Genomic DNA, 62351 nt, shown 5'->3' with positions numbered 1-62351 from the left:
AAAAGCAAATCTTCCTTTATTTCCCTTCAGGAAAAGGGGGTTGGGGAGAGGCCAATCAGCGCTGGAATCTCCCATGGAATGGGAGCTCCTGGATTTCCTGGAAGAAGGAAAATCCCAGCACAAGGCACTGAAAACCTCATTCCCTGTCTGGGATTCCTCAGGGATGGGCAGGGAATGAAGGAATTTGGGGCTGGAAGGCGAATTCCCCCCAGGAAGCTCCTGACAAAATGCAGGAGGCACAAAGGATCCGACCCACACCCAATTCCCAAATTCCTGAGGGATTCCCGCTGTGCAGCCTCCCAGGAGGTGAGGATGGAACAGGGAAAATGAAATTTTTCCTCCAAAAACCACGAGGAGAATGAATTTCTAGGAAGGAAAAGAAGAAATCCAGCTGGAGGCAGTGAGAGCACTGCGGGAACTGGAATCCCACTGAAATCTGGGAATGAGGGTCACATCCCACTGAAAATCTGGGAATGAGGGTCACATCCCACTGAAATCTGGGAATGAGGGTCACATCCCACTGAAATCTGGGAATGAGGGTCAGATCCCACTGAAAATCTGGGAATGAGGGTCAGATCCCACTGAAATCTGGGAACCATCTACAGGGAAGGGACAAGGACACAGGGAAGGGACAGGGACACAGAGACAGGGGGACAGGGATGGGAAGGAACCCACGATGGGACAGGGACACAGGGATGGGACAGGGACACAGGGACAGAGAAGGGAGAGGGACACACGGACACAGGGATGAGACACAGGGATGGGACAGAAACCGAGGGATGAGACAAGGACACGGGGAAGGGACACAGGGATGGGACAGGAGGACAGGGACACGTGGACAGGGATGGGACAGGGACACGGGGAAGGGATAGGGACAGGGGGACAGAGACCCAAGGATGGGACACGAAGATAGGACAGGGATGGGACAGGGACACAAGGACAGGGACACGGGGACAGGGACACAGGGATGGGACAGGAGGACAGGGACACGGGGACAGGGACACGGGGACAGGGACACAGGGATGGGACAGGAGGACAGGGACACGGGGACAGGGACACGGGGACAGGGACACGGGGACAGGGATAGGGACAGGGGCACAGAGACCCAGGGATGGGACACGAAGATAGGACAGGGATGGGACAGGGACACAGGGACAGGGACACGGGGATGGGACAGGAGGACAGGGACAGGGGGACAGGGTGATGGGACAGGGACACGGGGACAGGGACACGGGGACAGGGACACGGGGACAGGGACAGGGACAGCGCAGCCCTGGCCGCTCCCCGCGGAGCTTCACGCGTTATTTGGTCCCAACAATGAGCGGGCGATGGGAGCTGCGGAACAACAATGGGATTCGGGAATGACAAACAGCGACACCGGGGGAACAACAGCGCGACTTTGGGGACAACAATGCGACACGGGGACAATGGCCCCGGCGGGGACGAGGTGGCCCCGCTCCGCAGGAGCCGCAAAAATTCCTTTTGTCCCCCCGGGATCCCGGATTTCCATCATCCCCGTGGATTTCAGCCGCACTGCTCCCCTTTGGGGCCGCTTGTAGGGCGTTTGCCACGTATAAAAAAAAAAAAATTAGATATATTTCTATAGATTTATAATGTATATTTCTATATATATTTTCCAAATATTTTTCTATATATATTCTATAATCTATATTTATATATTTCTATTTATTTATATATATTATATATATAAATATTTCTATGTATTTATTTTTCTCTATATATAATCTCTATATATTTTCTATAAACACATATATATTTTTATATATATTATAGTTTATTTATATATAAATATAAAGTATTTACATTATATATGATACTATATATAATATAGTATTATATAATATATAATATGTAATGTATGTTGTATAATACATATAGGATAAAAATATATTAAATATAAGTATTTTACATTTTCAATTTTAAAAAATATATAAAAAATCTAAAATTTTACTCTCATTTTTTTCCCCTCGTTTTTATCTTTTTGCCATTTTATTTTTTCCGTTTTCTTCCCTTGATTTTATTTTTTTTCCTGATTTTATTCTTTACATTTTAATTTTTTTCCTGATTTTATTTTATTTTTTCCCCTGATTTTTATTCTATCTCAATGCCTTTTTTTTCCCTTTTTTCCCCCTTGCTGGATTAGAGACTCTGGCACCTCTGCCTGGATATTTCCAAATCCCACAGGATTTTTAAAAATTTAATCCTGAAATTCTGGCAGAATCAATTTCGGGATCATTTTTATCATTCCTGGATTTTCTCATCCCTCAACCAAAACCAGCCAAGATTTGGATTTAAACTCTCCCCAAACTTTGATTTATCAGCTCCAAAAAACATCTTTTGCCAAAATAAGATAATTGGGAATTCTGAAAGATTTTCTCCAAAATTCCTCCCCAAATCCAGGCAATTCTGGCTGGGTGGGAGGAGCAGAAGTTCAGCACCCAAATTTTGGTGAAATTCAGCAGCTCCAGCCTAAATTCTCTGTACAAACTAGACAATAAAACAATTTAAATTATCCAGATTAATTATGATTAAAAAAAAAAATTTTCCCAATAATAAAATTTTTTTTCTGCAATAATTAAACCATCCCATTTCCCAATGTTTTCCCACCTTTTGGAAATTTTCCAGCTTGGAGAATTATCAAATAAAAACACCCAAACTCCAACAAAAGTTCATAGAAATCCCACTTTTAATCATGGACAAATTGAATTTCAAGTAAAATCAACAGTTTTAAATAAAATATAAATTACCAGAGGACTGGGAAAGACCCTGTGCACGTTCTCCTCTGCTTTTCCAGTTCTCTTCACATTCCTGGAGTTTCTGGGAGGTCTCTCCACCATCATGGAACAGAAATTTGGGATTAAAAGCAGCAGCTGGGGCCACTGGGAGGGTGAAGTTTCCAAGGAAAAAAAAAGAGGGAACAGAAATGATGGGAGCAGTTTGTTTTTTTGTTTTTTTTTTTTTTAATGGAAGCACAGCATTGGATGGGAGGGATTTTCCTTCTCCATCCCAGCAGTGATTCCTGAAAGGAAAAAAAAAAAAAAATTAAAAAAATCAAATAAAACGTCCTTAAAGGTTTTTTTTTTTTCCTGTTTTTGGAAATTCCCGTTCTTTGAGACTCCAAACTGAGAGCAGGGAATCCAGCAAGGAAAATCCAAGCTGATCCCATGGGATTTCAGCCTCTCCCAAAGGTGGGAACTGAACTCATCCTCAAAGTGCAACATTCCCAAAGCAAAGTCATTTTTTGGCATTTTTCCCTCAGCACCCCGTTCTCCTGGAATTCCCAAGCCTGCCTGGAACTCCCAACTCTGCTTCTCCAAGGGGCAAAAAAAGGGAGGAACCCTGAGGCAAAAATGGCTTTTTTTTTGTTTTGTTTCTGTTTTTTTTTTTTTTTTTTTTGTGTTTGTGTGTGGATGAATCCTCCATCCCAGAATCTCAGAGGGATCCCGGGATTTTCTGTGGATGAATCTCAGAGGGATCCTGAGATTCCTGGGATTTTCTGTTTGAATCTCAAAGGGATCCTGGGATTTTCTGTGGATGAATCTCAGAGATTTCCCAGGATTTTCTGTGGATGAATCCCAAGATTTTCAGAGGATGGATCTCAGATTTCCCGGGATTTTCTGTGGATGAATCCCAGGATTTTCAGTGGATGAATCCCAGGATTTTCAGTGGATGAATCTCAGGATTTTCAGAGGATGGATCTCAGACATTTCGCGGGATTTTCTGAGGATGAATCCCGGGATTTTCAGTGGATAAATCTCAGATTTCCCAGGATTTTCTGTGGATGAATCTCAGCCATTTCCCGGGATTTTCAATGGATGAATCTCAGACGTTTCCCAGGATTTTCAGTGGAAGAATCCCAGGATTTTCAGTGGATGAATCTCAGGATTTTCAGAGGATGGATCTCAGCCATTTCCCGGGATTTTCAGTGGATGAATCCCGGGATTTGCAGTGGATGAATCGCGGGATTTTCAGAGGATGGATCTCAGATTTCCCAGGATTTTCTGTGGATGAATCTCAGCCATTTCCTGGGATTTTCTGTGGATGAATCCCGGGATTTTCAGAGGATGGATCTCAGATTTCCCAGGATTTTCTGTGGATGAATCTCAGCCATTTCCCGGGATTTTCAGTGGATGAATCCCGGGATTTTCAGTGGATGAATCCCGGGATTTTCCGAGGATGGATCTCAGACATTTCCCGGGATTTTCTGCGGGGGAAGCCCCTCCTGGATCCAGAGGGAAGGGGAGGAGGCGCTGCGGAGCAGGCGGCGGTGGATGCGGCGCAGGCGGAGCAGGTAGAGCAGGATGGAGAGCAGCACCACCAGGAAGCAGGCCAGGAACAGGTAGTGGTTGTACACAAAGGAGAAACTCCTCCAGTGAGAGTGAATCCCACGGAAATTTTCCTGCTGGATGTCCCTGGAAAAGAGCAGAGGGACAAGGGTCAGGTCTTAGAGGAAAAAAATTCCATTTCCGACTTGGCTTCGGGCAGGAATCAGAGCTCATTTCGGGGAATAGGATTTAAAAAATACAGGTTGAGGCTCTAAAAATCACAAGTTCCCATCCCCAAAATTCCCCTCCCAAAGGCTTTTCCCAGATTTTTTGAGAGGATGACCACGGAAAAGAGCAGAAACGCTTTGGAGGCAAAATTCCACTTCAAGATTGGCTCAGGGCAGGAATCAGAGCCCATTTTGGGGGGAATAGGGTCTAAAAAACACAATTTGAATGATCTCCACCTCTTCCCATCCTAAAATTCCCTTCACAAAAGCTTTTCCCAGATTTTTGAGAACCCTGGAAAAGAGCAGAAACGCTTTGGAGGCAAAATTCCACTTCCAGCTTGGCTCAGGGCAGGAATCAGAGCCCATTTTAGGGGGAATAGTCTCTAAAAAACTCAATTTCAGGGATCTCCACCTCTTCCCATCCCCGAATTCCCGTCCCCAAAGGCTCCTGCCGGGTTCCTGGGCTACCTGAGGGGCAGGAAGCGGGTCCTGTAGAGGATGGCCCCCAGGGTCCACTGCACCTCCTTGTCATAGACCTGCAGAGCTGTCTTCAGGCTCCCGTAGCTCTCGGGGAAGGAAAATCCCCGGTGGAAAACCTCGAACATCCAGGCGGATTTAAAGCACTGGAACCTGGGGACAACAGTGGGATCAGGCAGGGAAATGGGGTCAGGTAGGAAAAGGAAAAAACAGCTGGGGGCAGTGGGGTCAGGGACAGTGGGATCAGTCAGGGACAGTGGGATCAGGAATATTTGGATCAGTCAGGGACAGTGGGATCAGGAATATTTGGATCAGGGACATTGGGATCAGGAATATTTGGATCAGGAACATTGGGATCAGGAATATTTGGATCAGGAACAGTGGGATCAGGAATATTTGGATCAGGAACAGTGGGATCAGGAACATTTGGATCAGGAATATTTGGATCAGGAACAGTGGGATCAGGAACATTTGGATCAGGAACAGTGGGATCAGGAACAGTGGGATCAGGCAGGCAGAGCAGGTTAAGCTCAGCTCAGCATTCACAATCAAACACAGAATACTCCACCTTTTCCAAGGAGTTTTTTTTCCCCAATTCCCAAATTTTTTCCCCCCACTTCCAGTGACCCAGTGAAGTGGACAGGCCCTGGCAGCCGTGCAGGAGGAATTTGGGGCCAAAGCCCAAAGCCCAAAGCCCAAAGCCCAAAGCCCAGCCCTGCTCACTTGAGGCGGTGCAGATCCGCGTGGGGGGCGTAGAGACCGCGCTCGAAGCGTTCCCGCAGCACCGACCACTTGGTGGCACAATAATCCTGCAGGAAACAGAAAACATCGGGATTTCTTCGGGAAAATTCTGCTGGGGGACTTTGGGAAACAGAAAACATCGGGATCTCTTAGGGAAAAATTCTGCTGGGGGACTTTGGGGAAAAAAAAAATCCTTGTGGATGTTATAAATTAGAAATTGATCCCTTTTTTTCACCTGTGCAGCTTTAGTGAATTCAGAAATTTGGGATTCCCTAAGGAATTTGGGATCTCTTAAGGAAAACCTTTGCTGCAGAACTTTGGGAACAGAATCCTTGTGGAGAGATGTTGTAAATGAGGAATTGACCCCAGTTTTTTCACCTCTGCAGCTTTAGTGAATTTAGGAATTTGGGATCTCTTACAGAATTTGGGATCTCTTAGGGAAAACCTTTGCTTTGGCAACGAAATCCTTGTGGAGAGATATTTTAAATTAGGAATTTATCCCCGATTTTCACTTTTGCAGCTTCAGCGAATTTAGCAGTTTGGGCTTTCTTAAGGAAGAATTTTGCTGCAGGACTTTGGGAATAAAATATTTTAACGTTTTAACGAGGGAACCGATCCCCGTTTCCTCACCTGTGCAGCTTTGGTGAACTTGGCAGCGCTGTAATCCCCTCCCATCCTCAGCACATCCTCGGTGCAGTAATAGAACTCGGAGAATCCGTAGAACTCGCTGCTCTGGAAGTGCAGGGGGGGCTGGAAGACGCCGTTCAGGGAGCTCTGGGTCTCGTTGGTTCTGTTGAGCAGCGGCTGCAGCAGCTGCCGGCACTGCTGGAAGTGGCCGGTGCCGCGCAAATGCAGCGTCAGCCCCGCCTGCTGCAGCTCCTGCCGGGCGTCCCGGGGCAGGCACGGGTCAGCGACAGGGACATCGGGGCTGAGCCCGGCCCGAGAGCCCTGCAGCCTGGGGACAGGGACAGGGACAGATCAGAAATGTCCTGGGGACAGGGACATCGGGGCTGAGCCCGGCCCGAGAGCCCTGCAGCCTGGGGACAGGGACACATCAGAAATGTCCTGGGGACAGGGACAGGGACAACTCAGAAATGTCCTGGGGACAGGGACAACTCAGAAATGTCCTGGGGACAGGGACAGGGACATCGGGGATGAGCCCGACCTGAGAGCCCTGCAGCCTGGGGACAGGGACAACTCAGGAGTGTCCTGAGGACAGGGACAGACCAGGAGTGTCCTGAGGACAGGGACAGACACAGCTCAGCAAGGTCCAGGGGACAGGAACAGGGACAGAGAGAGCTCAGAAATGTCCTGGGGACAGGGACAGAGCTCAGAAATGTCCTGGGGACAGGGACAGACAAGAACTCATCAGGGTGCAGGGGACAAGGACAGACAGAGCTCAGCAGTGTCCAAATGCTGTGTCCAGCAGGATCAGTCAGGAACCTCCAGACCCAGCTGGGAGTAATGGGAAAAATTCCTTCCACAAATCCACCCTAAATTTCAGTTTGAACCCATTACTCCCTGTCCTGTCATTCCAGTTCCTGAGGAGGAATTCCTCTCCCCTTCCCAGATTTTCCCTTCTGGAAGTGCTGTGATCTCTCCACACAATATCCAGCATCATTCCCATTTTTCCAGGGTCATTCCCATTTTCCCAGGGCCACCTCCCATTATCCCAGGCTGCTCCAAGCTGACCCTGGCCACTCCCAGGGCTGGAGCAGCCACAGCTCCTCTGGGAATTCCATCCCAGCCCCTTCCCACCCTCATAATGGGAAAAATTCCTTCCATGAATCCACCCTAAATTTCAGTTTGAACCCATTACTCCTTGTCCTGTCATTCCAGTTCCTGAGGAGGAATCCCTCTCCCTTTCCCATCACACACTCAGAGTTCCACCATCTCTCCACACAGCATCCCTCTCCTTTTTCCAGCACCATTCCCGTCCCTCCCACCACCCCAGGCTGCTCCAAGCCGAGCCTTGGGGCACTCCCAGGGTTGGGGCAGCCCCGAATTCCAGCGGAATTTGCCAGTACCTGTTCCTGAGGAGGCTGCTGGAGAGCAGGCTCTGCTCGTACCTCGTGCGGGCCGCGTTGCCCCCGAAGCCCAGGAAGGTGGCCACGTACACCCGGTACACGTGCTCTGTCTGGTGGGCATCACAGCCCAAATTAAACTCTGCCAGCAAGTTCTTGGCCACTTCCTCCTGCAGCAACACCAACAGCAAAGTCAGGATCATCCCAATTCGAAAATGAATTTTTTTGGGATGTCTTGGATGCTTTTATTGCTCATTTCTTTAATCCTTTCCCCTTTCCCCTTTCCTTTTTCCTTTCACCTTTCCCCTTTCCTTTCCTTTCCTTTCCTTTCCTTTCCTTTCCTTTCCTTTCCTTTCCTTTCCTTTCCTTTCCTTTCCTTTCCTTTCCTTTCCTTTCCTTTCCTTTCCTTTCCTTTCCTTTCCTTTCCTTTCCTTTCCTTTTTCCTTCCCTTTCCTTTTTCCTTCCCTTTCCCTTCCCTTTCCTTCCCTTTCCCTTCTCCTTCCCTTTCCTTTTTCCTTCCCTTTCCTTCCCTTTCCCTTCTCCTTCCCTTTCCATTTGGAACATAGAAATTTGGTGATATTTGTAACAGTTAATTCCATTTCCCCAAAAATTAAAGCAAAAAGTCATCCTCATGGAAGGTTTTTTTTTTTATAGGAACCACCAGGAATTTTTAGGTTTTAAGCCCTAGGATGTAAATGTTGGAATTGAAGAGTTTTTAAATTATCCAAAAAGACAAAAAAAAAAAGAAGGATTAATGCAGGATCTGAGTGATGAAGAAAACAAAAGGAATTCTTAGCTGGAATCCTCGCGCTGCCATCGTCTCTCTTTTGGGAATGGGATGGGATGGGATGGAGGATTCCAAAGGATGGGAAAGAAAGGAAGAGGAGTTAAAATCATTCCAGAGGGAGGAGGGAATTCAGGGATAATGACCTGGTGAGGGGAGGCAAGGCTTACACTTTGGGGCACCTCGTAGGCGATTTGTGTGGAGACCCCACCCATGTCCAGGATCCCCACGGTTCTCTTCCGGAAAATGGGATCGTGGTGCTCGTTCCCTGGGATCTGCACCTCCACCACGGCCTCATCCTCTGGGAAAAACAGGGGAAAATCAATGGGAAACAGGGGAAAATCAATGGGAAAAATCAATGGGATACAGGGGAAAATCAATGGGAAAAATCAATGGGAAACAGGGGAAAATCAATGGGAAACAGGGGAAAATCAATGGGAAAAATCAATGGGAAACAGGGGAAAATCAATGGGAAACAGGGGAAAATCAATGGGAAAATCAATGGGATACAGGGGAAAATCAATGGGAAACAGGGGAAAATCAATACAGGGAAAAATCCCTGCACTGGTTCCCTGGGATCTGCACCTCCACCACAGCCTCATCCTCTGGGAAAAACAGGGGAAAATCAGTGGGAAACAGGGGAAAGTCAATGGGAAACAGGGAAAAATCCCTGCAATCGTTCCCTGGGATCTGCACCTCAACCACGGCCTCATCCTCTGGGAAAAACAGGGAAAAATCAATGGGAAAAATCAATGGGATACAGGGGATAATCAATGGGAAAACTAATGGGATACAGGGGAAAATCAATGGGAAAAATCAATGGGATACAGAGAAAAATCAATACAGGGAAAAATCCCTGCAATCGTTCCCTGGGATCTGCACCTCAACCACGGCCTCATCCTCTGGGAAAAACAGGGGAAAATCAATAGGAAACAGAGGAAAATCAATGGGAAAATTAATGGGAAAATCAATGGGATACAGAGAAAAAACCAATGGGAAAATCAATGGGAAAAATCAATGGGAAAATCAATAGGAAACAGGGGAAAATCAATGGGAAAATCAATGGGATACAAGGAAAAATCAATGGGAAACAGGGTAAAATCAATGGGAAAATCAATGGCATACAGGGAAAAGGGAATGGCACCCCAACATCTGGCTGGAATGGCATCCCAACATCTGGCTGGAGCTGCAATCCCCAGCTGGAGCCCCCAGCTCCCCTCCAATCCTCACCATCATCCGTGTGCTCAAATCTTCCAAGGACAAAGTTGATCCCAATCCATGCATAGACTCCTGCAGGTGGGGAAAAAACAGCTCTGCAATTCCAGGAATATCAAAATGATGAACTTGAAAGCAAATGGAAATTGTTTTTTTTTTTTCCTATTTTTATTGCTAGTTTTTATTTTATAAAATCTTAGAAGTTAAACGTTCCTGGGAAATCATCAATTCCTGGGAAATCAGGGATTCCTGATGATTTTTTCCTCTCCAAGGTCAATGCCACGATACAATTCCTGATTAAATGAATTAAATGTGTAAAATTCAGGAAAGAAATGAAGGAAATGAACTTTTAAAATATCTCTAAAATAAAATAAACTCAAATATTTCTGCTTACAAAATCATCTCATCCTGCAAAGTTCCTTCCATCAGGAATGTTGTGATTTATCCTCCCCCCCCCCCCCCCAGAGGAAATGGATTCAATTCCATTAAATTTTCAGGAATAATCAGCAAACATTTGACCAATCAGGATTTGGAAAAAGCACAAAAATACTCCAAATAATCCCTTAGAAATCCGAAATATTTCCCAGCTTCCCCAAATCGTCCCTTGGCAATCCCAAATATTTTTCAGATTAAATTCCATTAAAATTTAAAAAGTTAAAATTTTCCAGATTCAATTCCATTAAAGGAAATCCTAAATATTTTCCAGGTTCAATTCCATTAAAGGAAATCCTAAACATTTTCCAGATTCAATTCCATTAAATTTTCAGGGCTAATCAACAAATATTTGGCCAATCAGGAGCTCCCATCATCCCCACACTAGAGAGGAATAAATTTATTCTTCTCCTGAGGAATAAAGGCACTCAAGAAAAGCAAGATTTGAAAAAAAACAATTTAAAAAAAAATCCCCAAATCATTTAGGAATTTTGGAATTCCTAAATATTTCCCAGCTCCTTTCCCAAGGCCCACCTACCTTCCTGCTTCCCAGAAATCACCTCAGCGTGGGAGTCAGAGAAGAGGAAATCAAAGTGCACGGGGATGTCTGTGAGCAAATCCTCCAGGATTGCTTTCTGCTGGCTGCAAAATTCCATGGAAAAGTCAAAAAAACAACAACAAAAAAAAGAAAAAAGAAAAAAGAAAAAAGCAGGGAATTGTTGGAAATGAAGAATTTTTTGACTTTCTGTGCTGACAGGCACTGAGCCCCAGGAAAACTCTGCTTTTGACGTGAGAATGTGGAGGAAAAAAAAGTTGAAAAATTGCAAAGTTGAGTGATAGAACTGGGATGATGGATGTGTAGTTTGAACAGAATGTGGAATATCACATGGGGAAAAACTTAAGAGTTTAAAGTTTTAGACTAAAGTGATATTTATAGAACAAGATGGAGGTTTTAGGGTGGAGGTTTTGTCTTTCTTTTTCACCTTCTTCTTTATGGGTCTGGGTGATTTTATTTACTTGGATAGAAAATTCTGCATTGTGGGTCATGGCTGGTTATTGGGTTAGAAGTAAAAATAATTGGACATTTCTTAATTGGACAGTTTGGGCTTAAAAGGCCTTGTAGAGAGTTAGATCTCCATTTTCAGTTTGTTATCTTGAAGTGCTGTAGAACTCACTGTAACACAGATAAGAATTAATAAACATCTGAGTCTGAACAGGAAGTATTGTCTGGAGCTTTGAATCCTGGCTCTGGGAGGAAAAAAAAAGAGAAGAGAAGAGAGAAGAGAGAAGAGGAGAGAAGAAAAGGATGAGGGAAAGGAAAGGAAAGGAAAGGAAAGGAAAGGAAAGGAAAGGAAAGGAAAGGAAAGGAAAGGAAAGGAAAGGAAAGGAAAGGAAAGGAAAGGAAAGGAAAGGAAAGGAAAGGAAAGGAAAGGAAAGGAAAGGAAAGGAAAGGAAAGGAAAGGAAAGGAAAGGAAAGGAAAGGAAAGGAAAGGAAAGGAAAGGAAAGGAAAGGAAAGGAAAGGAAAGGAAAGGAAAGGAAAGGAAAGGAAAGGAAAGGAAAGGAAAGGAAGATAAAAAGAAGATAAAAGTGGACAGGGAATCACCTCTCAGGCAGGATCCTCATGCCTGCAGTGCACAGGATGTACAGAGGAGTCTCCTTGTGCTTGGAGCGGGGCACGTGCTCGGCAGCAAAGCTCAGCAGGGGTGAGATGTAATCACTGACCTTGTCAGGATTGCTGGCAAACTCTGAAATTCCTGGGAGAACAGAGAAGGGAGAGTGGAGCAGCATTCCCTGGAAAATGCTGAGCAGAGGAATGAAGGAGCCAAAGGCAAAGTGGGGAATCTGCTGTAAAAATGATGGAATTTCTCTGTGTTCTCCTCTCCTAACTGCACTTCCTGCACTCCAGAGTATTTGGATAAAGGATATTCCCAGCATGGAATTTCTCCAGGTTTCTTTGGGATTGGTTGGCAGGGAGTTTAGTGGAGCTCAAGTTTTATTTATGGTTTAAAGGATGCTCAGGTGTCACCTTCATCCTTATATTCCTTGTTTTAAACTCCCTGCAAACCAATGCCAAAGAAAGCTGGAGCTGTTCCATGCTGGAAATATCCTTTATCCAGAAACTTTGGAGTGCAGGAAGCAAAGATAGGAGAGAAAATCATGGAAAAATTCCCACATGGAGCTGATTTTTCTCAGGAATTATCCTTTTCTCTGGAGTGCAGAAGCACAGTTAGGACAGGAAATCATGATGAAATTCCACGTTTTTTTCCCACTACCTGGTTTGATTTTCATCACCACGGGTTTCCTGTTGCTGTCCCTCATCTGCTGGATGTCCAGCAGGTCCTTGGGGTTGCCGTTGTGCTGGGGCCAGCAGTACACAAACACCCTGGAGCCGCTGCTGCCACAATCCACCACGATCCCGTAGTTCAGGTTCGGGTTCCTCGTGTCCGTGGCTTCTGTGTCTGTCACCCTGGCCAGGTATCTGGGGGGAAAAAAAAAAAAAAAAAAAAAAAAAAAAAGGGAATTGCTGCAGGGAATTCGGGTGTTGAATCGGATTCAAAATCAGGTGTTTGGAGGAGAATTTTTGGGGAGTGTTGGGATGAGTTGGGTGGGATTTTGGATTCCATCCAGTGCCACCCCCAGGGAAAATTTCCACTGTCCCAGGGTGCTCCAACCTGGCCTTGGGCACTTCCAGGGATCCAGGGGCACCCACAGCTCCTCTGGGAATTCCATCCCAGCCTGGAATTCCATTTCATTCTTTTCCATGGAATTCTTTCCCTGTTTCCCATGGAATTCCCTCCCTTTTACCTGTGAAAGCTCCCAGGTCTGACTGTACTCGCTGTGGATCAGGAGCAGAGCAGCATTTCCCCTTTCCCCTAAAGCCCCATTCTCTGCTTTCCATTTCTCCTTCCCCCCAGGCTCCATTTCCCTATTTCCCATGGAATTCTTTCCCTATTTTCCCCTGGAATTCTTTCCCCCTCACCTGTGCAGTCTCCCCTCCTGAGCTCGGATGTACTTCCCTCACAGCAGGAGAAGAGCAGAGCAGCATTTCCCCTTTCCCCCAAAGCTCCATTTCCCTGTTTTTCCCAGGCTCCATTCCCTGTTTTTCCGTGGCTCCATTCCCTGTTTCCCCTGGAATTCTTTCCCTCTTTCCCATGGAATTCTTTCCCTGTTTCCCATGGAATTCCCTGTCCCTCACCTGTGCAATCTCCTCTCCCTTGCAGCAGGAGCAGAGCGGCATTTCCCCTTTCCCCCAAAGCTCCATTCCCCATTTTTCCTAGGTTCCATTCCCCGCTTTTCCCCTGGAATTCTTCCCCCTTCACCTGTGCAGTCTCCCCTCCTGAACTCGGATGTGCTTCCCTCACAGCAGGAGAAGAGCAGAGCAGCATTTCCCCTTTCCCCCAAAGCTCCATTTCCCTGTTTCCATTGAATTCTTTCCCTGTTTTTCCCCGGAATTCTTTCCCCCTCACCTGTGCAGTCTCCCCTGGCGGGCCCGGCTGTATTTGCCCGGCAGCAGCAGCAGGAGGGAGCAGAGCAGCAGGGCCCCGGCTGCCACCGCGGCCCCCAGCAGCAGCAGCTGCCTCAGGGACGTGTTGAGGATCCGGGGACACCCCACGGGGGAGAGGCTGAAGTGCCACGAGGCCGGGAGCAGGCACGAGATGCTGATCCTGGAATCCCAAAGGAGAAACGAGAGGATTGAGTGATGGAGCGGGAGCCAAACGCAGGGAAAATTCTTCCCTGGAGGGTGGGGAAGGGGCTGGGATGGAATTGCCATTCCTGCCCCATCCCTGGGAGTGGCCTGGGCTGGGGGGGATGGAAGGATCCCATGGGATTTGCTGGGTTTGGTGCTGGAGCTACTTTTGATCTCCTGGCTTGCTTTCAAAGTCTCAGGAAAATTAGAGCCAGGAAAGAGGGAAAAGCCTGGCTTGGGATTCAGGGAATGGAAATCTGGGGATGATCCTGGAGAAGAGAAGGTCTGGGGACACCTCAGGGCAGTTCCTCAGAGCCCAAAGGGGCTCCAGGAGAGCTGGAGAGGGACTGGGACAAGGGATGGAGGGACAGGACACAGGGAATGGCTCCCACTGCCAGAGGGCAGGGATGGGTGGGATATTGGGAAGGAATTCCTGGCTGGGATGGAATTCCCAGAGGAGCTGTGGCTGCCCCTGGATCCCTGGAAGTGTCCAAGGCCAGGCTGGAGCCCCCTGGGACAGTGGGAGGTGTCCCTGCCCATCCAGGGGTGGAATGATCCTTAAGGCCCCTTCCCATTCCAGGATTCCATCCCAACCCATTCCAGAATTCTGTTCTGGATTGAGCAGACTCAGGACACCCTTCCCACGCTGGAATTCATGATTAATTTCCCTGCCCTTCACTCCAAAGCCATCCCAGTTTATCCAACAGTTCCTTTGGGATCCTTACCTGCCCATTTTGGGGTCGGGGCAGCAGAGGGAGCTGCTGGAGCCTCAGCCGGTGACCTCGGAGGGACCGGGACCATCCGAGCTTCCCTGAGCCATCCCTGCTCTGCTCCTGGGGGAAAACAACCCGAGCTCATTCCCTGCACAGCGCTGGGGAGGTCCTGGGATGGGGAATGGGATCCTTCCCTTCCCAGTCCTGGCCCTTCCAGGATAAGGGATGCAGGGATATAAAGGAAAACAGGAATACAGAGGTGATGGAGGCACTGAATCGCCTCGTGCATGGTGAGGAGGGGCTGGGATGGAATTCCCAGAGGAGCTGTGGCTGCCCCTGGATCCCTGGAAGTGTCCAAGGAGAGGCTGGAAAACCCTGGGAAAGTGGGAGAGTGTTGGGGCTGGAACTGGATGGGATTTAAGATCCTTCCAACCCAAAGCATCCCGGGATTCTGTGACCCCTGCCACGATCAAACATCAACAAAATCCCAAAAGAAACAAGGAAATGCTGGAATTGCACCTCAGGGACACAGCCCGGGGCTGTCCCTCCTTCCTGGCCCGAGGGAAGATCCCGCCCCAGGGGCCACGAGGAGGGGGACAGGGATCGGGAAAAAGGGAACGGGATAAAGGAATGGGATAAAGGGAACGGGATGGGGGAATGGGATAAAGGGATCGGGATGGAGGGATCGGGATGGAGGGATCAGGATAAAAGGAAGGGGATGAGAGAACGGAGAGAACGGGATGAGGGAATGGGATAAAGGATTGGGATGGAGACAAGGACGGGGAAGGGACGCGGAGCAGAACGAGCTGGTCCAGGCCCCCTCCCGTCCCCACGGCCGCCACTGTCCCCCAGGGCCCGGCCCGGCTCCCCCCAAGCTCGGCGACGTCACCCTGGTCCCGATCCCCGATCCCGGTCCCATTCCCGGTCCCGATCCGGATCCCATTCCCGGTCCTATTCCCAATCCCGGTCCCAATCTCGATCCCATTCCCGGTCCTATTCCCGATCCCGGTCCGGATCCCATTCCCGGTCCCGATCCGGATCCCATTCCCGGTGTTTTCCCCCCCCCCCCCTCTCTCCCCCCCTTTCACCTCCCGGGCCGTCCCATGGCAACCGGCCCCACGCCACTTCCGGGTGCGCCGCCGGACGTGACGCACAGCGCGCTGACGTCACGGCGGGGCCGGGAAGGGATTCCCCGGGGGCGTGGCCTGAGGGGGCGTGTCCAGGGCATGGAGGCGTGGTCAGAGCGGAGGGGGCGTGGCCAGAGGGCCCCGCTGTGCTGCCGGTAAAACCGGCCCAAAATCGTTATAAAAACAGCGTTTAACGGCAGAAATAGGAATTTATGGCTATAAATACGCCAAAATTGAAAACTGTATAAAATTTACAGCTATCACTGTGTCAACATTTGGAAATATACAAAATATGTAGCTATAAATGCGACTATATTTTGAAATATATAAAATTTATAGTTATAAATATGTCAAGATTTTTTAATATATACAGTTTGTAGCTATAAAAGTATCAATATTTTGGAATATATTCCATTTATAGCTATAAACGTGTCAATATTTTGGAATAAATTCAATTCATAGCTATGACTATGCCAATATTTGAAATGATATTATGATAAATATTCAGCGGTGTTGCAGCACCTGTAACAAATATATAAGTATTTATGGCATAATAAATTAATTTGATTTAAAAAAACCAAAGGGCAGAAATTCCATGGGGAAAAGGGGAATTCTGTGTTTTGCCACTGAGCGGCAGCACCGCCTGTGCCCGCTCCAGAATTCCTCCGGAAAAATGGAAGGAAAAGTTCCTAAGGTGGAAATAATGGGAATAAAGTCAGGGATTTGCAGGGAAAGCGGGGCTGGGTGTGGAATCCAGCTCGGGAGGGGCTGGAGGTGGAGCTGGGAAGGAGAGGAGGGGATTTGGGATGGGAAATTATTAATAGGGGGAGGAAAAAAGGAATAAGGAAAGGGGAAAGAATAAGGAAAGGGGAAAGGAATAAGAAAAAGGAATAGGAGATAAGAATAAGGAATAAGAAAAATAAGAATAAAAAAATAAGAATAATAAAATAAGAATAGGAATAGGAAAAAGGAATAAGGAAAAGGGAAAGGAATAAGAGAAAGGGAAGAAATAAGGAAAGGGGAAAGGAGAAAGGGAAGGAAAAAGGAAAGGGGAAAGGAAAGGGGAAAGGAATAAGGAAGGGAGAAAAGAAAGGTGAAAAGAGGAAAGGAATAAAGAAAGAAGAAAGGGAAAAGGAAAAGTGAAAAGAGAAGGGAAAGGGGAATGGGATAAGGAAAGGAAAAAGAGAAGGAATAAGGAAAGGGGAAAGGAATAAAGAAAGAAATAAAGAAAGGAAAAAGGGAAGGGGAAAGGAATAAAAAAAGAGGAAAGGATTGAGGAAAGGGGAAAGGGAAAAGGAAAGGGAAATGGAATAAGGGATAAGGAAAGGAAAAAGAAAAGGAATAAGGAAAGGGAAAATAAAGGGAAAAGAATGGAGAAGAATAAGGAAAAGGTTTCTCTTTCTGCAGTGAGTTGTGCCCAGGGGCGGCTCTGGGCCGGGATGGGGATCAGAAATATCGGGAAACAGGAGGCGAGAGGGGCAGAGCACGGAAATTGCAGGGACGGGGCAGCGCGGATCCTCCCCAGCTCTGCCTGCAGGGAGGACGGGATTGGGGATTTGGGAACGATCCCATTCAGCGGCACCGAGCCATCCCCCCGGCTGCAATCCTTCCTTGCATGCTCCGAGGAGCGAGGCACGAAGGATTTTCCAAACATCCAGCCCCGCTTATATGATATAATTTATATAATCATTTTTATATAATTTATAATTTTATATATTTCGCAATTTTGGGAGAAGCTGGGGAACAGCCGGCATGAAGCGACTCGGAGAAAGAGCCCGAGCAGAGTTTGGGAATTGGGAATTTGGGTTTGTCCAAGGAGGAATCAGCTCTGGGACAGGGCCAGGTCACTCCTGAGCCCCTCAAGGAGCGGGGTCCCTGTGTGGGGCAGCACCCTCGGGGTGTGCGGGCTGTGCCGGAGGAGGGGATGCGGCTGGAAGGGTCTCCCAGAGGGATTTTCCTCCCTTTATTCGTGAAAAGGTTCCCACCTCAAAGCTGGAAGAGCGGCCCGAGCTCCCGCTGGTTTTGGGATGAATAAAAGGGATTTTTTTTTTCTCTGGTTGTGCTGTGGTAGAAGGCTCAGAGCTCATCAGAATCCTCATTCCAGCCTTTTCTCCTCGCCGTCTTTTAATCCCATTTTAAACACGTTTCTTTGCCCTGACGTGATGAGACCCATCAGAATTAACAATTCGACCAAGGCCCCGTGAGGGCTCAGGGCAGAGCAGGATCGCAGAATCCTGGAATGGTTTGGGTTGGAAGGACCTTAAATCCCACCCGGTTCCAATCCCGACACCTCCCACTGTCCCAGGCTGCTCCAAACCCTGTCCAGCCTGGCCTTGGACACCCCCAGGGATCCAGGAGCAGCCACAGCTCCTCTGGGAATTCCATCCCTGCCCCTCCCCACCCTCATTCCTTCCCAAAATCCCACCCAAATCTCCCCTTTTCCAGGGGAAGCCATTCCCTGTGTCCTGTCCCTCCATCCCTTGTCCCCAGCCCCTCTCCAGCTCTCCTGGAGCCCCTTTGGGCTCTGGGGAACTGCCCTGAAATCTGCCCAGACTCTTCTCTTCTCTTCTCTTCTCTTCTCTTCTCTTCTCTTCTCTTCTCTTCTCTTCTCTTCTCTTCTCTTCTCTTCTCTTCTCTTCTCTTCTCTTCTCTTCTCTTCTCTTCTCTTCCCCGAATTCCCATTCCCTGAATCCCAAGCCAGGCTTTTCCCTTCCTTTCTGGCTCCACTTTTGCTGACTGTTGGAAACAAAGCCAGGACAAAAACCAGGAGCTCCAGCCCCGCGGGCTCCTCGCAGCCTCCTCTGCCCAGTGCCACCAGTCCCTCCCAAAATCACCTCCAGCTGCGCCCTCCCATTATTCCCCCAGGGCTCCAAACCGGAAAGGCGAGTTGGGGGGGAAAAAAAAAAAATCAAAAAAACCAACCAAAACAACAACTTTGGTGCAGGAAATAATCCCAAAGCAGCTTTAATTACAGACGGCGGGCGCTGCTCGGGAAGGGACAATTAGGTCAGGTTATGTGAGCACTGCAAAGAGCCCGGCGGCCAAATTCCAGCAGTCCCCACCTTAAACTCAGCGGGGCTGGAGCTCCGTGCCTGGCTCTGCTGCTTTTCCCCGTTTTGGGATGGTTTGGGGCTGGAATAACCCCCTGGAGAACCAGCAGGGCTCAATTATTTCGGATTTCTTTGCTGGTGACCCCCCCTGGCATCACCTCAAGCTGCGGTGACGTTACACAAAAACCCGGCTGTGAAACCGATCCCGGTGACTCAGGCAAAAAGGAGAAAGTTCAGTGGTAAAAGCTGGGAATGATCCTGCTCTGCCTGCTCGGTCAAATGGTTCCATTCTGATGGGCTCCACCACTTTAATTTTGGGGAAAAAAAACCCCATTAATCTCTGCCCTGAGCTTGCAGCAGTGCAGGAATTCCCGTTTTCCATGATTTTCCAGCACCCATCCCAACACCAGCACCTCATGAAGGTTTCAAACCGGGGGCTGCTGCTCCCAAAGTGGGTCAGGTCACCCTGAAGACAAAACAGAATTGTTTGTTTATATTTTTGGAGTTTGCAAATACAAAGATAAAAAACAACTGGGACACGTCAGGTTTCCAAGCTGATGAATTTCCCCTGTGGTTCTCCTTTCCCAGAATTCAGGAGAATCCAGGCTGGATCCTTCTCCAGGGATCTCCTGAGGCTGGCACTGCCTTGGATCTCAGGATGGGGCTGGAATGAGGTCCAGACTCAGAGTTAAATTTGTATTTTGAGACATTTTGGGTGTTTCTAAGGAAGGATGGGGATGATCCATGTCCTGTGGGATGGGGAATTGATTCCCACATGGAATCTGTCTTTCCTGTGAGGATCTGACACCCAAACTTGCCAAAAAAAAAAGCTGTGAGGACATAAAATCCCAGCTGGCTGTGCTGCAAATAAGATTAAAAACAAACCAACCATTTCTATTTGCTCTGATCCCTCTTCCAAAGCCTTTCTAAAATGCCATAAACTGGGGCCTTTTCCTTTCCACATTAAAAATCATGGATTGGGTTGGGTTGGGAGGGTTTTTAAAATCATCCATGGGCAGAGTTCCACTGTCCCAGGGTGCTCCAAGATGTCCTTGGACACTTCCAGGGATGGAGCAGCCACAGCTCCTCTGGAAATCCCATGCCAGGGAAGAAAACCACAATTATCTGGTGCTGGACACGCCAATTAAAAGAAAATAATTTTTGAATTTTCTGCTCTGTGGCTTTGGCAGCTACCAGGGCAGCCCAGTGCTGGTGGTGGGAAGGATAAAACCTCCTGAACCAGGTGGTGCTCAGCTGTTAGAGGAGCTGGAGATTTGCAAAACGAAAAAAAATATAAATACAAACCCCTGGGTCCTGGAGATAAACCCCAATTTGGGTGCCCACCTTGCAGCTGGGCACTGCTGCTTTATCAGCAGGGGTGCAGCAGCTGGGCCTGGCACCTCCTGCGTGGGGAGGCTCTGATTAGGAGCTCCAGGCCCCCCTTATCAGCTGGGAGGTGCTGCAGGGGCTCTGGGTGCTGCCCCAGCCCCCAGGAGCCTTTCACTGCCTGCTGGTTTCTCCTTTCTCCTGGAATTCCTGGGTTCTGTTGTCCCACAGCTGCTCCAGGTCCATGGGAGGTGCTGGACCAGCCCTGGGGCTGGGGCTCGTTCCTGGATTTATTTGGATGCTTGGCACTGAGGGAAGGGGGGTGAATTTTGGGGATTCTGCTGTCACTTGCTGGGGTGTAAATCATAAAGTTGTGGATTCATGGAATGGTTTGGGTTGGGAGGAGCTTAAATCTCATCCAGAGCCACCCCTGCCATGGCAGGGACACCTCCCACTGTCCCAGGTCACTCCAAGCCCATCCAGCCTGGCCCTGGACTCTCCCAGGCGGAGGCTGTTGCAGCCCAAAGGTGTTTCCAGCTTTGCCCTTCCTTGTTTCCCTGCTCTGATGGAATTCGGGGCTCGTGGAGCACCCCAGGGACCCCCAACCCCAGAGAGCTCCAGGATGGGGTGCAGGGAGCAGTGGGTGGGAAGGGAAGAGCCAGGGAATCCTTGGGATGGCTCCTCTGTGCCAGGCAGGAATGGCAGAAATCCACCCCAGAGCCACAGGCTGCTCCTTTTCCTGCTGCTCTCTGCCCCATTTCCCTCACAGAAATCATGGATAATTCCATCCCATCCCCAGGAATGTGGAGAAACCCCTCAGGCCCAGCCTCTGCTTTGGCCCCTGAGCTCCCTGAGTTTGGAGCAGGAGCAGAAGAATCCTCATGGCACTGCTCCAGGGTTTCCAAGCTGATGAATTTCCCTGTGCTTCTCCTTTCCCAGAATGGAAAATCCAGGCTGGATCCTTTTCCTGGGATCTCCTGGTACTGCCTTGGATCTCAGGATGGGGCTGGAATGAGGTCCAGACTCAGAGTTAAATTTGTATTTTGAGACATTTTGGGTGTTTCTAAGGAAGGATGGGGCTGATCCATGTCCTGTGGGATGGGGAATTGATTCCCACATGGAATCTGTCTTTCCTATGAGGATCTGACACCCAAACTTGCCAAAAAAAAAAAGCTGTGAGGACATAAAATCCCAGCTGGCTGTGCTGCAAATAAGATTAAAAACAAACCAACCATTTCTATTTGCTCTGATCCCTCTTTTAAAGCCTTTCTAAAGTACCATAAACCGGGACTTTTTCCTTCCCACATCCCCAGGAATGTGGGGAAACCCCTCAGGCCCAGGCTCTGCTTTGGCCCCTGAGCTTTGGAGCAGAAGGATCCCCCATGGCACAGCTCAGGGTTAAAATATAACATGGAAATAGAATTGCAGAATTGCATCCCAGTCCAGCTCACGGGCAGGGAGCAACACCTGAGAATGCAGGAGAAAGGGCTCATTAAGGTGACACTAATTCCCCTCTCCCTGCCCTGCCAGAGGCACGGGAAGGAGATTAAAGTTCTTGCTCAAGGAGAGGAAAACCTCGATAAACCCTGTGGAGCAATCCTGGGAAATGTGTCCCTGCCAGTTTTATTTCCCGGGATGGCAGAAAGGGAAGTTCCTGTGCCCGGCTTGAGGCTGGGGATCGTCGCTCTCTGCTGCAATTACGGGTGTGGCTCTCCTGCTCGAAAATGTCATTTAATGTGCAAAACACAGTGACAAACCCTGCCGGCAGCACGGCTTTGGTCTCTTTCCAAGGAAATAAAGGTGTGATAATCCCGTCTGGGTTAAATTTTGTGTTGTTGAAGGGTTTTATACTCTCAGCTTTCCACAGGTTGTGTTTCTCAGTCTCAGGGATGGGGGGAATGGTTGGGACACCCCAGGGTGTCACCTCCAGCTCTCCCACATCCTGGAGAAGTGTTTTTCCAAGCGCAGGAAAATGCTGCCAAGTCCCCAGGATCAATCACGAGTGAGTCCCATGCATGACAATGTCATTTATTGTTATTTTTTCCAGCAGCTCTGTGTTCCTGCAGGGAACAGAGAATTCCCAGCACAAATAAGGGAAGGAGGAAGGAGAACAGATTGTGATGTCCCCAGCACGTCTGCAGGTACCCAGCATGTGACCACACCTGGATTTTCTCACCTCGTGTCTGTTCATTTCCAAACCCAACACTTTATTTTCCTGCTTTTTCCAGGCTCTGAGGATGGCTCTCCTCCTTCCCAAGGCCCACGCAGCAATTAATTGCCCTGCAGTATCATGGCAATGGTTAACCTTGATTTGAGATCATGCAACACCTCCTTTCCTGCAAGGTCGAATTCCAAATAATCCTTTGGAGAGGAATGAAATGAAGTCAGAGCTGCTCCCCGGGCACAAAGACTTTGCCTCCTTCTCCTGGAGAGCACCAAAGTCACCCACTTTGGGATGGTTTCATGGTGGAACAAAGAAATGGTGTAAGATATGAGGGAAGGGAAATGTTTTTGGGGAGCAGGGACACGAGGGGAGCTCATTGCTCCCCCACACAAGGAGTGGGATCTGCAGGGAGGGATGGGGATGCTGTGGATCCCTTCTTCTCCAAAGAAAGTTTTCCTGAGTTCTTCCATTAGTTTTTTTTTTTTTTTCCTTCAGTGAGACACAGCCAGGCAGGGGAGTGGCTGTGGCAGCACAGGAGGGGACAGAGGGCTCCCGAGACACCCCCAAAACCCCAAATAAAACCCAAATAAACCCCAAATAAAACCCAAATAAACCCCGCTCTGGGAAGCTCCCCCTGCATCAGCAGCACAGGAGATGAGCACTTCGTGCTTTGGGGACAGTTTGGGGCTGTTTTTGGGGACGATTTGTGGCTGGTTTTAGGGATGGTTTGGGGCTGTTTTGGGGACAGTTTGGGGCTGTTTTGGGGACCCTGCATGGAAAACAGCCCCTTTGCCCATGGAATCTCCCAACTCCAGATCTGATTGAACCTTCCCCTCCTTTAACAGCGGGTGACTTCAGGGGGGGGCACACTTTTATGAAGGTGCCCATGTTTTCATGAGGGCGCCCGTCCTGGCACAAGGGGTGGGTGCCAGCTTTGAGGGGCTGGGAGCTGGCACATGCAGAAGTGACACTCCGGGAGTCCCAGGAATTGCTAAATCTCCCTTTCCTTCCCGTCAGCTTTCCCCGTGGCATTACCTACGGGGTCAGCAACCCTCTCGTCCCTCCGAGAGCCGCAAACGGCAGCGGCCGGCTCGCTGTGACACCGCGCTCGTCCCTTCAGGTGACAGTTGCGACCGCCACGGCCGCGTCCCCCTCAGCGGCCGTGCCACAGCACCACCCGCCCCTCACGGTTACGCCCCGCCCATCCGCCGCTACAACCAATCACAGCCCGCCGCCGCGCTGACTGTCATATTCTACTGGTTATTAATACTGCCAATCATTTTCCCGCCCTGTGATGTCACACATGCGCCCCGCTCTGATTGGTGTATCCGGGATGGGCGTGGCGAGCGCGGCTTTAAAGGAGGCTGGGGAGGCGCGCGGTCCCAGTGCCCGTCCCCCCGGTGCCGGTGTCGCCGCCGTGTCCCCAGCCCGGCCCGTGTCCCCCCGGCACCGGCGGATGGAGCTGAGCTGTGCCATGGGGGGCAGCACCGCCGCCCCCCCGGGCCCTGGCCCGCCCGCCGCCGCCGCCGGGGCCGGGCTGATGGAGGGCGAGGAGTACGAGAGCCTGCCCAGCGGCGTCGCGCTCGGCACGCACATGGTGGCCGGGGCCGTGGCCGGGATCATGGAGCACACGGTCATGTACCCCGTGGACTCGGTCAAGGTGCGTGGGGACAGCGGCGGAGGTGCCCGGACTGGGCACGGGGCGGGCACGGATCAACCGGGCAGTACCGGGGGGACACGGGCTGGGGGACCCGGGGATGCTGCAGGGACCGGGACAACACCCGTGGGGTACCGGAGAATTTGGGGGGACAGGGAGAGGGGAGTGTGCGAGCGGTTATTGGGGTGCAGGAAGTTCTGGGATGCGAGGAGTTGTTGGGGTGCAGGAGGTTTTGGGGTGCAAGAAGTGCTGGGGGTGCAAGGGAGGAGTGTGAGAGGGGAGTGTGCAAGGGGTTATTGGGGTGTGAGAAGTTCTAGGGGTGCAAGGAGGAGAGGGAACAGAAGGGATGTGCAAGAGGTTTTGGGGTGCAAGAAGAGGGGAGATGTAAAGTGTGCAAGGAAATGTTGGGGTGCAAAGGGGGGAGTGTGTAAGAAATTGTTGGGGTGAAAGAAGCGCAGGGGGTTCAAGGGCTTGAATTGTTGGGGTGTAAGGGACGTGTCAGAGTTGTTGGGGTGCAAGGGAGGAAAACCTGCAAGAAATTGGGGGAGGAGGGAGGGGGTGTTGGGGTGCGAGAAAGGTGGGAATGAGTGAGGAATTTCGGGATGCAGGCGGGCACAGTGTCCATGGAATGTCGGGATGCAGGTGTGGGAAAGCATCCACGGAACATTGGGATGCACCGGGTTCCCGGGACAGGGCAAGGCGCTGGGCAGGACCCCAAATTTGGGTGTCACCTCCCCAAATCCCCGCTGGCTCTGGAGCTCTGCTCCCTTTGGAGCCGTCGTGGGGAGCTTTGCACAGCCTTGGTGCAAAGGTGACACCAGCGGGGCTGCTCCCAGTGCCCTCCCAGCCTGGAACTGGATCGGGAGCTCCCTGGAATTGTTGGAATCCCAGCACAGGAGGGAAAAGCTGCTGGGATGGGATGGGATGGGGTGAGTGGGGTGAGAGGCACAGATGTGGCTTTGTTGGGGTCAGGGTGTTTGAAGCGGGGCTGGCTGGTGGCTTTTGGAGCTGCTGACGCTCAGGGAAGGCTTCCCAGTGTCTCCAGAGTGGTGGGAACAATCCTGAAGGATATTTCCTCTGCTTGCTGCTGTGGGGCCTTCAAGAGAAGAGGGAAATCTCGGAAAAGCCAAACTCCAGTGCTGGTGTGGGTGAATCACAAGATGTTGCAATCCTCCTTTTCAAGCTGGGCTCCCTGAAAGAGTAGAAAGAGCAGAGGAGAGGAAATGCTTTGGCTTTTGCAGGTCCTGCCAGTGGGACAAGCACTCAAAGGAAATATTCCCATTTTATTTTCTTGCCCTGTTTTCCCCTCTGGGTCTGTCGCTGCTGCACGTGGCTCACGGATTTGGGATGCCCACCGTGGCACAAACAAAGGAGGGGTTTTGTGCCCAGGCTGTGCCCCAGCAGCTCCGTGGGTGGGTGTTGTCCCTCCGCAATTCTGGAGTTGTTCACCCGGGCATTTCCTCCGCGGGGAAAGCAGAGCCAGAAATGAAAGTGGTGCCCGGCTTCCCGGAGTGGGAGGTGCTTTGGAGGAAAAAATTCCCTGAGTTTTGACTTCCAGGACCGGGGTAATCCGGCTCTGCCAAGTGTCTGGAAGTGCTGGGAGAGGATAAAATGCAGGAAAACTCCGGTGGAGCCCGGCCAAGGTCGCTGTGTGTGCTGGGACAGAGCAAAATCCCGAGCTGGGATCTGCCCCTGCCCTGGGCACTCACTGCTGTTCCACCTGTCTGCTGCGGGGAAAGGTGACAACTTACCCAAAAATGGGATTTTTTTTTTTAATCCCTAAATTGCTTTTATTTTTATTTTTTTTTTTTTGTGGTGGGTGTAATCCAATAACAGCTCAGGTCCTAAGAGCAGCTCATTATCGTGGGACAGGAGCCACGTTCCTGCAGAAAAGGAGCAAAGCTTTTGCTCACTGGCACTTCCTGGGTCAGAGTTCCAGGCTGGAGGAGCTTGGGGATTTCTGGAGGTGCAGCGAGGGCACCTGGGCAGCTCCTGCTCGGAGGGAAGTGTCCGGGTTCCTGCGAGTCATTTCCTCCCAAAGAGAAACTGAAAATGTCGTAATTTGGGGAATTGTTTGCTGCGGACACTTGCACAACCCCTGGACTTGGCGGGGTCACAGAATCCCAGAGTGGTTTGGGTGGGAAGGAGCCTTAAAATCCCCCCGGTGCCACCCCTGCCATGGCAGGGACCCCTCCCACTGTCCCAGATTATCCCAACCTGGCCTTGGACACTTCCAGGGATCCAGGGGCAGCCACAGCTCCTCTGGGAATTCCATCCCACCCTCACCCTTCCCAATTTAAATTTACACTCTTTTTCTCCCCGTTATTTTCCAGTGTTAAAAAAAATAAAAAATTATTTATTATACTTTTTACCATTAAGCAAAGCCCCCTTGATCTCCAGGCTCACCTGCCTTTCTCCTCTGCCTCTCCCCCTGGTTTGAACCCTCTGAGCTGGGTTTTTGCTGGTGCTGAGGGTGTTTCTCACAATCCTCAGCCTTGTTTTTGTTTGTGGCTGCTGCAGACAGCTGTGCTGGGAGCCCTGATCCGTCCCCAAATTATCTGCAGGGATCAGAGTGTCAAGGACTCCTGATGGCAGCAGAGCAGGAGTTTCTGCAGGGCTCTCCTGGAGCCTCCTCCTCCTCCTCCTCCTCCCTTAATCCTTTGGGGGATTTTTCTGCCGGAGCTGGTTTCCCAAAGGCTGTGAAAACAAAGGATGGGATCCCCCTGGGGATGTGAGGAACAGTTTTGTTCCCCTGGGGATTAATTAATTGTTGGAGGGAGAAACTGGAGGAGTGCAGGGATGGCACCTCCCTTCTTGCACAGGGTGAAAAAAAAAAAATTAAAAAATCATTTTTTCCATGAAAACCTGGCCTGCCTTTGGAGCTTCCCAGTTGGTCACAGAGGTCCTGGAAGCACGGCAGAACTCCTGAGGGAAGCAGGGCTGTGGATTATTTGGGGTTTGGGGTGGGAGATTCTGCATCCCCCCATTTCCAGGAGGAGCAGTTCCTCGTGTTCCAGCTGAGAGATTTTTGGGATGTTGGGAATTCCTGGCTGACCTGCTGGGCTGACCCTCCCACGGCTGTGCTGCTCATTTGGGGGGGCTTGGAACTGGATCCCTGCAGAAATGCTGCTCAATTCCTGCAAAAAACATTTTTTTTTTTTTGTTCCCTTTATGGACCTCTGTCACACGAACCCGGGAAAAGCAGGTTGTGCTCAGAGAAAATAAATAAAGAAACCCAAAAGAAAAGACAAACGAGGTGTTTGTAGGGTCTCAAACCAGCGACCCTGTGCCAAACAAGGACCTGGCTCCTGCTGGGAAAACAATTCTGCATTAAAAAAAAAAACAACCAGAAAACCACACTGGGGTGATGCAGGAGGGCTGGGGCTCTTCCCAAGGAGCAGGGAACTGCCTCAACCTGACCCTGGCACTCACGGTGGTGTTTTGGTTTTATTTTTTTTTGGTTTTTTGTTTTTTTTTCTGCCCAAGCTGCAACCAGGACAACCAGGGCACTCGTGGCTGGCCCTGCACCTCTGCCTTATGCAATGGGGATTAATTGGAGTAGGTGGAGAAGAATTTCTTGGCTGCTTATCAAGGGTGAGGCTCCAGGAGCTGCTTGGTGGCTCGTGATAGGTGAGAGGAGCTGGGGGCACTGCCCAGCTCAGGGAAATCATCTCCTCAAGCCCTGATAAAGTTCAGCTCCCTCCCACAGAGCTGCTCCAGCTCCGGGCCTCGGGCTCAGCAGCAGCCACCCAGCAGATTCCTCGGGCTGTTTGTTCTCCTGAATTCTGATTTTGGTTATTCCTTGGGCAGTTTGTTCTCCTAAATTCTGATTTTGGTTATTCCTTGGGCAGTCTGTTCTCCTAAATTCTTATTTTGGTAATTCCTGGGCTGTTTGTTCTCCTAAATTCTGATTTTGGTTATTCCTTGGGCAGTCTGTTCTCCTAAATTCTGATTTTGGTAATTCCTTAGGCAGTTTGTCCTCCTAAATTCTTATTTTGGTTATTCCTGGGCTGTTTGTTTTCTTAAATTCTTATTTAGGTTATTCCTTGGGCAGTTTGTCCTCCTGAATTACTTTGGTTATTCCTGGGCTGTTTGTTCTCCTGAATTCTGATTTTGGTAATTCCTCGGGCAGTTTGTACTCTTTAATCCAGGTTCTCATTATTCCATGGCCAGTTTGTCCTCTTAAATTCAGGTTTTGGTTATTCCTTGGGCAGTCTGTCCTCCTAAATTCTGATTCTGGTTATTCCTCGTGCTTTTAGTTCTGTTCAATCCTGATTTTTGTTATCCCTGGGATTTTTTTTTTTTTTCTTGATTTTGGTTATTCTTTGGGCAGTTTGTCCTCTTGAATCTTGCTTTTGGTTACTCCTTGGGTTGCTGGATCCTGGTTTTATCTGCTCCTTGGGCTGTTAGTCTTGTTGAACCTGAGTTTTGGTTATTCCTTGTATTGTTAGTCCTGGTTTTATCTGCTCCTTGGGCTCTTAGTCCTGTTGAACCTGACTTTTGGTTATTCCTTGGTTTGTTAGTCCTGTTGAACCTGGGTTTAGGTTATTCCTTGGATTGTTAATCCTGTTGAACCTGACTTTTGGTTATTCTTTGGGCAGTTAGTCCTGGTTTTATCTGTTCCTTGGCCTCTTAGTTCTGCTTTACCCACAGGTGAATATTGGCTGATGCAAACTGCAGCCTGTGTGGGCTCCTCTGGGAAGCTTTGAACCCCTTCAGAGCAGCTCAGATCCACCCAAAAAAAAAGAAAAAAAAAAAAGAAATCCTATTTATCCATTCTCATGTGAGAGCTTTACCCACCTCACATCCCTTTTCCATGAAAAGCTGCCCTGTTCCTGCCCGAGCTGGAGCAGCAGGGTCTCTGTAAATTGATTTTCCTGGGTTTGTGTGGTCCTGACAGGTACAGGAGCTTCTCTTCCATCGTGGGAAAAACTGGAGCATCCATAAGGATGGAAATCCTTGGTTTTACTTCCCAAAAAGTCATCCTGCACACAAATGGCACCAGCTGCTCCCAGGGATAAACTGGGATATTTTTTTTGGAGCATCTTGAAATCCTGAGGAGCCTCCATAGGATGGGGAAGGTGCAGAGACCACGAGGGGTTGCAGGGATTTAAAACCTGCTTTTAATTCCAGTGAATCCCATGCATTGCTGCCCTCCCAGGGGGATTCTCCTGAGATTTTGGGTTCAGAGCTCCAGGGAATGTGGAGCTGTGGCACAGGGGAGCTGCCAAATTCCCTGGTGGAAGGAGATGCTGGAGTCTGAAATTCCAGACAAGTCTCCTTGCCAAGAGTTCCTGTGTGATTTTTTTTTTTTTTTTTTTTTAGGTTTTTTTGAGTATTCACTACAAATTCCATAATTTTCTTGGCCTAGACTTGAGTAAACCCAGCTGGGGTGAAAATCCTGAGCTGAGCTCTGATCTCTTCCTTGGGCTCACAGAGGGGCTCTGGAAATCTTTTGGGATTTGGGAGCTCCAAAGTTCAAACCTTAAAGGTTTTTCTGAGCTGCCTCCTGGCTAATTAATGAAGGGCTTAATGAGCTGGAGGGATCCTGCTGAGGAAGGATCAAGGTTTTCCTTGGAAAAATCTTTAATTCCAGAGGTTTTGAAAACCCTTTGTGGTTTTTGTGCTCCAAGGGCCTCCAGGTTGGTTTTGGGCTGGAATTGCAGAATCATGGAATTGTTGAGGTTGGAAAAGTTTTCTCCAAGTCCAAGCTGTGCCCATCCCCACCTTGTCACCAGCCCAGGGCCTTCCTGGGACACCTGCAGGGATTTTTCTGCCCTGGTGTTTCCCTTTTCCATGTGGAGGAATCCACAAGGATTTTTGGGCTTTTTTTTTCTGCTCAGGATTTTTGGGCTTTTTTTTCTGCTCAGGATTTTTTGGGGCATTTTTTTTGCTCAGGATTTTTTGGGGCATTTTTTTTGCTCAGGATTTTTTGGGGAAATTTTTTTTGCTCAGGATTTTTTGGGGCATTTTTTGCTGCTCATTTTCCTGGGGAGGTTTGAGCTTTTCCCAATGCTGATTTGAATCCTGGGACCCCTCACACCTTGTCATTGTCACCTCCAATTTGAGCCCTGGAACGAGCTCCAAAGAATTTTCCAGTGAGATTTAGATGCCAGGAGCTCAGCTGGTTTAAAATCTGGGGAAAAAAAAAAAATCCCAGGGGACAGAAATGCAGCTGGAATTCCCTGGCCAGGAGGAGAAAAGCACTGGGAGCTGAGGGGAAAACAGGGACAAGGAAACTCCCAGAGCCACTGGGGGACACTGCCTTGGTATTTTCTCATTTTGGGAGAAAATTCCTGCCTGTTCCCAGTTTTCCCAGCTCACCTTTCTAGGAACTGCTGCTGGGCAGCTGCAGGAGGGACAAGCTGGGGCAGAGTCAGGGTGTTGAAAGCAGGAGAAAATTACAACCATGCCTGGATTTCTTCACCCAGCCTTTGGAGCAGCCTCATGCCTTGGGTTTTCCATGGATAAAGCAGAGCAGAAATTGCTCTTCCCTCCTGCAGCAGCCTGGGTGTCACAGTGGACTCCATCCAGCAGGATAAATAAAAAAATCAGGATAAATAAGGAGCATCCAGGGGCTGAGCAAAGCCTCATTCCTTGGGTTTTCCATGGATTAGGCAGAGCAGAGGTTCCATTTCTCTCCTGTACCATCCTCATTCCTTGTTTTTTCAATGGATAAAGCAAAGCAGAAATTTTTCTTCCCTCCTGCACCATCCTCATTCCTTGGGATTTCCATGGATAAAGCAGAGCAGAATTTGCTTTTCCCTCCTGCAGCAGCCTGGGTGTCACAGTGGACTCCATCCAGCAGGATAAATAATAACAATTATAAATTAAGGGCTAAATAAGGGGCATGCAGGGGCTGGGCAAAACATTTCTCTCCTGCACCAACCTCATTCCTTGGGTTTTCAATAGACAAAGCAGAGTTGAGGTTGCTCTTCCCTCCTGCTTTATCCTCATTCCTTGAGATTTCTGTGGATAAAGCAGAGCAGAAATTGCTCTTCCCTCCTGCATTATCCTCATTCCTTGTTTTTTCAATGGATAAAGCAGAGCAGAATTTGCTTTTCCCTCCTGCACCAACCTCATTCCTTGTTTTTTCAATGGATAAAGCAAAGCAGAAATTGTTCTCTCCTGCACCATCCTCATTCCTTGGGATTTCCATGGATAAAGCAGAGCAGAAATTGCTTTTCCCTCCTGCAGCAGCCTGGGTGGGAGTGTGAACTCCATGCACCAGGACAAATAATAACAATTATAACTGAGGGGCACGCAGGGGCTGAGCCCTGGGCTCGTGGTGCCTCCCGGGTTTGGTGCAGCACGGAGATTCCTGCATGGAGAAGGGAGGGGAGGGACAGGACACACACACACACCCACCCCAGGGGGGTGACCAGGGCCCTGCCCCTCGTGTTCTTTGTTGCAGACACGGATGCAGAGCCTGCAGCCCGACCCCAAGGCCCAGTACAGGAGCGTGTACGAAGCTCTCAAGAGGATGGTGCTGACCGAGGGGCTCTGGAGGCCCCTGCGTGGCATCAATGTCACCATGATGGGGGCTGGCCCTGCCCACGCCCTCTACTTTGCCTGCTACGAGAAAATGAAAAAGTCTCTCAGTGATGTGTTCCAGTCGGGAGGAAACAGCCACCTGGCCAATGGTATTTTTTTGGGTTTTTTTTTGTTTGGTTTTTTGGTTTTTTTTACCTAAAAAAAAAAAAATATTTCCATTTGTGGTTATCTGCCTGCCCGTTGGTTGTTTCTCACTCAGCCCGGTGCTCCTCCCGGTTTAAATTGTTATTTAATCTCAAATTATTCCAAATAAAGTGGGCCAAAGGTGCTCAGGTGCAGCTGTGCTGTTCCTGTATGACCATGGAAGCCTTAAAGCTGGGAAAGATCTTCAGGATCGAGTCCCACCTTTAGAGGTATCACCTAAAAGTGATTTTATGTTGAAATATGTACTTATATCACCTCAGCCTGTGGAGGTTTGAATTCAGGAGTCCCTGGGAGTGCACTCCATCCTCAGGAATATTTCACCTTTAAACCCAGCAACAGCAGCAGAAACCCTGGAATTGAGCAGCCAGGGCTTTCCCAGAGGGTTTGTGCTGGAGATTCCCAGGATTTTGCTGGGATGGGGTCAGTGAAGGGAATAAAATCCCTTCTGCTCTTTGCTGGGAGCTCATTCCTGTGTTTACCTTTCAAGTAGCTACAGGCCCGTGGTGCCAGCAGGAAAACTGGAGCCGTGGCTTCATGAGAAATGACCAAAAGTCATTTGGGCGAGAGGGAATTGGGAGCCAACATCAAAGGGGAAGGAGTGGCTGGAGAGGCTCATCCAGAGCTGAGCACGGGATGGGTCAGGGCTGGCTGGGCTTGGCACAACCTGGCCAGCGAGGCTTGGAAAACCCAGGCTGAGTAAAGGGCTGAAAATGCCTAATTAGGGCTGTGCTGAGGGCAGGGCAGACATTGCTCACGGCGCCTGGGGCACACGGGGCTGGGGAATTGTTGTTGGGAAGGGCAGAGCTGGGGGCTGGGAATGCAGCCTGGCTTCTCCCAGGGTGGGCTGTGGGAGCTGGGTGCTCCCTCAGCAGGGATGGGATCATCCCATGGATGGAGCCCCTCATGGATAGGATCCCTCCTGGATGGATTCCCCCATGGATAGGATCACCGTGGATGGGATCTCCAGGGATGGGATTCACCTCATGGATGGGATTTCTTGATGGATGAGATTTCCATGGATGGAGCCCCCCATGGATAGGATTCCTCCTGGATGGATTCCCTCATGGATGGGATCTCCATGGATAAGATTCCCTATGGATAGATTCCCCCATGGATAGGAGTCCCCCTTGGATGGGATCATCCCACGGATGAGATTATCCTGTGGATGCATTCCTCCATGGATGGGATCCCTCCTGGATGGGAGTTTCCCATGGATGGGATTTCTCTATGGATGGAGCCCTCCATGGATGGAATCCCCACAGATGGATTCCCCTATGGATGGGAGCCCACCATGGATAGGATTTCCCTATGGATAGGATGGATTCCCATGGCTGGGATCCCTGGATGGCAGTGCCAGGCCCAGCCCTGCCCTCTGAGCCGGGTTTTGTTTTCTCAAGGCTGCTCTTACCTTGCAGGCATCGCTGGGAGTGTGGCCACGCTGCTCCACGACGCCGTCATGAATCCTGCTGAAGGTAATTCCTGGAGGAATCCAGGGATAAATCCCTCCTGCCTCTTCTCCCTCTGTCCCTTGGGAAGAACAGGAAGAAATCCAGGGCTCCCCCAGCTCAGAGATCTCCAAAGCCACCAAACCACCTCTGTCCCTTGGGAAGAGAGGGAGAGCAGCCAGGAGGGATTGATCCCTGGATCTCTGGTGCATTTCCAGGGGAGGTGTCCCCTTTTCTGGTGTCACCACTCCACTGCTCCCTGGGGCAGTGGTTCTGGTTTTCCTGAAGCTTTGGACTAACCAAGCTGAGCTCAGGTTGTTGGATGAGCAGTGGAGGGCTGTGAGATTGCTGGGGAGGTGGAGTGGCAGGAGAAAGCCTCAGGAAAATGAGGATGAGCAGGAAAATGCAGCTCAAGTGACACTGCCGTGACCTGCCAGCCCCTGAGGGTCACTGGGCTGTGCTCCTGAGTGAGCCCAGAGCTGGGAATCTCTCAAGGAGAAACCTCCCGTGTATCAAATCCTTTGAATCACACCCTGATTAAATTAATGACGTTAATTGGCCTCGTAAGTCAGTGGAGGTGAGTGCAGGCAGTGAGGCTGGAGGGGCTGTGGGACACCCCCAGGTGATGCTCAGGTGTGAATTCACCTTCCCGCCCTCATCACTGCTGGGTCTGTGTTTGTGCAGCCCCACTGAGGGGTCATTAATTAACCCTGAGCAGAGGAGTTCATTACAACCAGAGGGTCATTAATTAAGCCTGAGGAGTGGGGTTCATTAGAACTAAAGGTTCATTAATTAAGCCTGAGGAGGGGGGTTCATTAGAATTAGAGGGTCATTAATTAACTCTGAGCAGAGGGGTTCATTAGAATTAGAGGGTCATTAATGAAGCCTGAGCAGAGGGGTTCATTAGAATTAGAGGGTCATTAATTAACCCTGAGCAGAGGGGTTCATTAGAACTAAAGGGTCATTAATTAACCCTGAGGAGAGGGGTTCATTAGAATTAGAGGGTCATTAATGAAGCCTGAGCAGAGGGGTTCATTAGGAAGTGAACCCTGAGCTGTCCCCTCTCTGTGGGGCAGTGCCCCACTTCTGATAAACAATACCAGATGATCTTTTAAAATCCATTGCCACACATTCCATCCAGTCATTTTCCTCCCTGGGAACTGTGGGGTTTTTGCTGGGTGGTGAATGATGAGTAGCACCAGACTGCAGAATTTACTGAATTCTGACTAAAACATTGCTGATGCACGAAAAAGTCCCCAAATCCCACTTGTGGGGACACGGGATTGGGTTTGGCTGGGGAAGGGGAGGTCAGGGCTGGGTTTGGGGGCTGTGCCATCCAGGCCTGTGTCCCCCTGAGCTGAGCAGTGTCCCTGTCCCCAAGCAGTGTGTCCCCAAGTCCCACTTGTGGGGACACAGGGCTGGGTTTGGCTGAGGAAGGGGAGGTCAGGACTGGGTTTGGGGCTGATTTTGGGGGCTGTGCCATCCAGGCCTGTGTCCCCCCGGGCTGAGCAGTGTCCCAGAGCAATGTGTCCCCAAGTCACACTTGTGGGGGCACAGGACTGGGTTTGGCTGGGGAAGGGAAGGTCAGGGGTGATTTTGGGGGTGATTTTGGGGGCTGTGCCATCCAGGCCTGTGTCCCCCCGGGCTGAGCAGTGTCCCTGTCCCCAAGCAGTGTGTCCCCAAGTCACACTTGTGGGGACACGGGGTTGGGTTTGGCTGGGGAAGGGGAGGTCAGGACTGGGTTTGGGGCTCATTTTGGGGGCTGTGCCAGCCAGGCCTGTGTCCCCCCGGGCTGAGCAGTGTCCCTGTCCCCACGCCTGTCCCCGGGCAGTGGTGAAGCAGCGGCTGCAGATGTTCAACTCTCCGTACACGTCGGTGCTGGGCTGCGTGCGCACGGTGCACAGGACCGAGGGGTTCAGAGCCTTCTACCGCAGCTACACCACGCAGCTCACCATGAACGTGCCCTTCCAGGCCATCCATTTCATCACCTACGAGCTCCTGCAGGAGCACCTCAACCCCCGGCGCCACTACAACCCCGGCTCGCACATCGTGGCCGGAGCCGTGGCCGGTGCCGTGGCCGCCGCGGCCACCACGCCCCTGGACGTGTGCAAGACGCTGCTCAACACGCAGGAGAACACGGCCCTGAGCTCCCTCAACATCCGCGGCCACCTGTCGGGCATGGCCAATGCCTTCAGCACCGTTTACCAGCTGGGAGGGGTCTCTGGATTCTTCAAAGGGGTCCAAGCTCGGGTCATTTATCAGATGCCCTCCACGGCCATCGCCTGGTCCGTCTATGAGTTCTTCAAGTACTTCCTGACCAAGCAGGCGCTGGAGAAAAAGCCAAGCTCGTGAAAAAGGAGTGGGGATGTCCCTGTGCGTCCTTGCAGCCGGCCCAGCTGGGATTCTGGGGGATTCGTTTCTCCACAGCTCCCTGCACGGGGCTTCCTGTGGTGCTTGGTCACTGCGTGTGGCCAGGGATTGCTGATCGTCAAATGTCCCCAGGGATTGCTGATCTTCAAATGTCCCCAGGGATTGCTGATCGTCAAATGTCCCCAGGGATTCCTGATCTTCAAATGTCCCCAGGGATTGCTGATCGTCAAATGTCCCCAGGGATTGCTGATCGTCAAATGTCCCCAGGGATTCCTGATCTTCAAATGTCCCCAGGGATTGCTGATCATCAAATGTCCCCAGGGATTGCTGATCGTCAAATGTCCCCAGGGATTCCTCATTATCCAATGTTCCCAGGGATTCCTGATCGTCAAATGTCCCCAGGGATTTCTGGTCACTGAGTGTCCCCAGGGATTCCTGATCGTCAAATGTCCCCAGGGATTTCTGGTCACTGAGTGTCCCCAGGGATTCCTGGTTATCCAATGTCCCCAGGGATTCCTGGTCACTGAGTGTCCCCAGGGATTCTGGGGGTTCCTGATTGTCAAATGTCCCCAGGGATTCCTGTGGAGCTCTCTAAGGATTCCCATGATGCTCCCCATGGATTCCCAGTCACTCAGTGTCCCCCAGGAATTCCTGTGGAGCTCCCCTGTGATTCCTGGTCACTCTGTCCCCAGGGACTCACATGGGGCTCCCCAGGGATTCTGGGGATTCCTGCTCACTCAGTGTCCCCAGGAATTCCTGGTCACCAAATGTGGATTCCCAGTCACCGAGTGTCCCTAAGGGATTCCAGGTCACTAAGTGTCCCCAGGGATTCCCTTGGAGCTTCCCCAGGAATTCCTGGTCCCTCAGTGTCCCCAGGAATATTCCCTGTCACTCAGTGTCCCCAGGAATTCCCGAGTGTCCCCAAGGAATTCCTGGTCCCTCAGTGTCCCCAGGAATTCCCGAGTGTCCCCAAGGAATTCCTGCTCCCTCAGTGTCCCCTGTGATTCCCGGTCACTGAGTGCCCCCTTCCCTTCCCTTCCTTCAACAACAACAACAACAACAAAAAAAGAGTTTATACAGACTTTTATATTAATATATATATATATATTTAATAACTTTATTTTGCAGCAGTGGAATTGCAAACTGCTCTTTTTTCTGGGAAATAAGTTGGAAAATGGAGTTTACTCCTTGCTGAAAGTTTAGGTTATCCAACCTAAGCTGGTATTTTTTTTTTCTTTTTGAATTTTTTTTTTTTTTTTTTTTTTTTTTTTTTTTTTTTTTTTTTTTTTTACAGCGAAGAAACAAAAAATGTCCTGGCACAGAAGTTAATTTTTATATAAATATAAAATAGCTGGATAATGTTTATCCTTTATTTTTCTATGTAGGCAGTTGGGTGGGTTTTTAAATGCTTTTACAGCTGAGTGCAAAGCTGTTTAGAAAGGGCTCAGATCTTCCCTCCTGTGTAAGGAAGACTCCAAATCATTGATTTTATGGCCAGATTGGCTTTAATTACCCAGGGGGTAATTAAATTTAATTACCCAGGGGGTGGCCAAGGTACTTGAGGGGACAAGGAATGGGGACATCACTTTGGGAAAACGTGGAGCATCCCAAAATCCCTTTGTGTGTGTGGGGAGGGGAGGAAAAAACAATTCCAATTTTAAACAAATGAAGATGCAGATTTTTTTTTTTTTACTGATATTTTTCAGTTTCAACTTGCTAAAGGTACGTTTTTATGGGCTGTGGCAGCTGACCACATTTCATCCTGCTGGAGTTCATTCCCACTTTTTCCTCCCTGGAGCCCTGATCCCATTCCAGGACCTCTGCTGGGATTCCAGGGATGCCTGGAGCTGCTCTGGCTCCCAGGAAAAAAAGAGATCCTGGAGCTGCTGTTTACAGTTTATAAAGTCCCTGTGATCTCCAAAGAAACCCCAAAATTCTGGGAAAATCCCAGTGCAGATCCAAAGGCACCTCCCAGCCCAGGTTTGGCCTGAAGCTGCTGCTCCTCCCTGTCCAGGAGGGACAAAAATTCCAACCTGGAGAGGGAAAACCCGACCTGGAGAAGTTCCCTGAGTTTGGTTTTCCTGCTTGGAATGCAAGTGGGAAAGGTGGAAGCCTCCCTGTGTGCCCTGCTCCAGCTGGGAATGGCTTTTCCCAAACCAAATTCCATCCCTCAGCTGCTCCTTTGGGAGACTAGGAGGGATTTTTGGGATCCTGGATGTGCAAATTGGAATTCCAGGGTCCCTCCTGGGAATGGTTTTTCCAGAGCAAATTCCATCCTTTAACCTCTTGGATCATCAGGAAGGATTTTGGGATCCTGGATGTGCAAATTCAAATTCCAGGGTCCGTTTCCCATTTGAATCCAGGGTTAAATTCCATCCTTCCCAAACCAAATTCCATCCTTTAGCCTCTCCCATGGGGGATCAGCAGCCAAGGAGGGATTTTTGGGATCCAGGATCCTTGTCCCCATCCCTGGGATGTTCCCACTGGGAATCTCTGGGGCTGGGATGTGGCCCTGGAGCTGCCCCCTCACCCAGCTGTGCTTTTTAGGGTGACCCCGAGCCCATCCCATCCTTTTTCCCACAATTTTTTGGAGCAGGAAATCCCAGGGTTCCCCCCTTTGGGGATGCCACGAGTGCCTTGTGGGAATGATCCCAGTGTGAAATGAGCTTTTTGCTGCATTTTTTTTTTTTTGTGTGTCTTAACCTGAACAAATCCCTGTGCCAAAGGCTCCCTGTGCCTTAAAAGTGGGAAAATCCCACTGGATTCTCCTGGATTTGGTGGGATTGGAGATCTCAGAGCTGGGAAATTTTTTTTTTTTCCCTTGAGAAACTGGAGAGTCTGAACTGCCTGGAAAATTCCCATGGAGATGGAATTTTGGGAATTGAATGCTGAAGGGACAAAAAGTGGGAGATTCCAGCTTTTGGTGCAGCCTCTGGAATTCCAGCTCCATCCTCCTCTTCCTCTGGATGCTCCTCGGAGATTTGTGCTCCTCCTTGGAGGAACCTGGGAGTAGGGACACAAAAATCCTGGGTAGGGGGTGGTGGGAAGGGGTTTGGGCATCCTGGGAGAGGGGAAAATCCCTGGGAAACTTCCCCGGGATGGGAACAGAAATGATGAGCCAGGATCTGTTGGGAATTGGCTCCTCCTTAGGCTGGGAGTGATAAAATCCTTCTGGGAAAAGGAAAATTCCATTCTGGGAGAAGGGAAATCCTGGGAAAAGGAAAAATTTTTTGGGGGGAGGAGGAAAATCCTTCTGGGAAAAGGAAAATCCCTTTTGAGAGGAGGGAAATCCTTTATGGGAAAAGGAAAATTCAATTCTGGGAGGAGGAAAATCCATTCTGAGAGGAGGGAAATTATTTATGGGAAAATGAAAATCCTTCTGGGAATGAGCAAATCCTTCTGGGGAAAGGAAAATCCTTTATGGAAAAAGGACAATCCATTCTGAGAGGAGGAAAATCCACTTGGATCAGCCTGGATATCCCAACAAAACCAGCCCAGTTCTCACAATTCCAGAGGTCTCACCTGCAGCAGGAATATTTCCAATTTTCCAACTGCTGGTGCCGGATCTGCAGAGAAAATCCCTTCCCGAATCCCTTCCCAATTTTTTTTTTTTTTTTTTTTTTTTCTCTCATCCCAAAAATCTGTCCCAAGTTTTCTGGAAGTTGTTCTGCAGTTCTGAGCTGGAATTCTGGATTTTGGCCCAGCCTCTGACCCAGTCCCACCACTCCCACCTGCCACAAACGCACAGAATTCTTTAAGGGAGGATGAGGAACTTTGCCAGTTCTTAATCCTTTTTTTTTTTCCTTTAGATTTTTTTGCCTCGGCAAAAATAAAATAAAATTAAAAAAAAAAAAAATAAAGTGTTTTCTTCACTGTTTACCAATGCAGGATCCAGGTGTGAAATGCTGCTACAGTTGTGTCACTGGAGCTCGAGGAAATAAAAATAATCCTGATTTGGGTTTTTTTGTCTTTTTGGAGTTCGTGGTTGTTTTTTTTTTTTTTCTTGGGAATGAGGGAGGGGCTGGATCATCCCTGAGGGAATGGCGCCTTCCAGCGATGCCTGAGCCCTTCGGGGGGAAAAAATCCAACGAGGGAGAAGGAAAATTCAGGGAGGAGTAAAATCCATCCAGGGAGGAGGAAATTCCACCCTGGGATGGGGAAAATTCATCTTGGGAGGAGAAAAATCCATCCAGGGAGGAGGAAAATTCGCTCTGGGAGAAGGAAATTCCACCCTGGGATGGGGAAAATTAATCCAGGGAGGAGAAAAACTTTGGTAGGAGAAAAATTCGTTTAGGGAGGAGGAAAATCCATTCAGAAAGGAGGAAAATCCATGCTGGGAGAAGGAAATTCCACCCTTGGAAGGGGAAAATTAATCCTGGGAAGTGGAAAATCCATACAGGGAGGAAGAAAATCCATCCTGGGAAGAGAAAAATATTCACAGGGGGAGAAAATCCTTTCTGGGAGAAGGAAAATTAATCCTGGGAGGAGGAAAATCCATTCAGGGAGGAGGAAAATCCATTTCAGGCGGAATTTTCCATCCTGGCAGCTCCTCTAGGAGCCGCTGGAGAGTTTTGGATTTCTCCTGGCCGGGAATTCCCAACCGAACTCGGGAACTGCGGCTCCTACGGCAGCAAAAAATTCCCAGATTCCCAAATAATCGGAGCTTTTCGTGCCCTGGGAGAAACACGAGGGGAGGGAGTTGAGGTTTCTCTTAAATTTCCTGCAGGATTTGAAGGAAAAACCTCAGGAAATGCTGGAGCTGATTTGGATTTTTCTCTTCTTCTGGAATAAAACAAATAAATAAATAAATAAAATGGGGAAAATCACTTTTTGTTGGAGCAGTTTCTGCCCGGTGCTGAGTGGGGAATATTCCCTGGAAATTGAATTTTTCTGGGATTTGAGCAGCAGCGGGATCAGAAGGATTCGGATCTCCCTGAGGAGAGACCCCAAAGTGGAATCTAAAGGAGGAAAAAAAAACCCCAGGAATCTTCACCAAAAAAAAATTGGAATTATTAATTATCCACAGTGGAATGAGCATTTCAGCTCCAAATGGAGAATTCCTGGATTTTCCCCAGGGATTTCTGTGCCCTGAGCACAGGAATTCCTCAGCTCCTTTGGGATTTTTTGGGGGGGTGGTTGTGCCCAAATTTGAGCTTTTTGGTTTGTCCGGGTGTTCCTTGGGAACGGGAGGGACACCGTCAGCTACTGAGAAAATAAAAATAAAATCAAGAAAATAATTTAAAAAAAAGAAGAAAAATCAAATACAGGGGTGAAATCCTGGAGCAGGAATCTGGGAATTCTTGGAGATTGCTCTGCCTGAAGGAAAATCCATTCAGGGAGGAGAAAATTTCATTCAGGGAAAAGGAAAATTCATCCAGGTAAGAGGAAAACCAGACAAGCCTCACCTGCAGCTCCCAGGTTTTGGAAAAGGAATTTCTTTGGAACACCAAAATCTCAATTTCCACCCATTTCCTCATTTTCTTTGCCCCAATTTTCCCCACTCCCACTAAATTCTTTAGGAAATATCCAATATTTTCTCCCACTCCCACTAAATTCTTTAGGAAATATCCAATATTTTCTCCCTCCCTCCCAGCTTTTTGCTGGATTTTTTCCACGGCACCTCACCCTCCCCAGGCCGTTTTGGAGCTGCTGAAAGGAAGGATTATTCCCTATTTATCCACCATTTCTTCACTATTTATTCACTATTTATTCAGCATTTCTCCTGGGCAGAGCAGCCCCGGGGGGATCAATCTTCACCTTCCTCTTCTCACCTGCTCCAAACCTCTCTGGGGCCCCGGCCAAAAGCAAATAAAATCATTAAAAAAAAAATTAAAATTGAAATAAAGGTGATGGATGGATTTGATCCGCAGCTCCAAAGGAGTTTTTGGAGGGTTCAGCTTCCTGCAGGCGATGAGAAATTGATTTTTGTTTGGCAAACCTGGGAGCAGGTGGAAAAGAAAACAGGAGGAAATCCTGGTTTTCCTCTTCCCAAAAATGGGATTATGGAGGTGGCTGAGAGGGAAACAAAGCTCAGGGGAGGATGCTCCCAGGGGGTTGGAGCTGCTGAATTCTGGGAATAAAAAGCCCCAAAATTAACAATATTTAGGGCTGGAATTCCAGCAGGATTTTTTTTTATCTCCTCGTGCTCCAGTGACCCAACTGTGGCAACATTTCCCACCTGGATCCTGCATTGGGAAACAGCGAAGAAAACACCTTAAAAAAAAGTTTTTAATTTTTTTTTTTTTTTATGCAAAATAACAAACAAAAAGCAGATTAAGAACTGGAAAAGTTCCTCATCCTCCCTTGAATAATTCTGTGCGTTTGTGGCAGGTGAGGTGGCAGATCTGGGTAAAATCAAGAATTTTGGGGTCACAGACTGGGCTAAAAATAAGGATTTGGGGTCACACATCAGGGTAAAATAAAGAATTTTGGAGTCACAGAGCGGGGTAAAATCAAGGATTTTGGGGTCACAAATCAGGTTAAAATACAGAATTTTGGGGTCACAGATTGGGCTAAAATGCGGGATTTTAGCTGAGAATTTCTGGCCCCTCTGCAGAGCATTTTGACACCTGCAGAGCTCGGCACAAAACACTTTCCCTGCTCCCCGGAGCTGTGTAAAGGAATTAAACCCCGTGGCCAAACACAAATATTTTGATTCCTTTTGTGGCCGAATGTGGCAGAATCAGCCGGGGAAGGAGTGGCCGGAAAAAATTTTTCCCTCCTGGAAGCGTCCAAGACAAACAGGGAGGGAACGGGAGAGGGAAGGGGCGAGGTGGGAAAGGTGAGATGTTTGTGTTCGTGCTCATTAACCCTGAAAGAAAAGCGGTGTTTGAGCAGAAAAACGAGATAAAGATCGGATGTGGAGAGCGAACCCAGCCCAGATCCTGGATTAATCCTGGATTAATCCCGGATTAATTGATGGGAAGGCGAGGGTTGGGATTGGAGCAGGGAATTCGGGGCTGCTCCGTCCCTGGAAGGGTCCAAGGTTGGGTTGGAGCAGCCTGGGATGAAGGGAAAGCATCCCTGAAAATGTCACTCGGGAATTCTTCCCCTCCCTGGGAACGGGATCTGATCCTGGGGAATGGGATCCGATCCTGGGGAATGGGATCTGATCCTGGGGAACGGGATCTGATCCTGGGGAATGGGATCTGATCCTGGGAATGAGATCCTGTAAGGAGAAAAATTGATCCTGTCCTGGGAATGAGATCCTGTCCTGTCCTGGGGAATGGGATCTGATCCTGGGGAATGGGATCCTGTCAGGAGAAAAATTGATCCTGTCCTGGGGAATGGGATCCTGGCCTGGGGAATCCCATTCCCAGGACAGGATGCAGGGAATGGGATCTTGTCCTGGGAATGGGATCCTGTCCTAGGAAAGGGGATCTGATTCAGGGAATGGGATCCTGTCAGGAGAAAAATGGATCCTGTCCTGGGGAATCCCATTCCCTGAACCAGATCCCATTCCCAGGACAGGATCCAGGGAATGGGATCATGCCCTGGGAACGGGATCCTGCCCTGGGAATGGGATCCTGTCCTGGGAATGGGATCCTGTCCTGGGAACGGGATCCCATGGTGCTGAAGGGTTAAAATCCGGTCTCTTCCATTCCCACATTCCAGGATTCCTCCCTTCACCCCTCAAGCCCGGAGTTCTTACAACCATGATTTCATTTCCCCTCCTCTTCTCCACCTGTTTTATCCCTCCCGACCTGCAGGAAAAGCTGCACCTGGGAATTCTGTCACGCTCAGACCTTCCCCAGGACGGGATCCCATTCCCATTTCTCCTCCTTTGAGATCCTGCTCCAGGATCCGCAGGAGTTCTGGGAGATTCAAACCATTCCATGGAAATCCAAACCGTGCTGGAAAATCTGGGAATATCCCTCTGGAAGCTCCGTGTGGGAAGGCAGCGCTGGAGGGGATGTGTGGACCTTGCCCTGAGGTTTTACCACTTTTTTTTTTTTTTTTTTTTAAATCTATCTCTCCCAAAAACCTCTGGATAAGAAGAATTCCTGGGAATAATTCCTGGGAATACCGTGCGTGGCAGCTGCCTCTTGGAAATCCTGGAATTAGCGCTGGGAAAAGCCCTCGGTGGGAACAGAACTGGGAGGATCCTCCCCCGGCTCCAGAGGGAAAATCCCGGCAGTGTCCCTCGTGTCCTCGCTGTCCCCGGCAGCTCCCGGAGCCACAACTCCCCCGGGTGGGATCCAAGCGGGAAAAAAAAAATGGGAATTTCAATGGGAATGTTCTGACTGTGAAAGCCCCAGCACGGTGGGAATGTTTGGGTGGGAAACATTCCTGGCTCCTCAGGCGGAATTTTGGTGGAAGCGGAGCGGGGTCCTGGGTCCCTTCCTTGATTTCCACCCCTTTTTCCCCTGATAATTCCCACTATTATTCCCTAATAATTCCCACTATTATTCCCTGGACATTAAGTTGGACATCCCAAAGGGTTCCTCCTCATTCCCAAGAGTTCCCTGCTCTCCTCCTGGAGGATTCTCCCAAATCCCCAAAGATTCCTCATTCCCAAAATTCCCCGTTATCCTCCTGGAGGATTTCCCCAAATCCCAAAAGATTCCTCATTTCCAAGAGTTCCCTGCTCTCCTCCTGGAGGATTTCCCCAAATCCCCAAAGATTCCTCATTCCCGGGAGTTCCCCGCTCTCCTGGAGGATTTCCCCAAATCCCCAAAGATTCCTCATTCCCGAGAGTTCCCCGTTCTCCTCCTGGAGGATTCTCCCAAATCCCCAAAGATTCCTCATTCCCGAGAGTTCCCCGCTCTCCTGGAGGATTTTCCCGCTGCAGCCCCAGGGTTGTCCTTGCCCTTCCCACCCCTCTCCCCAAACCCTACAAACCCTCCAACCCGAGCTTTCCTTGGCTCCAATCCCTGGATTTCTGCCAGGAGCGCGGTTCAGGCCATGCAAATGTTGCTCAGCAGTTCCATTATCCACGGGCACCTCCTCCCCTCCCTCTCGGATTTTATTTTATTTTTTTTTTTAAGGATTTTTTTTATCCTTTAAAGAAATGATTTAACCCCCAGCAGAGCCAACGTTGTGCGAGCACCAACCCCGGGATAATCCTGATGGATTTAAAGGATGTTTTCCCTTCCCACGTGGCACAAACAGGAATTCTGCTCCCTCAGGGCTGATGGAACCCTCCTGGCTCCGGGGTCAGCTGTGGGATTTTTCCAGTCCCCATTCATCAAGGCGATTTTTATCCCCTGGGAATGATTGATGCCTTCAAGGCTTTGGTTATCAAACAGCTCAGCCCGGTTTTTTTATTTGTCTTGATGTTTTGCGCTTGGAAAATAAAAGGAAAACCGACTGGAATTGGGATTTATGTCCATAAAAACCCCCTCGGGGTGGGAGGGCTGAGGCAGCCGAGGGATTTCTCCAGGCAGAGCTGGGATGGACCCGGAGCTGCTGCCTCAGTCCCAGTTCTTGGGGCTGCTGGGACACTCGGGGTCACTCACAGGGATGGAAAGAACCCCAAACCCGGGATAAAAACCCCAAACCCGGGATAAAAACCCCAAAACCCGGGATAAAAGCCCCAAAACCCGGGATAAAAACCACCAACCCCATGACAAAAACCCCAAACTGGGATAAAAACCCCAAACCTGGGAAAAACATCCCAAACCCGGGATCAAAACCCCAAACCTGGGATAAAAACCCCAAAACCCGGGATAAAAACCCCAAACCTGGGATTAAACACCCCAAATCTGGGATAAAAACCCCAAAACCAAAACGTTCTTAGCACAGACCCTGCAGCCTTTATTCCAAAGGATCCCAGAGCATCAGCAGAGGGAACAGGGATAAAAACAGGGATAAATCAGGATAAAATCCGGATAAAATCAGGGATAAATCAGAGATGAAACCAGGGACAAATCAGGATAAAAACAGGGATAAATCAGGATAAAATCAGGATAAAACCAGGGATAAATCAGGGATAAATCAGGGATAAAACCAGAACTGTTCAGCCCAGTGGGGTTCGGGGGAGCTCTCGAGGACGAGATTTGGGCTTGGAAAATCCCTGCAGGGAAAACCCCAACTGTGACAGTGACATTTCCCAAAGAAACATCCAAGAAATTCAGTTTAGGACTCATTTTTAGTTTAGATCTCAATTTTAGGTTCGATTTTATTTCCAGTTCAGATCCCATTTCTAGTTTAGATTTGTCAGTTTAGATTTATTTTCCACTCCAGACCCCATTTCCAGTTTAGATCCCATTTCCAGTCCAGACCCCATTTCTAGTTTAGACTGAATTGTCAGTTCAGATTTTTTTTCCAGTTCAGATTTATTTTCCAGCTCAGATCCCATTTCCAGTTCAATCTCCTTTTCCCAGTCCATCCCAGTGGAACATTCATTCCCATCCCAGTGGGAGCAGTGCAGGATGCTCCCAGCTCTTTTCCTGCATTTTTAGTTTAAATTCCATGTCTGTGCCTGGATTCCAGCAGCATCCCGAGGGTTTGGGAGTGAAATCTGTGGGATTTTGGCAGGAGGTGCCCTCGGAGGGGGGATGGCAATTCCCAGCTTTGAGGTCAATAAAGGGATTTTTGTGGATAAGAGCAGGGATGGGAACATTTTGCAACAGTGCAGAGATGTCCTTCCCTCCTGGAATCCGGGATGCTCGGGGGATACCCGGCCCTGGGAGGGGGAGCTGGGACAAAATCCGAGCTGGAGATAAAAAAAAAAAGTTACTTTGAGACAATTCCCAAAGCCACAGCTCGGCCTCCAGAGCAGAGAAATTCTGATAATGTGAGAGAAATTGGCAACTCCTCTATTTGAGTGTCCTCTGCTCCCTCTCCTCCCTTCCCTGGAATTTTGCCCCTGGAATTTTTGCCTCCTCTGCCTGGGAGCTCAAAGAGATTCACAAGGCAAAAGAGAAATTTTAAAAAAAAAGAAAAATCCAGTGGGAAAGAGGAAAATCCAGGCAGTTCTTTCCCATTTTTTTATTGTCTGTGTTTCCAGGAGGGAATGGGAGCAGAGGAACATCCCCGGAACTTCCCAGGGAAAGAATTAAAATCCGTGGATTTGAATCCCAGCAGAGCTTTGCTGAGTTACTGCAGCTGAGAAAATGCATTTCCAGCTGAGAAAAACCATGAAAATGAATTGAAGGAAATATTCAGGAAATATTGAAGGAAATATTCCTTTATATCCAGTGTTAATGGTATTTTCCATCTAAAAAAAGGAAACTATAAAGGAAATCTCCTTTATTCCCACTCTTTCCCCATGGAATTGATGACACTTTAAATGTAATTAACTCTAAAAAAAATTAATTTTTTGCTATTCTGTAAGTGCAAATAAGATTTTTTTTTTTCCTTAAAAACGACTTGTTGGAATCACCCTGTTGCTATCCTGGGAATTACGCTGATCCATGAAATTTTGGATGATTTAGGTTGGAAAAATTGGGCTCCAACCTCGAAATTCCACCTGCAGGAGGGATTTGCTGCCCTGCGAGTCCAACCCTGGAGCTGCTGCTGCTGCTTTAAGAATTGTCCCCACACCCGGATATGCAAAACTCGTCTGTCACTGCCCCATTGTCCCTGCCGGGGTGGCATCCAGGGCACCTCCGGGATTTGGGCACTTCCAGCGATGGAGCAGCCACAGGAATTCCCAGAGTATTGGAATAAAACGCTGGATTAAGTGGAATTAAAATATTGGGTTGGGGTTTTTGGGGTTTTTTTTGGTTATTTCAGTGTTAGTGGCCACAGAGGTTTGTGCTGCCACTGCAAATCCAGCCCCAAATCAGCTCTAGGAAGAGCAGCACAAGAGTTAAAACATCACAAATTTAGGGGGAAAATGAGATTTTTCCACCTAAAAATGCAATTTCTACCAGGAGGGGCTGCAGCCACTCAAGAATGCCCAAGCCCCATCCTGGTAGAAATTGCATTTTTAGGTGGAAAATCTCATTTTCCTCCCTAAATTTGGGGTGTTTTAACTCTGTTAAAACAGTTCAATCCAATCCTGGATTCGTGCAATTCCAGGGATGGGACAGCCACAGATTCCCTGGGAATTCCCAGAGCACTGCAATTAAATGAATTAAAATACTGTTACAATTTGGGGCTTTTTCTTTGGTTATTTCAATATTAGTGAGGAGAGAATTTTATGCTGCCACTACAAAACGCTGCCACTGAAATTAAGGAAATTAAGGAAATTAATCCAGCTGCCACTGGATTTAAGGAAAAATCAGATCTTTTCCAGCTAAAAAAAGCAATTTCTACCAGGCCTGGATTTGAGCATTTCCAGGGATGGGACAACCACAGATTCCCTGGGAATTCCCAGACCATTGCAATAAAATGAATTAAAATACTGTTAAAATTTGGGGTTTTTTCTTTGGTTATCTCAATGTTAGTGATGAATTTTATGCCGCCACTACAAAACGCTGTCACTAAAATCCCTCCCCTTGTGAATTGAAGGAAAAATAAAATTTTTCAGATATTTTCCAATTTTCCACCCAAAAAAAAAAGAAAAAAAGCAATTTCTACCAGGAAGGGCTCCAGGAATTGACGTAGTACAGGCAGGGCAGGTAGGGCCAGGCACCCCTGAGCGCCAGCAGCGACATTCCCGGGAATTCTGGCGCTTCCTGACGCGAGTCCCAGCGGCTCATCCCGGCCACCACCTGTTTCCTCTTGGTCTTGTACCTCCTGTTCTGGAACCAGATCTTCACCTGGGTCTCGGTGAGCTGCAGGTGCCGGGCCAGGTGAGCTCTCTCCGGGGCTGACAGGTATTTCTGGTGGCTGAATTTCCGCTCCAGTTCGATCACCTGGCTGTGGGAAAAGGCGGCTCGGGAGCGTTTGCCCTGCCTGGGGGCCCGCGGGGCCATGGCGCGCACGGGGGGGGCGCAGTCGGGCAGGAGCGTCTCCACCGGCATGTCTGGGAAGGGAAAAATTGGGAATGAACAGCCAGGGAAAATTCCAAAGGGATTTGGGGCTGTTCGGGCTCAGCCCCGGATCCATTCCCTGATCCATCCCTGATCTATTCTCGATCCATTCCCTGATTATTCCTGATCCATCCCTGATCTATTCTCTATCTGTTCCTGATCCATTCCCTGATCAATCCCTGATCTATTCCTGATCCATTCCCTGATCCATTCCCTCATCTATTCTCTATCCATTCCCTATCCATTCCCTATCCATTCCTGATCCATTTCCCTTCCAAGCATGGCCATTCCTAATCCATTCCTGATCCATTCCTAATCCATTCCTGATCCGTTCCCAATCAATTCCCAACCCATTCCTGATCCATCCCTGACCCAAGCACAGCCATTCCTGATCCATTCCTGATCCAAACAGAAACTGTCCTGATCTATTCCTCGAACCAAGCACAGCCATTGCTGATCCATTCCTGATCCATTCCCAATCAATTCCCGATCCATCCCTGACCCAAGCACAGCCATTCCTGATCCATTCCTGATCCATTCCTGATCCATTCCCTGTCCCAAGCACAGACATTCCCCATCCATTCCTGATCCATTCCCTGATCTATTCTCTATCCATTCCCGATTCATTCCCAATCAATTCCTGATCCATTCCCTGATCTATTCCCAATCCTTTCCCAATCCATTCCCGGTCTATTCCCGATCCATTCCCTGTCCCGGGCACAGCCATTCCCGCTCCCCTCCGCAGCCAGCAGCTCCCCCGTTACCTGTGTCGGGTCCCTGGGGTATCCCCGCGGCTCCCGGGGATCGGGGACCCCCGGGAGGGACCCCCGGGGCTGGGCTGGCCCCGCTCCCCTCCTCCTCATTCCCTCTGCTCCCTCCGCGCTCGGGCCCGTCCCAGAGGATGTCCTGGATGAGGAAGGACGTGCGGGGCCGGGAGGGGACGGGCCGGGGGTGCGGGGCTGCCCCGGGGGTGCCGCTCATGGCCGGGGGGGCGGGGACCGAGTGGTGTCCCGGTCCCGATCCCGGTCCCGATCCCGATCCTGGTCCCGATCCCGATCCTGGTCCCGATCCCGATCCTGATCCCAATCGCGGTCCCGGTTCCAGTCCCGGTCCCGGTGCCGGTGCCGGTCGCTCCCCGCCGCTCATCCCCGGCTCCTGCCGCTGTCCCGGGGCTCGCTGCATCCCCGCCCGGCCCTGCCCCGCATTTATCCGCCCGCAGCCAAACCTCCCGGGGCTGATTGGAGAGCCGGGCACGGTCTACGCCCTTCGCCCGTGCCCCGGCTCCCGCTGCCTTTGGGGCCGCTGCTTCTCCCTCCTGCCCAGCGCTCCCCTCCCCGTGAATCCGGGGGGTCCCGGCCGCCCCTCAGCGCCTCCCTGCTCACAAATCCCTCCCGGCTTTGAAGATAAAAATGGGAATTTTGGGGTCAAAATGCGTCCACGCTGGGGTTTTTTTGGGGTTTTTTTTGGAGAGCATCCTTGGAGGATGTTGTGCATCCATCGCCCCCCACAATCCCAACTCTGCTTCCCCTCCCTCACGGCAATGATTTCCAGCCCGGAGCTCTTTGGGAAAACGCCGCTTTCAGCGGGAAAAGTGGAGAAATAAAAGGGTTGGGTGTTTTTTTAAAATGTATTTTGAGGGTTTTCCTCGAACGCCTCCACTTTGATGCACTCTGAGCGTGTCGGAAAAAAGGGGAAAATGTCACAGATATTTTATCAGCTTTGCAAAGCCGCTCCAACCAGAGCCAGGGATTGCAGCTCCAGAGGCGAATCCTGGCATGGAAAAGGCTGAAAGTTTAAGCCTGAACCTCAGACTAATTCCTCGGTTCATTTAAGAAGCCTGAACACCTTTTACAACAAAATCCTGGGCACCCAAAAGGAGCAAAACCTTCCCAAATCCGAGAAAAAACACGAGTGGAGCTGCCTGCTCTGGCAGATTCTTTCCTGAGGATTTTATTTATTTGTGGTTGTTCTCCGAGAATTCCTGTTTGGAAAACAGCCTCGGAACCCCCCAGGTGTGGGGAACACTGGATTTAAAAATTCACCTTGTCCCATCCCAAGGCAAATCCATGTCCTGGGGAAGATCCGGTGGGATGGGGATGAGCAGAATCTCCGGGAATTGCGGGCAGTTTATATTTAAATAAATCTCTAAATCTCTAAATGTGAATTTATCAGTGACCTCCTCCAGCTCTGCTGTCTCCAAACTCCTTTTCCTGCTGGAATATCAGCACTGATCTCCGCTTTTATTCCCAAACCCTTCGCCCAAACCCAGCCCCTTCAGCCGCAAAGCCCAGGCGCGGTTTTTGGCTTTTTTTTTTTTTTTTTTTTTTTTTTTTTACACTTAAAAAGGGAAACAAAAGATTTCCCTCAAATCCCCTGCGGACTTTGTTGATTTTATAGGAGGTGTTTGGTTACAACCGCGAGCCGGTTCTGCAAACGCGCCCCAAACTCGGCTTTTCCAGCCCCTTTTTCCTTCTTCAGCCTCTGGTTTGGGAATTAATCCCCCAGAACCCACGGAATGCCCCGAAAAACTCGGGAGCTCCAAAGGCTCAGCCTTGTTTTAGGCGGAGAAAGGGAGTTTGGGAAGAGTTATGAAGAAATTGGGAATATCCTGAGCTGGAAGGGACCCACAGGGATCATCGAGTCCAAATCCCGGCCCTGCCCTGGACAATCCCAAAAATCCCCAAAATCCCCAAAATCCCGTCCCTGAGGGCTCCGGGTTTCGCGATTCCCATTTCCAGGTTTTTTTTTCCCGAGGGAAGCAATTTCCTTCCTTGATTTCTGCCTTTATTTGGGGGAAATTTCCTGGGATTTGCCCTCAGTTTGTTGCTGAACCTCCAAGGAAAATTCTCGGTGTTTTTCGGGATTCCAGGAGTGGGAACCCAGAGCTTTTCCCAGCAACAGCAGCAGGGCAGGGAAAGGGGAATTAATTCCAAGGGAAGTTTTGGGAAGTTTTGGGAAGGGAAAGGAAGGGAAGTTTTGGGAAGCAAAGTTTTGGGAAGGAAAGTTTTGGGAAGGGAAGTTTTGGGAAGTTTTGGGAAGTTTTGGGAAGTTTTGGGAAGTTTTGGGAAGTTTTGGGAAGTTTTGGGAAGGGAAGGGAAGGGGCCGCGTCCCCGAAGCCTGGAAGCCGCAGGATGAGGAGCGACCTCTGTCCCTGCCGGGGATTCTCCGGGGTCAGGAATGTCCCATTTGGGAAGTGGGATCACAGATAAAAGCTTTAATTACCGCCCGCAAGGCTTTTCCCAAATGCTGCAGGATAAGGAGCTGTCGGGAACGGAGTGGGAAGAGGGAGGAACAAAACTTCGGAAGGGTTAAACCTTGGGAATTCATCAACTTGGACTGCAAGGTGATTTTTGCCTGGATTATTAGGATTTGATTCGATTTTTATTTTTATTTGGCTCAGGTTTGGATGCTCGGGTGCAAATTGCGGATGTGAAAATTCAAAATACAAAGTGAGAAAGGGCAAGAGAGCAAATACACGATTTCATTGATTTGTTTTTATTTGCAAATAATAATAATAATAGTACCAATAATATTAATAATAAAGGCAGAGATGGATACCTGTGCTGGGAGTGATTAGGAAAAACAAACCAGAAATAAATCTAGAAATTATAGGAACTCAAAGCATTAAATATTGTCCATGTACAAAAGCACAGGCGTGTGCACGGCCCCTGTTTTCCAGTTATCCCGAGAAAGGAAAATCAATGTCCTGGTGACATCCTGGGGCAGCAAATCCCTTGGGAGCAGGAAGGGCTAGGCTCCAAATTACTGCGTTTAATAATAAATAATTTATAATTACTGGGCGCCCGAAGTCTCAGCGCTGTGGTGGCAGCGCCTCCTCCTCTCTCTCTTCCCAGGGATGTTCTGGGACGGTTCCGCTGGCAGAAATCCTTTGGATTTGGCTCCCTGATCCTCCTCTCTCCTCACCTCCAGCTCATTCCCGCAGCCACAGCCGGGGGTTGGCGCTGGCCACCCCCGGGGGTGACACTTGGGGACATCCCGGGGCATCCCCCTCCGCACCCCGCTCCAAAAACGCCGCCGGAGCAGCAGGAACCGTAGGAAAAACCACCTGGAATTGCAGAGGGAGGCGGGAAAGGCGCAGAACCCCCCAGGCAGGGTTTGCCATCGCGCACCAGCACCGGCACGGCCACGGTGCGCGGGGACAGCGCGGGGACAGCGGCGCTGCGCTCCTGCCGCTGCCTCTTGCTCTTGTAGCGCCGGTTCTGGAACCAGATCTTCACCTGCGTGGGGCTGAGCTGCAGCTGAGCCGCCAGCTGCTCCCTCTCCTGTCCCGACAGGTATTTCTGCCGCTGGAAACGCCGCTCCAGCTCCAGCACCTGAGCCTGAGAGAACAGAACGCGCGGTTTCCTCCGCGGCCGCGCCTCCCTGCGCTTCTCCTCCGCCTCAAAGGACAGCAGAGATTTTCCTGCAGGGAGGGAAATAAAGCGAAGTCAAAGCCAAATCCAGCTCTGCTCGCAGCCAGAGGAGGGATCAAATCGGGAATGGCACCCGTTGGGGATAGGGTGGGGTAGAGCTGACAGTTCATGAAGTTAAAGGTTGATATTTGGGAAATTTAATATGAATTTTCCCGTGGTATTTATTGAGAGTTCAATACATTTATTTATTTATTTATTTATGTATTTATTTATTTTAAGAATTAGGCCGTTACACCAATTCTGGATATACTAAAACCTCTTCTTTTTCTCCTCCTAATGGCACCTCTGATGTTTACTTTTTTATTTTTGAAGAATTAGGCCGTTACACCAATTCTGGATAAAATAAAACCTCCTTTCCCCCCCCCCCCCCTCCTAAAGACGCCTCGGATGTTTTGGGGCTGCCACCGCTGTCCGAGGGACACAAAGAAAGGCGGGCACAGAGCAGGTTCGAGTATTCCAGAGCCCAAATCCCCTTTCCCCAGCACCCTGCCCCGCAGGGATGGAATCCAGAACTCCTGCAGGATTTGCCACCAGCTCCAGGAAAGGAGAATCCCAGATTTCTCGGAATTTCGGGCAAAACAACCCCCCCCCCAAAAAAAAACAACCCGAAGGGGTTGGGAGCGGAGGAGAAAAATTGTTGTGTCTGAGAGGTGTTGATGGTTTGGGGGATTTCTGATTTGCTGGGATTTCTGATTTGCTGGGATTTTTATTTGCTGGGATTTTGTGCTGCACAGGAGCGGCCGGGATCAGGTCCAGCTCCGGCTGGGTTGCGCTTGGATACCCGAGCAGGCAGAGCAGGGAATTCGGGAATTCCAGGGGATGCCGGAAGGCTCTGGATGAGGATGTGAAGGGCACAGAACCCTCCCCGAGCTCGCCTCTCCCTCCCCACCTCTCCCCATCCCTATCCCAGTTCTCCCGCTCTGCTCCCGCTGCTTTCCGCCTTTCCCCGCTCGGCGGAACAGGAGCAGAGGGAACTTTTTGGGATTTTAGCTGCGGGAAGAAGCGGGAGAGCCCCAATGAACATTTTGGGATTTTAGCTGCGGGAAGAAGCGGGAGAGCCCCAATGAACATTTTGGGATTTTAGCTGCGGGAAGAAGCGGGAGAGCCCCAATCCCCCCTCGGGGCTGCTGCTGTCCCCAGCAGGGCCAATCCTGAGCGCGACACGGGGGTGACATCGAAAGCGGTGCCGATGGGTGACTTAGGGCAGGAAAAATATCCCAATATCCCAAATCCACCCCCAGCTCCACCCGCTCCCCCCCCCCAGACCACCCCGTTCCCCCGAGGGCAGCCGGAGCTGCGGGGATGCGCGGGGGATGCGCGAAAAATGCCCCAAACAACCCCAAAAATAAACCAAACCACAGGGGGGAAAAAAAAGGAGTGGAGGGGAAAGGGAAAAAAGGAGGAAGCGGGACCGGCGAGGCTGCCCTCGGGATCCGCGCCGGGGGGAACGAAAGCGGCTCCGCGGGGTCCCCCCGGTGCTTCCCCCGCACTTACGCGGCCGCGGCTCGTCCTGCCCGCCGGGGCTGCGGGGGGCTCGGGGCGCGGGGGCGGCGCGGGGACCCCCGGGCACCTCCGGCCGCTGCAGGTTGAGGATGTCCCGCACCGAGAAGGGCGTGGGCAGCATCCTGGGGGTGCGGGGGGTGCCACAGGCACCGAGCGCTGCCAGCTCCGACCCTCCCGTCACCGCCGGGCTACGAAACACCCGCGGCTCGGGGAGGAGGGGAGGGGGTTCCCGGGGGTCCTGGGGGGGAGCAGGGGAAGGATGGACAATCCCAGGAGAGCTCTCCCGGGAGAGAGGGAGGAAGGAGCAGCCCCTTCCCCGCGTGTTTCCAAAACAAGGGAAGAGGGAAGGAGCGGAGGGAGGGGGGCAGGGGGTGCGGGGCTTTGGGGCTGAGCCGCAATAAAACAAATCGAGTCCATTTGAGCTCCATTAGGGTCACATTAGCGAGCGGCTCCGCCAGATAAGCGCTGATAAGGAGCGCAGACCACCAAGCTCCTGCGGGAGGGGAGGGGACGCGGCGACACGGACGTGGGGACAGCTCCGGGCTCCAGTTCCCTCCCAGTTCCCTCCCAGTTCCCTCCCAGTTTGTCCCAGTGCTTCCCAGAGCTGGCAGAGCCTTGCCAGGGCGTGGAGAGGGAGCGGGGCAGGGCACCCCCATGAATTTGGGCAGCGGGGTCCTGGTAGCCCCCAGGGGATGCTGGGGAGCCCCTCGGGCCGTGGGGTGATGCTGGGCCTTATCTGAGCTTCAATTAAAATTCCTGGCCGGGCTCGGGGCTGGTGTTCGCTGATAGCCCTGACAGAGCCGAGCTCGCCGTGTCTGGGCTGGGCCGGTGGCCCCCGCCCCACCGAGAGGGACAAACGGGCCCGGGAGGGGAGGCTGAATAAATAAACTGCCCCAAAACAGGCGAGGAAGTGAGGGAATGCAAAGGAAGGCAAATAAAATAAATACAGTGGCTCGGGGAGAAAAGTGCTCGGAGCCCCCTCAAGGGTCGGTTCCAATTCCCGGGAATCAGCCGGGCTCGTTCCCAGCCCCTGGGCGCTGGCTTTGGTTTTCACATCCCTGCTCGTGGGGTTTTATTAAAGGATTTTCCAGCCCAAGCCTTTCTGGGATTCCATGAATCTCAGTTTCCAGTGGGAATTGTCACGGGGGAATCACCGAGCTCAGCTCCCCGCGGGGGATTTCAGGCTCAGCATCCCCTCAGCAATTCCTGAATCCGTTTGGTGGGGGAAGCCCAGGCCCTGCTCGGGAGTTTCTCTCTCCTTACACTCTCCTCTGAGATGCCCTTTTCCCCCTTTTTCCATTTTCCCCCCTCAATTTTTGTCCTTTTTTCTTCTTTATATTTTTTTTTTTGCTTCATTTTGCCTTTTTTGCATTTTTTTGTCCCCGTTTTTTTCTTTTTTTTGCATTTTTTCCCTTTTAATTATTTTTGCTATTCCTCTCTCTCTCTGTCTCTCATTTTACCTATTTATACCATTTTCTTTGCCATTTTTTTGCCGATTTTTGCCGGTTTTGTACCATTGCACTTGCAGCCCACCTCCCCAAACCTCCCAATCCCACAGAGAGCAACGAGGCTGCATCTCCCTCACCCATCCCGCGCTGGTTCCTCCTCCCTTTCCAGCCCTTCCCGTGCTCCCTTCCCTCAATTCCCCCTCTCCAAATCCCCCCACAATTCCAGAGCCGTGTCCCACTCGCACCTTTCCCCTTTTCCCGGTGCCCTGCGGGATTCACGGCCACGTCTGGCCGCTTTGTTTGGTAATTTTACACCTCGGCTCCAAGCGGCCGGCGCCAAGGTGAAATGCTTGGCTGCGATGGAGACGAGCAGGGAGGAATTGGGGGAAGCGGCTCCATCCGGCCCTGGTGACTCCGGGATTAATGCACGGACCCGGCTTTGGCTCTCGGCACCCGCGGGAACGCGCACGGGGCGGGTTGGGTGATGGGATAAATGGGATTTTCGGGACGGGATCGCTCCTGTCCGGCCCGAAAACTGAAGATATTTGGATTAAATCAACTTCTAAACCCAGAATTGCTTCGGTTTTGTCTCTCTGATAATTTTTGTCTCTCTTACGGATCACATCCAGCCCTCTCCTGCTGGCAGGCGGCTCTGGAGCATCCAGAGGCTCCTAAATCACCTCGCAGGTGCTCCCCAGCCAAAACCTGTTGCTGAGCTCCCTGGAGCTTTTTTGGGGGTTTTCCAAGTGGCATCCAGGGGGATCAGACCCTTCCCGAGGGGATCAGACTCTTCCCAAAGGGCTCAGACTCTTCCCAAGGGGCTCAGACCCTTCCTAAGGGGATCAGACTCTTCCCAAAGCTCTCAGACCCTTCCCAAATGCCATCCAGGGGACTCAGACCCTTCCCAAGGGGCTCAGACGCTTCCCAAAGCTCTCAGACCCTTCCCAAAGGGACTGAGACCCTTTCCAGGGGACTCAGACCCTTCCCAAAGGGCTCAGACCCTTCCCAGGGGACTCAGACCCTTCCCAAGAGCTTCCCAACCCTCTGACCCGGAGCATTTCTGGCCGGAGCTGCCCCCGGGGAATTTCTGGGAAGGAGCCTGAGCGGATCCATCACAAACAGCCGTAAATCACCGGCTCCCTCTGGCGCGGGGTTTAATCCTGTTAGGGCTCTCCGGGGCCATTACTGCTCTTTCTAACCAGGTTAGGTGAAACCGGGAGAAAGGAGCGCTCGGGACGGAGCGGGAGATTTCCATGGCAGCGGCACAATCGCAGCTCCCGCAGTATCCGATTTCGGGAGCTATCGCTGGGATGTATCAGGCGGACGAGCATCCGAAACCCTTGAAACTCGAACCCGCCTCTCAGGAGAGCCATCACCACCCGCAGCAATCCAGTCCTGCCAGATTTTGGGTTTTGAGCCGTCAAGAGTGAGGGAATAATGGGGATGTTGCCACTGGGGTGTTAGAAATGTGATGGGAATAAAGGGAGGTGGATGCACAGCTCAACTCCGAGGAGTTTGGGGATGCTCTGGTGCAGCTGAAATTAAACTTGGAAGGGTTTTCCACATCCTCTGCTTTTGCTCAGCTGCTTTCTCTCCTTTTCCATCAGCAAAATAAAAGAAAAAGTGGAGAAAATGTAGTGAGAAGGAGCAGCAGGGGGATGAGGGGAGATTCCCTCCCGGAGCTCTTTAATTAACATCAGGGAGGAAAAAGTAGAAAAAAATATTTTATTTCAGAATCCAGGAGATAAAAATATGAAATTTCAGTGCATTTTCACGGATAACCTGCTCTGCAGCTCTGGGGTGGAGCCACTCCTCTGCCCTGCTGGGGACATCGTGATGGACCCCAGGCTGGGCCAGGCTCTCTTCTCTTGTGTCCATTTAATCTCCTTTTCCTCCCAATTTTTTCCATTTTGAGCACTTCCCCGGTTCTCTCCATCACTGCTCTGCTCGACTGGGCGCTATCCCCATTTTAAAATTTATTATTCCTGGATTTTTTTAGGACCTGCTGGGATCAGGAGGATGAAGGGGACAGAGGTTTCTCAGCTGCGATTTCTGCTCCCGGCAGAGATTTCGGGCTCCGGGACTTCGGGATGGACTCAAAGCAGAGCCCAGGCTCGAATCATGAGCCAGCAGTGCCCTCTGCTTGGCCAGCCGGGACCTGCAGCTTCGCTTCCCCTCCGAATTCCCAAAAATTGAGGATTGGAAAAGTGGAAAAATCCCCCCCCCCGTGCCCCTCCAGCCTCGCGGCTAAAGAGCAGCGGGGCAGTGACGGCCGCGAGCAGGAATTGCTGATTTTTGGGGATTTGCTGTGTCAGATAAAATCCAGGCGGGGTTAAAAATGCTCTGGGTTATTTTTTAGGATTTTTTCGGTGAAGCCCCGTGAATATTTGGGGTCGGGGCTGGGCAGGAGCGGGGTGAGGGAAGGAAGGAAGGGGGAGATGCCAGGGAAGGAATCGGGGCTGCGGGGACACGGAGCCATCGGTCAGCAGATGGCACAAGAGCCGTGCTGAGATCCTGGGAAAAATAAAAAATAAAAAACGGGATAAAAGCCGAGCAGGTGACAGGCGCGGGTCCCTTCCAGCCTCTCCCGAGTCTCCCGGGGATTTCCGGCGGGATAAGGGCTTGGAGCATCCCAAATTCATGGTGGGAAAGGCACAAACTCGGTTCTGCCTTCTCAGACTGGGATGGAATTCCAAGGGAATCTGTGATTTCCCCATCCCTGGGAATGCTCAAGGCCAGGCTGGAGGGGCTGGGATGGAATTCCCAGAGATTTTCCCCATCCCTGGGAGTGTCCAAGGCCAGGCTGGAGCCCCCTGGGACAGTGGGAGGTGTCCCTGCCCTGGCAGGGGTGGCTCTGGGTGGGATTTAAGTCCCTCCCAACCCAAACCATTCCAGAATTCCACAATTCTGGGATTTCAATGCCGTGACAGAAGTGCTGGGATTTGCTTCCCACTCTGGAACTCCAGCCACATTTGTTGAGTTTGGGCTTTGTTTTGCTTTTGGGTTTATTTATTTTTTTTTAATGGGAGATTTATTTAGATTGAGGAAAGATCTCTTTGGATTCTGGCCCGAAAACGTAACTGAGGATATCTGGATTAAATAAACTCCTAAACCCAGAATTGCTTCATTTCTGTCTCTCTGATGTCATCCCACGCTGCAATCCCGGGCATGACCCTGCTTCAATCCAAACTCAGAATTCCCAGGGCAGGGGAAATTCCTCAGGAGTTATCAGCTCTTGCCTGGCTGAGATTTCCTATTTGTGCCTCTCCCCACCCTTCAAATCCATCACTGGGCTGGAAAATTTTCTGCATTTTTCCTCCAAGCCCAGCAGCCCATCCAGAGAGGAGCAGGGATTTGTTTTCCCAGCACAAAACCCCTCCAAGCCTGAAGGGAAAATAACCCTGATGGAAAAGCAATGGAACTGAGTGGAATTTTCTCCCAGTTTGAGAAAACAGGGAAGAGAATTCTCCATGAAATGATTTTTCCCTCGAAATAACCATGACCAGTGACCAGTTTGTGGGGTTTTTTTTTTGTTTTTGGACATGAAGATTCCATCCAGAGCAGGGGAGAGGCTGGAGAGGGAAACAGGGATGCACAGGAAACAGGGATCATCCTTTGGAGCCACAATCCCACTTTTCCTGGACTTTCACTCAGCTTAAAAATCGAAATCAAAGAAGGAAAATCGAAACAAACTCTGTGTGTGGGGGAATAATGCCATCCCCCATGAGCTCAGACTGGTTTGACTGGTTTTTCCAACTGCTCCTGGAATAAAACTCCCAGGTCTCTCTCAGGTATTTTGTGCCTGAGGTTCTCAAACCTCTCTGCTTGGGCCTGGGGGGTGACAGAAAACTTCTCTGATGTTCTTTCCAACACTGATTTTGGGATTTTTGGAGAGGAAAACCTTTGGAAATCCAGGTTTGTGCACCGAGGAAGGGCTGGCTCCTTGGAAAAGGTGGATTTATTGGGAAAAGTGACTTTTTGTGAGTCTGGAAGCAGAGAATGCCCCCTGTGATCTGCCCAGAAACACGGCAGGGGTGGGGCTGGAGGTTCTGGTCCTGTCCAACCCAACCCAGCCCAATCCATGGCTCCGTGATTTTCAGGGATTTCCAATTCCATGATGCCAAGGGTTGGAACTGGAATTTTTGGTCCAACCAAATCCAATCCATCCCAATCCATGGTTCTGTGGTTTTCAGGGATTTTCAGCCCTGTCATCCCAAGGGTTGGAGCTGAAGTTTCTGGTCCAACCCAACCCGACCCAATCCATGGCTCCGTGATTTTCTGGGATTTCCAACTCCATGATCCCAAGGTTTGGAGCTGGAGTTTCTGGGTCAACCCAACCCAATCCATCCTAATCCATGGTTCTATGGTTTCCAGGGATTTTCAACCCTATGATCCACTGGGTTGGAACTGGAGGTTCTGGTCCTGTCCAACCAAACCCATCCCATAATTCTGTGGTTTTCAGGGATTTCCAGCCCCATGATCCCAAGGGTTGGAGCTGGAATTTCTGGGCCAACCCAACCCAATCCATCCCAATCCATGGCTCTGTGGTTTTCAGGGATTTCCAACTCCATAATCCCAAGGTTTGGAGCTCGAGATTCCGGTCCTGTCCAACCCAACCCAATCCATGGTTCTGTGATTTTCAGGAATTTCCAGCCCTGTCATCCCCTCAATCCCTCAGATGAATTTCTGGCCTCTATTTTAGGCTGAAATTGATACAAATGCATCAAAATCTCCCTGGCCAATCCTCCCTCTTCATTCCTGCCTTTCCCTCTGCTCCTCCCGATGGGAATCACCTCCAGATCCAGACAACTCGACCTTTGATTTCTATTTTTAGCAACTCCACCTCTTTTATTTTTTGAACTCCTTCCCTATTCCCGCTCGGAGCAGCTGAATCACGACACCAAACACAATTCCTGCTTTTTGTGGGAATTTTTTTTTTTTGTCCTTCATTTCTGTGGGAGTTTTTTGTTTTTTTTTTTCTTCCCTTCTTTCTGTGGGATTTTTTTTTTTGTCCTTCATTTCTGTGGGAGCTTTTTCCCCCTCCCCTGCTTTTGATTTTTCTCGGTTCCTGGGAGGCAGGAAGGGAAGTCTGATCCCGAATTTCATTCCCATCCCTTTGGGAAGTGTCAGGGGTCCCACTCCTCCCTCCTTCCCTCCCTCCCAAAGCTGGCAGGAAGGGTGAGGAGCAGGAAAATCTGATTTGGTCCCTTTGTTTCATCACGAAACTGCAAAAAAAAAAACCAAAAAAACAAAAAACCCCATTGACAAGACAAGAACATCCAGAAAATCCTTTGGATCTTGGCCAAATCAAATTCCTGGGGAAAATCAAGCAGGATTTTAATGTTTCCCGAGCTCTTCGTCATCACCCAGCCCAGATTTCCTTTTCCAGGACTTTTCTTCGTCATCAAGCCTAAATTTCCTTTTCCAAGACTTTTTTCTTTGTCACGGAGCCAAAATCTCCTTTTCCAGGGCTCTTTTGGTGATTTTCCACCCTAAATTTCCTTTTCTAGGATCATTTTCTTCACCATTGAGCCCAGATTTCCTTTCCTAGGACTCCTTTCTTCATCTTCAAGCCTAAATTTCCTTTTCCAGGACTTTTATCTTGGCTATCAAACATAAATTTCCTTTTTTTAACAAAATTTTCTTCACCACTGAGCCAAAATTTCCTTTTCCAGGATGATTTTCCTCCTGGTTTTCCACCACAGAGCCCTGGTTGATCCGACCCCTCTGTTCCTGCTCTTTTTTTTTTGGGAATTCAGCTCCCTCCATTTCCAGCACTGACCTAAGTGTGTCCATTTTATTCCCAAATATTAAAAAGTTGTTGAAATTCTGGAATATTATCACAGCTGGGAGCTCCAGGTGGAAACGTCCAAGGGAATTTCCAATGGTGTCAACGATGTAAATAATTATAATAATGACGTATTATCTTTCATTATAATTCATTAATTTTAATATTTATTTTTAGTTATTTTAATAATTTCATTCATGAATATTAATAAAATGTTAAAATGATAATAACGGTAATTATTATTTCGATTATGAAAATTATAATGATTATATTGTAATAGTAATCATAATATGATAATATTAATAGTAATAGTAATAATAATAATTAAAATAATAATAATATTAATAATAGTACTGCAAGATTAGTAGTGCAGGGGTTGGGAGTTCAGCTTTAAAATCCTTCCAATCCAAACCTTTCCATGATTTTAGGGCAAGAATTTTTTTATTAATCCTCTTCTATTGCTTTATTCTCACCCTCTCTTGTGATGGGAAAATGATTTTTTAAACTTCGCAGCAGCTTTTGGAGCAGAGTCAGAACGGAGCTCCCACTTTTCCTCGGCTGATTATTAAATTTATTTTTTGATGTTCCAGTGGAAATCTGAGATTTCCTGACTGATAAAATGCACATGGAAAGCCAGAATCCAGGTGTTTGATTTCCCTGCAGCTGCCTTCATTAAAAAGCGCTTCTGCCTTAATTAGCAGGGTGGAATAAATAAAATAAAATGCAATTACCAGGCCACTGCCACGGGATTTATGAAACAGCCAGAGGAGAAAGCAGAGCTCTGATTCTCAATCCAAGGAAAATCCAACATTTTTATTCAGCCCAATAAAGACTCGGACAGCAAAACCCCTTAAATTTGACTTTTTATTTCATTGCAGCAGAAAATCCAAC

General features: G+C 49.7%; 4 protein-coding genes and 2 long non-coding RNA genes across 14 annotated transcripts; 2 read left to right on the top strand and 4 right to left on the bottom strand.

Annotated features, from left to right (window-relative positions):
* Positions 1 to 2689: 2689 nt before the first annotated feature.
* Positions 2690 to 18106, bottom strand: ENTPD4 (ectonucleoside triphosphate diphosphohydrolase 4). Of its 9 annotated transcripts, none has more exons than XM_088180116.1 (13): positions 17701 to 18106; positions 14601 to 14708; positions 13655 to 13852; positions 12461 to 12666; positions 11791 to 11941; positions 10725 to 10828; positions 9770 to 9829; positions 8686 to 8840; positions 7759 to 7925; positions 6362 to 6686; positions 5714 to 5799; positions 4982 to 5143; positions 2690 to 4433 (listed from the first exon to the last, which is right to left on the bottom strand). In XM_088180116.1, the coding sequence occupies exons 2-13, from the start codon at positions 14606 to 14608 to the stop codon at positions 4205 to 4207; spliced, it is 1851 nt and encodes a 616-aa protein (XP_088036242.1). In that variant the 5' UTR covers positions 14609 to 14708; positions 17701 to 18106; the 3' UTR covers positions 2690 to 4204. The 9 variants fall into 9 exon arrangements, with proteins under 9 accessions (XP_088036242.1, XP_088036244.1, XP_088036241.1 ...); XM_088180118.1 differs by having other exon boundaries at positions 14601 to 14702; XM_088180115.1 differs by lacking the exon at positions 17701 to 18106 and adding an exon at positions 15677 to 15745.
* A 2108-nt stretch (positions 18107 to 20214) lies between these two features.
* Positions 20215 to 22455, top strand: LOC148220996 (uncharacterized). Its single transcript, XR_015808707.1, has 3 exons — positions 20215 to 20331; positions 22142 to 22232; positions 22320 to 22455. It is a non-coding gene; the product is annotated as an uncharacterized LOC148220996 (long non-coding RNA).
* On the bottom strand, positions 22106 to 23420 carry LOC148220995 (uncharacterized). The gene is made up of 2 exons (XR_015808706.1): positions 23291 to 23420; positions 22106 to 22452 (listed from the first exon to the last, which is right to left on the bottom strand). It is a non-coding gene; the product is annotated as an uncharacterized LOC148220995 (long non-coding RNA).
* Positions 23421 to 23629: 209 nt separating this feature from the next.
* SLC25A37 (solute carrier family 25 member 37) lies at positions 23630 to 39383 on the top strand. The gene is made up of 4 exons (XM_014892894.2): positions 23630 to 23915; positions 31327 to 31555; positions 33026 to 33082; positions 34887 to 39383. The coding sequence occupies exons 1-4, from the start codon at positions 23712 to 23714 to the stop codon at positions 35405 to 35407; spliced, it is 1011 nt and encodes a 336-aa protein (XP_014748380.1). The 5' UTR covers positions 23630 to 23711; the 3' UTR covers positions 35408 to 39383.
* Positions 39384 to 47853: 8470 nt separating this feature from the next.
* Positions 47854 to 49285, bottom strand: NKX3-1 (NK3 homeobox 1). Its single transcript, XM_088179871.1, has 2 exons — positions 48999 to 49285; positions 47854 to 48338 (listed from the first exon to the last, which is right to left on the bottom strand). The coding sequence occupies exons 1-2, from the start codon at positions 49267 to 49269 to the stop codon at positions 47890 to 47892; spliced, it is 720 nt and encodes a 239-aa protein (XP_088035997.1). The 5' UTR covers positions 49270 to 49285; the 3' UTR covers positions 47854 to 47889.
* Positions 49286 to 52208: 2923 nt separating this feature from the next.
* NKX2-6 (NK2 homeobox 6) lies at positions 52209 to 54345 on the bottom strand. Its single transcript, XM_088179870.1, has 2 exons — positions 54216 to 54345; positions 52209 to 52711 (listed from the first exon to the last, which is right to left on the bottom strand). Exons 1-2 carry the CDS (start codon positions 54343 to 54345, stop codon positions 52209 to 52211), a joined length of 633 nt encoding a protein of 210 aa, XP_088035996.1.
* Between the last annotated feature and the right edge of the window lie 8006 nt (positions 54346 to 62351).

This window comes from Sturnus vulgaris, chromosome 28, assembly GCF_052056855.1.
Source record: "Sturnus vulgaris isolate bStuVul1 chromosome 28, bStuVul1.hap1, whole genome shotgun sequence".
NCBI classification, from domain to species: domain Eukaryota; kingdom Metazoa; phylum Chordata; class Aves; order Passeriformes; family Sturnidae; genus Sturnus; species Sturnus vulgaris.
This window is presented reverse-complemented; position numbering and strand designations above follow the sequence as displayed.

Coding starts and splice junctions, on each gene's coding strand:
- ENTPD4 (XM_088180116.1), bottom strand. Junction 10,829..11,790: donor ATGAGGATCCTGCCTGAGAG/GTGATTCCCTGT, acceptor GGAATTTTGCAG/CCAGCAGAAAGCAATCCTGG. Junction 5,144..5,713: donor GCGGATCTGCACCGCCTCAA/GTGAGCAGGGCT, acceptor TGTTGTCCCCAG/GTTCCAGTGCTTTAAATCCG.
- SLC25A37 (XM_014892894.2), top strand. CDS start 23,712: ATGGAGCTGAGCTGTGCCATGGGGGGCAGCACCGCCGCCCCCCCGGGC. Junction 23,916..31,326: donor ACCCCGTGGACTCGGTCAAG/GTGCGTGGGGAC, acceptor TCTTTGTTGCAG/ACACGGATGCAGAGCCTGCA. Junction 33,083..34,886: donor CGTCATGAATCCTGCTGAAG/GTAATTCCTGGA, acceptor GTCCCCGGGCAG/TGGTGAAGCAGCGGCTGCAG.
- NKX3-1 (XM_088179871.1), bottom strand. CDS start 49,269: ATGAGCGGCACCCCCGGGGCAGCCCCGCACCCCCGGCCCGTCCCCTCC. Junction 48,339..48,998: donor GGAATGGCTGTGCCCGGGAC/AGGGAATGGATC, acceptor GAGCCCGAACAG/CCCCAAATCCCTTTGGAATT.
- NKX2-6 (XM_088179870.1), bottom strand. CDS start 54,345: ATGCTGCCCACGCCCTTCTCGGTGCGGGACATCCTCAACCTGCAGCGG. Junction 52,712..54,215: donor GCAGGACGAGCCGCGGCCGC/GTAAGTGCGGGG, acceptor CCCTCCCTGCAG/GAAAATCTCTGCTGTCCTTT.